Here is a 72,089-nt window from a genome sequence, read left to right as displayed (position 1 = left end):
AAAACTAGAACGGAAAGTCATTCGAGATCCGTTCTGGCTAAGATAATACAGGATGCTTCGAAGGAGCTTGATTAATGCCAAGCAGTATATTAAAGAAAAGATCCGGCAAAAGTACGGAAGCTAGTTTGAAGTGCCATGTCCAAGATATAAACATTCACATCTGCTCCGTTTTTTTAATTTAGAGATGAGCAGGTAAGGAGAACATTCCTCCTTCTGATGGCTTCAGTTCATGGGATTGGAGGAATCCTTGATGACCAACAGCATTCAACAGATGCTATGACCAGAGTGGGCAGGAGGGAGAACTCAGGTCAAGCTGCATGTATGAATCATATATGATTCACCATTTGCATGAGAATGTTGGAAGAGCCCTGCTGGATGGAGTAGGCCAAAGAACCATCTAGTCCAGCATCTTGTTCTCACAATGGCCAGGTAGATGCCCGTGGCAAGCCTGCAAGCAGGACCTGAGCACACCAACACCTGGAAGGCTAAGATAAGACAATGTAAACTGGTATAAAATTAAGCAGCATGTTAGTACAAATTTATTCTAAGAACACATTTTAAAATTAAGTTTTGCTTAATAAACCAATTTTCCTGAATACAATGCATTTTTGTTTGCAATTTTCATTAATATATGCATTTTGTATGCACAGATTACCTGAGTATGTGCATTTTATGCAAATTTTGGATAAGCGCAAGTTTCAAAGATTTGCTGTATTTTGGTTTGTGTATTGTTTCAGAACGTGCAAGCTGAGTGGGTTCGCCTATAAATGCAAACTGAGTCAAATGTCTTCCCTCTCCCAATATCCATCACCCAATAAGAGATAAAGCCCTTCCTTATTGGGATTGGAAGATATTTGATGATTGGACTTCATATAGTCCAAGACCAAGTGATCTGGTTTTATACTGAGCGAATGGCTTACTCACAAAGAAGGTATGTCTGTAGCTAAAGATTACGACCCACACACACTCCAGATATCTACTGTTTCATCCCAGAATGTCTGGACCCCTTAGAATGGGGTTGGTTGGGGGTGGTGTGCCTTCCTTTCACTCCAAAGGCTGTTTGGTTGAATGCCTGTGAATGTCAAGCAGTATGTGACAACTGAAAATCTGCTGGAACTGATGCTCAGACTACAGCTGAATATTTTTTGGAGGGTAGATTCAAGAAAATGGGGAGGGAGTAGAAGAGGGTTGAACATGAGTACACCACACAGAAACCTTATTGCAAGGTCCATTTGTAAATCTATATTTCACAAAAAGGAAAGAAAAAATGTGCTTATCACCAGGTCTGTCTGGGTTGGGGTTTTTTCCCCAGCATCCCAAGCAAGGAAGAACACATTTTCAGAGCTGAACAATAAATTTTAATTCTATGCTCTTTCAAAGATCATGATTACACCCTACAGCCCTGGTCTTGTGAGGATTACATCACTTCGTTTGCACAGCAAAGGCACACCGGGGAAGATCAACATGTGTGAGGGTTTTATGAAAATGGGAAGCACTCTTAGGAACAGGATCTCCAATCTTCCACTGATCGCTGGGTTGTTCTGCCTAGCATTTGGCTGGATTGAAAGAACATTCTGAACTGCTGGAATTGGAGAAGATTCTCCAGCAGGAATAGGCAAGAAATTTGATCCAAGGTGAACATGCCTAATTCACAATGCCTGAAACAATGTGCGAACCAAAATACAGTCATTCTTCAAAGCTTGCACTTTCTCCCTGAATTTTGCAAGATATCTGGAATTTTCCAGAGATGTAATGTGTCAAAACTGCACATACTTGGGGGAAGCGTGCATATAAATGCCTATCATTGTGAAAACGACATACAAAAAATGCATCATATTCAGGAAAATTGCTTTGAAATACTGTACATTAGGCAATGTTACATTAAAAATGTGTAAACTAGGAGAAATCTGCACTGAATTTATGATTACTATTCACGACGACTGATAATAATAATAATAATAATCAGAAACTGATGTAAAAATGTGGGGAACTTAAGATTGGAAAAATGATAGGGCTGCCATATGTCTGAGCGGAAATTGGGAAAATGTCTGTAAAAATCTGGACGTATGGCAGCCCATGGCAGCAGCCCATGCTGTCCGCCCCCCCCCAAAAAAAAAATTGCCCAAAATGTTCAACAATTTTTCTGCCTGTATTTTCAGTGTTTGAAATATGACAACCCTAAAAAATTAAAGCAGAGAGAAATAAAAATTGATAAACTCCATCATCCCTATTCTCCAGTGATGATTTCAATGACAGGGCAGTTGCATATAGGAGAAGGTAGCCCTGCAGATAACTGGACCACAGGATTGTTATGGGTGTTTAAAAAATAATTGAATAGGGCCTGGAAATGGGCCAGAAACCATGGCAAATGACAAAGCACTGGTGCAATGTGGTAAGTATTTGCCATTCCCCATTGGTAACTGAATTGCCCTTCTTTGGACCAACTGAATTTTCCAGGTGATTTACAAATGGGCTCATATGCCAGCTATTTCTGGTAGTATGTATAATTCACAGCACCATCACAATAAATTAAAGTTATTTGTATTGATGTCTTCCCATGCCTTGCATATCCAAACAATGTGGCTGAAATTGAAATGTGGAAGAGCTTTATATTGTGAGGGGTTAGTGGTGTACAGCAATGGTTCCTCTCATGTCCAGACCTCTTTTTTTTTATTTAAGGGGTCTAGGACCCTTTAATTAGCCAGTGGTACCTTAGTTTTGGGATGCGGGTGGCGCTGCGGGTAAAACCTCAGTGCCTAGGACTTGCTGATCGTATGGTCGGCGGTTCGAATCCCCACGGTGCGGTGAGCTCCCGTCTTTCGGTCCCAGCTCCTGCCCACCTAGCAGTTCGAAAGCACCCCTAAGTGCAAGTAGATAAATAGGTACCGCTTTATAGCGGGAAGGTAAACGGCGTTTCCGTGTGCTGTGCTGGTGTTGGCTCGCCAGCTGTAGCGTCATCACGCTGGCCACGTGACCCGGAAGTGTCTTCGGACGGCGCCGGCTCACGGCCTCTAGAGTGAGATGAGCACGCAACCCTAGAGTGGGACATGACTGGCCCGTACGGGCAGGGGTACCTTTACCTTTACCTCAGTTTAGGAACAGTCCGGTTTAAGAACGATTCGGTTTACAAACTCCGCAAAACCAGAAATAGTGTCCTGGTTTGAGAACTTTACCTTGGTCTAAGAACGGAATCCAAATGGTGGAAGGGTACCGGCAGCGGGAGGCCTCATTAGGAAAAGTGCACCTCGGTTTAAGAACAGTTTCAGTTTAAGAACGGACTTCCAAACGGATTAAGTTCGTAAACTGAGGTACCACTGCATTGTGTTTGGACTCCTGCTGATAAAATGGCTAATGTACTGATACGGAAGGGGGGGGCATGTCTTCTTCACCTTCTTCTTCGCTACAATATATCCATTTATTTCCAATTGTCAATGTCAAAAGGGACTAAAATCTATAAAATTCATAGAAAATCAACGTGCCAATTTGCTCAATTTCTCTAGGACTCCATGTCCCCTGTCCTCCATAATCCCTCAAGTAAGGTGTCAAGACCCTAATCCTGTCAAATCACTCTGCCAAGCCTTTCCTCTGGGCAATGCCAGGTGACAGAATATGCATACATGGACCATTGACTTCTCATCACCGGTACTCAGGAAGTGCTTATCTGCGCATATCTCCAGCTCTGCATATTCCCCCCTCCCTCCTCCATATGTTAATCCGGTGTAACCCAACCTCTCCTTAATGTATTCATGATGTAATCTGTGTAACCCAACCTCTCCTTAATGTATTCATGATGTAACCTGTGTAACCCAACCTCTCCTTAATGTATTCATGATGTAACTGGGATGTATTTTGCACTGTATTCTGGGACATGGAGGGAGTTTCAAAAGTTCATGTCACCCCTTTCTCGCTGTTCAATCTCGTCTTGAACCTGTTGCACAATAAACTTGGATCTTCTGCAGTTTGCTCCTGTGCCCGGCTGAGCTCATTTTCTTCTGCAGGGATCCGCGGACTTAGTCCCACGAGCTGGGTGGCAGAGTAGCCCCGCACCCAGATTTTACCGTAACAGTACTATCTCTTGTGTAGTCATGAGCAGTTCTTGGAAGTGCTTCAAGGTGAGCCACCTGTTAAAGGAGCACTGGTATCTAATCAAATAGCATCCAAGAAAGCTTATATTTATTTATTTCACAAAATTTAGGCACTGCTTGCTTGTAAAAAGAACCTCAAAGCAGTTTACAAAAAGATAAAACGATAAAATCAAGAAAAATCCAATGCACAACCTTAGTTCCTGGAAACTAAAGGAATTAAGCTGTCTGCCTTTTGCTTTTGTTTTCCTCCTTGTTTAGCTTTCTCATCCTGTCTTTAAAATAAAATTGTTTTCAAAATATGGAAAGTAGCAGGGTCATCAAGAAGGCTGATGACATTCCAAAGGCCCGAGTAAGCAAAAGAAGGTTTACTTTGCCCCTAAATGAAGCCAAAATGGGTGACAGCAAAATATAATTCAAGAGTGAGTTCTGTATTGCAGCCACTGCCATAGTATCAGTGGTTTGGGTTGTTAATGGGGAGCCATAGACAATATTGGGAGCCATAATTGCATAATGGCCAGAGTGTTGGACTAGGACCTTGCCTACCAGGGTTTAAATCCTCTCTCAACCATGAAACTCATGAGGTGACTTTAGGCCAGTCACAACCCCTTCCCAACAGCCCCTAAATTATTGATACAAATCATCAGGCAACAATGACAGAGTAATTAGGCCAATTTATCCTGTTTATCTAAAGCAGGAGTGGGAGATCTTTTTCAGCTTGAAGACCACATCCCCACCAATGATGGCTGGGAGATCAAAGCAAAAGTGGGCAAATAAATGAGTATGAATTTCACCTTTCTACAGTCTCTACGAACACCCACATACCTGTCTCCATCATTGTCAGTATTAGCATTCAAGGACCCATTCCAACCAAGTGAGGATATGAAGCAAGACTGACTAAAGGTATGGCCTGTGCGAAGAGGGTGTGGCTTGTGAGGAGGTGTGTCCTGAGGAAAGTCCCTAGCTCCAGACAAAGAGGCTTGAAGTTCCACAACAATGGAATATTAATATTTTTTTCAGGAATTTTTAGAAGAATTTGCACATTGGTTGCGTGTTTCTGTGTCTATTTTGATATTTTGATTCCTAACTTTCACCAGATTGTTGACAACGCTTGGCCTCTTTACAGTTAGGAACAGTTTGAGAAGCAATTAAAAAAACACTGCTGCTATTTTGGTCTCTTGCAGGAAGTGCAACCAAGGTGTATTATGGGATGGAATCCCAGGATTCAATGGGAACCCCTTTTATGGACCCTTTTTATGGTGGGCTCTTGAAATATGTGGTGTACCACGGCTGGAATAATTTCTGTGATCAACTCAGTACAGCCCTGTTGCACTTCAAATGGAGACATTCCGTTGGCATTTTGTGCAGTGGCTGCAAGCCGGTCTCATGGCAGAGGAATTATCCCAGTTGTTGTGATCTAATGCCAAAGTCTTTGTAACAGAATTACTCACAGCCATACATTTGGGGTAGAGAGGTTGTAAGTGGGCACATAATAGGCTGGTTTCGATGTTTGCAGGAATTCATAAAATAAACAGCACCCTCTCGTAAGAAATGAAAACTTAAACATTTCATCCGGTTGTGGTGACATTTGCCATAAAATAGATTAATTATAGGGTTCCCCCTTTTCTATTTTGTACTAAGCAACCATTTGATGGAATACATAAGTATGTGCATACAAATACATAACAGTTTTTTGAGTCTTTGTTTGCTCAGCATAACAATATTTATATACAGTAATGATGTGCAATCATGGGCTCATTTTAATGGAAAAGTATTCAGAACAGAAATTGTTGCTTGAATGTAAGGGATAGATCTCATGTACAGCAATGCACTGTGCACCCATGAGGAACTCCCTGCTGAACAGGTGTTTGGCACTGCTCTGCAAATGCTGCTGACGTATTGCCTAGATTCAACAAGCCCTGAAAATACATCATGTGGACTTACATTATCTGAGCTGACTGGGGATAGAATCTGTTCAGCAAAGAGGTGAGATTGGAGGCACCTATGTGTGCCCCCCACCAATGTCATGTGGCCCTTGGAAGGTTGCCTGTGAGCAGTGCTTTTCCCCCCTAAAAATATATATGCTTCTTGGGGAATAGGAAGGTAGATATTTCCACCCCTAGGGAGGAAATAGCGGGGGCTGCCCTCTGGGGTTTCCTGGGCTCTGCACCCATCCAGCATGATGGAGTGGGTCCCTTTTTGCTCACCCAATAAGAAGTCTAAGAACCTGTGGAGGTGGCATTTGGTGGGAGTTGCCAAGGAAGTAGCAGATCCATTCTCCGAGAAGTGCACAGCAGCAGGGGATGTGTTGCTTGGAGACCAGATCTGCTGCCCCTGTGGATCCTGCTGCCTGAGGCGGTCGCCTCACCTTGCTTCATGGGTGGGCCAGTCCTGACTCAGGCTGAAAAAGGTTCCCCACACCTGATCTAGTAGTTCATACCTGTCTCTGCTGCACAGGAGCAAGTTTCATAATTTTAGCTGTGCATTGTGTGAAGAAGCATGTTCTTTTGTCTATCCCGATTCTTCCAACTTCCAGTTTGAAGATCCAAGATTCTAGTATTATAAGGAAGGGATAAGCTCCCCATGCACACACCATCTAGGTATATGGCAGCAACACTCTTGTCTAGAGTAAAGACACAGCATTGCCCCACTGTACTGGCCAATCCTGAGCACATAAGTGTATCTGGATCTGCTCCCATCACTGAAACTAAGACAAAAGCCGGTCTATATTAGGGTTGTTCACAACTCCCCCAGATATGCCACATAGCCCCAGTCTGTACCTCCCAGGGGACCACCGACCCTAGACTCCAAAGTAATTGTGGAGCTGAGGAAACCCTCAGTTCAACATATGGTTGGGTTGGGGAGATGGGAAGGGAATATGTATACTATGTCTTCTTCTTCCTAAACTCTCCTCCCCCACAACTGAGAGCAAGGCAGGTTCAGTCTTGTGGGATACTGCTCTGGTTTACAGTGCTGGGAAGCTGCTTGTGAAGGATGGAATTGTCTCACTTGCCAGCTGGTAAGTGGGAGAATACGATCCATTCCTGTGCCACGCTACTCCTTCACAAGTGGCTTTCCCTATACTCACATTGAAGCTGCTTACCTCCTGCTTACCAACTGTTAAGGAGGAGGATTCCATCTTGCCTGGTACTGTTTCAGGGGGTGGGAAGAAGGAAAGGCCTGAGGGGAAGCAGGAAAAGTTATGCAGGAAAAGCACCCACCCACTCCTACCGTCTGTCATGAACATATAGCTGCCTTGCAGCTCATCTTTATCATTGTTTCTTATTTTTATTTTCTGCCCACACCTGCCGCTCTTTCCTGTGCCCCATAACCCTGACAGACCCAGATCGCTCTGGGTCACCCAACCCAACCTGCAGTGATCCAGGGCTATCTCAACTTGACTCAACCAACACATGGACTCCCTTGAATTAGCCTGATTCAGTTCAGGGCTCAGGACTTGGCTACAATCCATTGCACAGCCGTTCCATGTATACTAGAATGATGTGCACATCAAAAACACAAGTGAGGACCTGGATCTAACTTGTGCCATTTTAAATAAGCAATGTGGATACTGAAGAACATCCGAGTCTCTGGACTGGGCCACTGATAAGTGTGTGTGTATCTCTCCCCCCACTCCCCATCGCCCCTTTAATTCTTAAAGCTCCACTTCTAATTGTGTAACATTCTGATGAACCATGTCAGGCTGAAATCCAGGATTCAGAGGCATGTTCAATCAGTCCGAAGAATGCTCTGCTGTCTCGTTTATTTCCAAAATAATGATAGATGACAAGTTCGCAAGAAAGGATAGCCAAATCCCGGAGTCTGCAGAACAGATGACAGTTGCACAGGGAAATGCAGGGCTGCCGCAGAGTGATGATTGACGGCCAGGGTCAGAATGTGGAATGCATTTGTAGGACGCTGTCAAATCATAGGGAGCTGCTGACAGCTTATTCTACAGTTCACTTCCTTTGCACACTGTTGAGATTTATGCTGCAGTTCTGGAGGTGCTAATTAAACTCTGCTTTGCAGATGACTCATTTGAATTGTGTGGCAAATTTATCTACCTGACTGTCTGTCTGTTGTCTACCACTTTTACAATCAGTCTTTATTTAATAGCCCTGTAGGATTTAATACAGGGCTGTAACTTTTGTCGTTTTAAAAAATATATATTATAATAGGGATGAAGGAGAAATCCTATTCCATATGCATTTAAAGGTTAAATTCACACTTTATGAAGCAATATGTGAACTGAAATACAACTTCTCTTTAAAGTTCTCACTGATCTGAATTTTGTGGTGCTGTTTCTCTAACCAGTGTTTACAAATATGTATATATTTGGGACAATTGGTTGCAAAAATGTGTACATTAGTCAAAACTCCATATAATAATGTGTTTATTAGGAGAAATACATAGTAAAATGCTGATGAAATTTCATGAGGATTTTTTTTAAAAAAATCTGTAAATATCTACAAAATGTGGAGAAATTAATTCAAGACTGGATAAATGAGAAACAAGAAGAACTGAAATTGACAGAGCATATTATTTTTGTAGTGGGGACAGAACCGATGGTAGAGAGAAAAAGGGCAGAAGCAGACACACCGCTAGTTTAAACAGGACTTAACTATCCTGAGAGCTGCTTAAGGTATACTTTAGCATCACAAAGACAGGGGCCCTGGATCTGACAGCCTGTCTGCTGACAGGAGCATCCAGCAGCATAAGTACTGGATAAATATTACTTTAAAAAAAGGTAAAGGTACCCCTGCCCGTACGGGCCAGTCTTGACAGACTCTAGGGTTGTGCGCTCATCTCACTCTAGAGGCCAGGAGCCAGTGCTGTCCGCAGACACTTCTGGGTCACGTGGCCAGCGTGACGAAGCTGCTCTGGCGAGCCAGAGCCACACACGGAAACGCCGTTTACCTTCCCGCCAGTAAGCAGTCCCTATTTATCTACTTGCACTTAAGGGTGCTTTCGAACTGCTAGGTGGGCAGGAGCTGGGACCGAACGACAGGAGCTCACCCTGCCACGGGGATTCAAACCGCCGACCATGCGATCGGCAAGCCCTAGGCGCTGAGGTTTTACCCACAGCGCCACCCGCGTCCCAAATATTACTTACTTACTTATTTGTCATTATGTTTTCCCTCCAAAAGTTACCCAGGGTGATAAACACACACAAACAATGAAACAATTAAAACATCTAAAAACATCATTTCCCGATTGGGAAGATCTCTACTTAATAGACGTATTGAAAGAGGAAGGACTTCAGTAAGTGTTGAATAGACAACAGAGCTGTTGCCTGTTTAACATTTAATGGGAGGGAATTCCAAGTGGTAGGGGCCACAGCAGTAAAGGCCCAGTTCTTCTATTGTGCGGAACAGCTCTCCTGCAGAGCTCAGGACTGAGTTGGCATAGAAGTGAGATGATATTGTAAGTATCATGTGGTTTCATATGATATAGGTTGTCATACACTAGAGCCAGCAACTTGAACTTTGTCCAGTAGCTAACTGGCAGCCAGTGCAGACATGTGGGAAAGAAAGCTGAATAAGCAGAGCCAACAGAGTATACCTTTCCTCTCTGCCCACAGCCACTAACCAGGAGGTGTTGAGCTGGCCTGTTAAGCCCTTGCACCCCATGAAAGCATGCAAGGAGCATCCCCTGCCACTGGTTATGGTACGTACATATAGCCCAATTGCTCTGAAATGTCCAGCTATGGTGGATGCACCTAAACAAAATGTTACGAGCCACCCCAAATCCCTGCCGATTGGTGTGAGATTCTAGGGGTCTTGACACTTAACCAGGATTTGCGTTTCCATTGGAAAAATTGGGCACAGCAGAGACTGTAGTGTCTTTAAGCTATATGGTTATTTCCACACATATACACCTGAGGAGTACTCAGGTACTCAAGAGAACTCTCTACTGTGGAGAGAGTTCAAAGCATTTACAGTCAGTGAAGAGGCAGCTTTTGCCATAATCACAGCATTAGAGTCAAAGGCACCCAAAGCAGCACCTTTGTGGCACCTTATAACAGCCTGCTCCATTCAGCCCACATGGCTTCTGCCGCATCCTTCTTCCCAGAAACCCTTCCCAAATGCAACTTCCCCTTCCACTTACTTCATTGCCCCCTGTAAACCCCCCATCCCACCCCCGTGCCAGGCAGTCTCCTGCCTTGTTGATGGGTCGATGACTGGCCATTTGTGCCGTTGTTTCTTAATGGCTTATCCCTGGCCAGCTATGTCAAGATTGACTAGCTTGTTATCCTAAACTTAATCCATCAATGTCTGGCACAGTTTTAACCAAACCTTGATTAATTCTAACTTTTACTAATTCCAGAAATAATGTGTGATCCTGTTCCCACAACTCTGGGACCTGGGCAAATAACAATAAAATAAAGCACATACCTATTTTTTTGCTGCTTGCTTTGCATGGTGCAAAAAAGCCAACTGCAAAGGTCAGTCGGGAACTCAGAAAGCTGGTTTATATTGAGCCAGTCCATCTAGCTCAGTAATGTCTACACTGAATAACAGTGGCTCTGCAGGGTCTTAGGCAGGGAGTCAATCTCAGCCCTGCCTGGCGATGCCAGCAATGGAACCTGGGACCTTTTGCATGCAAAACAGAGGCACTCGCACTGAACCACAGCATATCATGTCGTCACCTGTTGGCAGCCGCACAAACTGCAGAGGATGTCAACATTTGACATTACAGTGGTTGTTGTTGTTGTTTAGTCATTTAGTTGTGTCCAACTCTTCATGACCCCATGGACCAGAGCACGCCAGGAACTCCTGTCTTCCACTGCCTCCCGCAGTTTGGTCAAACTCATGCTGATCCTCAGTAGCATGTTGCATGCCTTCTGACCTGAGGTGCTTATCTTCCAGCGTCATAACTTTTATATGCCTGTTGTCTTTGTCTATGGAGTTTTCTTGGCAGGGATACTGGAGTGGCTTGCCGGTTCCTCCTCCAGGTGGATCACGTTTGGTCAAAACTCTCCACTATGACCTGTCCATAGGGCCTCGGCCCAGTATACCTGAAGGAGCCTCTCCACCTCCATCGTTCTGCCCGGATGCTGAGGTCCAGCGCCAAGGACCCTCTGGCGGTTCCCTCATTGCGAGAAGCAAAGCTACAGGGAACCAGGCAGAAGGCCTTCTCAGTAGTGGCGCCCGCCCTGTGGAACGCCCTCCCATCAGATATCAAAGAGATAAACAACTACTTGACATTCAGAAGACATCTTAAGACAGCCCTGTTCAGGGAAGTTTTTAATGTGTGACATCTTAGTGTATTTTTGGTCTTTGTGGAAGCTGCCCAGAGTGGTTGGGGAAACCCAGCCAGATGGGCGGGGTAAAAATAATAATTTATTTATTTATTTATTTATTTGCCATGCTGATCAGTGCTTTTTTATTTTCTTCAGGGGGTACTCAAGGGCACGCAGTACTGACATGTCTTTTGTTGTTAAAAATTGTGGCACTTACTGTAACTTCATGGTGAGTACTGACACCTATTTTTCTAGAAAAAAAGCACAGACTCTAATGATTAGGAAAGAGCGTCTCCCAGAGTTAACATCATCATCCCTGCTTTGAAATAAATGGTGGTGCTTACTCTCTGACCTGTCCCTGCTCTACTAGCTTGGACCAATTGGGTGGTGAAGAGGGTTCTCTCCTATGTCCTGACCTAGCTTACATCAGAAGGTGGTGGAACATACAGGAATATGCTACAAATGTGAATACCAATCAATTCACAGAGGATAGATTTGCTACATAAAGGCTATTCATCCTGATAGCCCATGGATGGAGAACCTGTGGCCTTCCAGACTACAACTCCCAACATCCTTGACCTTTGGCCACGCTAGCTGGAGATAATAGGAGTTTGAGTCCAATGAACCCTGGAGCACCACATGTTCCTAATAATAATAATAATAATAATAATAATAATAATAATAATAATTTATTATTTATACCCCGCCCATCTGGCTGGGTCCCCCCAGCCACTTTGGGCGGCTTCCAACAAAACACTAAAATACAATAACCTGTTAAACATTAAAAGCTTCCCTAAACAGGGCTGCCTTTAGATGTCTTCTAAAAGTTTGGTAGTTATTTTTCTCTTTGACATCTGGTGGGAGGGCGTTCCACAGGGCGGACGCCACTACCGAGAAGGCCCTCTGCCTGGTTCCCTGTAACTTGGCTTCTCGCAGCAAGGGAACCACCAGAAGGCCCTCAGTGCTGGACCTCAGTGTCTGGGCAGAACGATGGAGGTGGAGATGCTCCTTCAGGTATACTGGACCGTGGCTGTTTAGGGCTTTAAAGGTCAGCACCAACACTTTGAATTGTGCTCGGAAACATACTGGGAGCCAATGGAGGTCTATCAAGACCGGTGTTATATGGTCTCGGCAGCCACTCCCAGTCACCAGTCTAGGTGCCGCATTCTGGATTAATTGTAGTTTCCGGGTCACGTTCAAGGGTAGCCCCACATAGAACGCATTGCAGTAGTCCAAGCGAGAGATAACCAGAGCATGTACCACTCTGGTGAGACAGTCTGCGGGCAGGTAGGGTCTCAGCCTGCGTACCAGATGGAGCTGTGGGGCCCAACTGGGCATTTCTAATCAGTACCATGACATAGGAACAGGAGGTGTTTAAAACCTTGATTAAACATGCAGTCAGGGTGGGGGGAGAGAAGGTAACACAGACAGGCTGTTCAACACCAGACTGCCTCCTCACATTTGATAACCCTGGATCATTCCGTGGAAACCTGATCTGACCCAGGACCATCCAGAGCTGCTTCAAGCATGCTCTGGTTGAATCCTTGGTTGACCCAAATTTGCCATATTGGTTCAGGATTTGGGATTCGGTCAAATTGGGTGCACAGTCCCAGGAAACAGCAAAGAAGGGAGACCTGATTCTGATTGGAACCACAGAGGAAGCAGAGTCTTCACATTCCCATGTGATGGTCCTGATTTTGTTTAGTTCCCCCCACATGCTAGTTATTGGTTAAAATGGGACTGGGAGCCATGCACTGGCAAGACCAAATTTCTTCATAAAAAGTCATGTTTCATTTGGCACTGAAAAGCCAAATGTTCATTCCACGACAAGAGGAAGTGCATTGACCAAATATGAAAAGGGGGAAAGGTTTGATTGCAAAATCAATAAGAACAGATTTGCAGAAGACAGCCCCCAACACACACATGCCTTTATCTCCCAGGATGAAGATGAAACCAAGAGCAACAGACATTTTTCATCACTTTGGATCCTTACATGTTGACACTTAAGTGGAAAGAACATGTTGAGTCCCTCAGGAAGAATCAGTTCAAGCAGGCAAGGGACAAAGCTGTTTCCCCCACAAACAGGCTCTTTTGTTTTCTGGGGTTGCTGTAAGTTGCAACATACACATATCTCATGCCAGATGATTCATAAACTGTGCAGGACCAATGGGAAACATATTGATCTTGGACTTTTGACTGGTTTCCAGTTTGTTATAGAAAGGAGTCAGTGTTCTTAAGGACCTTTCTCCTCAGTATTGACTGTTTTACAGGATGTCAGTTGAGTAACTGACTGGGACATCTCTGTTCATCAGCTGCAAATCACAATGAAAGGAAGGCCTGTAGCACATGTGTTTCATGTAGAAGGTCCTAGGTTCAATCGCCAGCATCTCCGGGTAGAGCTGGGGATGTTCCTTGCTCAAAACCCCGGAGAGCTGCTGCCAGTCAGTGCCAACAGTACTGAACTAGATGGGCCAATTGCCTGACTTAGTATAAGCCAGCTTCCTACATTGTTCCATCCTATGTACCATTATGAAACCTGGCTATGTCTTGCTTTATGTGTTGTTTCAGGAAATACAAATTAGGCAGGTTTGCCTTTAAATGCAAACTGAACTGAATTTTTCAACATCCCTACTTTGCATACATGCTCAACCCAGGATTTTGTTTTTAGTAGCAGAACTGGGTGAGCACACAGTCCTTTCACATGCATAAGGTTTGTTTCAGCAGCCTAATTAGGAACACCCCCAAAAGTGTTTTGTTGCTGCTGTTGTTAAACTGGGGGCACAAACATGGCCCCCAGTATGCCTACCAGTATCCCTGAGAGCGACCATGAAAGGTCTCAGTAAATATTCCCTCAAAACTCCACAATGCACAAGAAACTGTTTGCTCTAGCTGCTCAGTGCCTGTTTGCACTGTCCTGGCCGCTGCTACATCGAAGATGCCCCCTTAAACATTTCCATATTTAGATGCCAGGGGTGACTAGCCACCCTCCCTACCATTCTGAACAGAGGAGAGGTGCAAAGAGCTTCTCTCTGTTAGTGTGGCAGTGGCTGATGCAGTTACCTTCTTAAATGAATGCTAATAGGAGGGGGTGGTTTACAAAGAGTAATACACATGTTTGGTTGCCGTTTTGCCTAACTACATCCCTCTACTTCTTAGTAGTCAAATCCTCTGCTCATTTCTAAGCCAAGGAGTTGATTTTGGTATAAATACGGGGGCGGGGGGGGGGGGGCGGCATTTCCATGTTGTGGCAAAAGCCACCAGGATAATTCACCTTTTGTGTATGACCAGAGCTGGGTTTGCTTGATGCTAAATCAGGCTGTTGGGTTGCTTCTTTTAAATCTGGAATTGAAATTTAAAGTGACGCTTTTGTTTTCCATGTGTTCCTCTGGGCTTGCCACCTGCCTCTTCTGTCTTTATCCAAATAGTTTGGTTTTCAGGGATGCCCGTTTGGAGGTCAGTGACCCACACTGAAGAAACACCATTTGTCTGTTTGTTGTTCCAGTACCAAGAGGTACAGATAATATTTTTTTCCAGAGTAGATTAGAAAGTAAGGTGCCTTCTTTTCAAATGTCTTTTCTTTTTCAAATTTTGAAAAAATAAGAAGTTATTGAAACTCCTAGGGGAGACAAAGTTTGGATTGCCAACTTTTGTACTGGCCCTGCTCCTGTTGCTTAAACTAGTGTTGTCACTTGAAAGTACTTTCGCTAGACAGATTGCAGATTTAACCAGCAAAATAAAGGAGAACAGTTTTAGAAGTCTATCTGCATTGTCCAGCTCCTCATTCTCATTCTGTGATTCTGAGGCTACCAGATGCTGAGCTGTTTTCTTTGGATAACTCAAGCTGATCCCAAAGGCTGCAACCTGATGCTGCTGCCTTAGCCGCCCCTTCATCTGCTTCTTCCCCTCTTCTCCCCAGATTATATGTCACAAGGGCCATCCTCTGGCATGTACCATCCATTGCTTACACATGTTTGCCTTAACCTTTCAGGCTGTTAATTTGTTAGTAGATTTTCAGCAAATCTCACAGGGGCATAATTTGTCTCAATGGACCTCCAGCTTTAATATGTATTTCATTTAGGAGTACCCCCCATTTTTATCCACCCTCCTTTTTTTCTTCCTGTAACTGATGAAGCCATTGGAATGTTGTCAGACTTGGTCCTACCTAGGAGGTCTTATCAATGGTTATTGCTTGCTTCACTTCAGAAGGCAGGGGGATTGGAGAATGGTCTTCCACCAGTGCTGCTGAATAGTAGTGGTACTAATAGAGTTGTTGTTGTTGTCGTCGTAGTAACAACAACAACAACAACAACAACGTTTCAAATCCATCCAGGCACATATAACCCTATTATCTGGGAGCTCTTCATCCAGATATATGATGATTGATGCTCTGTAGCTAATCAGTGGTTAAAGAAAAATATTGTGCACCTGCTCAGAGGTCCACTCCTCTATTTTCCTTCGTATGTTTCAGGTTTAAGCCCTGAAATTCAAAACAAAGGCAAAAGAAATGCAGGTGAGCTCCCTGTTACAAGTTATAGTACTTCATTTTTCAAATTTGCCATCGTCCTTTTTCTCCATTTGAGAAAGATAGAGAGAGACAAATTGCAGTAAGCTCACCAAGAGAACTGAAGTTTTCATTTAAAGTGTATAAGTAGTTAGGGGCAGAAACTGGAGAAGAAGAAGAAGAGTTTGGATTTGATATCCCGCCTTTCACTCCCTTTAAGGAGTCTCAAAGCTGCTAACATTCTCCTTTCCCTTCCTCCCCCACAACAAACACTCTGTGAGGTGAGTGGGGCTGAGAGACTTCAGAGAAGTGTGACTGGCCCAAGGTCACCCAGCAGCTGCATGTGGAGGAGCAGAGACGCGAACCCGGTTCCCCAGATTACGAGACTACTGCTCTTAACCACTACACCACACTGGAGTGGAAATTGCGGGTGTTCACTTATTTGCCCCCTGTCTGGAGCAGGAATCAAACCAAGGAATACAATGGACATTCAGTGTTGTTTTTAGTTCACAAACAACATGTATGTAATTATTTGTGTCTGTCCTCCTGCCCCCAAATTTGCATTTGTACTGAAATCAATGGTGTGGAATAAAGTAATGCTAATAGAATTCATTGGGACACAGGTGGCGCTGTGGGTTAAACCACAGAGCCTAGGACTTGCCAATCAGAAGGTCAGCGGTTCGAATCCCCGCGACGGGGTGAGCTCCCGTTCCTCGGTCCCTGCTCCTGCCAACCTAGCAGTTCGAAAGCATGCCAAAGTGCAAGTAGATAAATAGGTACCGCTCCAGCGGGAAGGTAAACAGCGTTTCCGTGCACTGCTCTGGTTCGCCAGAAGCGGCTTAGTCATGCTGGCCACATGACCTGGAAGCTGTACGCCGGCTCCCTCGGCCAATAAAGCAAGATGAGCGCCGCAACCCCAGAGTCGGCCACAACTGGACCTAATGGTCAGGGGTCCCCTTTACCTTTACCTAATGGAATTCACTGTGGAATTCAATATGTGAAATCATCCCACTGCAAGACAAATACCTTTTTATTTTGGTGGAAGACAAACTGCAGCAGAATGGCAACAGTGCTGCATGCAACAAACATGGGTCGGAAGAGAAATCTATGCTTTCTTACAACCCAAAGGTAGCCTTGGGGGGTTTCTGCCATCAGCAGAACCAAATGATAAACTCTTCACATGCCTGTCCTACTTCAGGCTGTGAGTGATCCATTAGCTAATTTGAGTGCTCCTGCAAAAACAACAAAACACCTCTTGCGCAGAAAACTAGACTGAATTTGCCCCCCCAACATGCTAGTTTCCCACATGTGGGACATTTTCTCAGAGGGAAGCATATGCAATCATTATCTGCAGTCTGAAATGGGACAGTTGGGTCTAGGAAAAGTTATACTACTGAACCTGTTGACTGCATAAACTAACCGTGTGGAGCAAGAAATGAAATGATCCAAATATAGTTGTACTTAGTTGGTTGTATGTTTTACTTAGTGGAGTAAATATAAAATTTTGCTGGAAAATACAGCAAAAGAAACATATTACTTGCTAGCATTCTTAACTGTTTCTTTAACTTACAATGGTTCATAATGTACTCTTACTTGTTTCTGGCTCCTTAACCCCAATGTCTCTGAGCATTTTTTTTTTTTTAAAAAGTCAATATCAATTTTCTTTTGACATGAACCGCAGAGATGACCCTTTCTTCCCTTTAGGAACATAAAACACACACTGTGTCATTTCTCTGTGAGAGGGGGACTTAGCTGTGGAAACAGTCAAACAGCTCCCCTCTCCCAAATAGGAAATGTATTTCAGTATGGATTACTCTTTATAAAAATAAAACAGTCCCAAATTGAATCCAATTTTTCCACCTCCTCTTCCCACACGTTCAAAGGTTCCCCTAGCATGCAGCTGTTTCATGAAGGCCCTCTAGAAGCTCTTTCTGTAAATCTTTCTGTTTATTCGCTAACTCTGTAGGGATTCTTAAGCCACCCAATTTTGCTTTGAGATATCCAGGTGGAACTCCCATCATCCCAAAAGGGGACTTATTTAACATCAGACAAAAGTGATAACAGAAGCATATGGTATGGACATTTAGGATTGGGCCTTGCTTTTTGCCAGCAACTCCTCAGTGTTTTATACTGATTAAAAAGAGTAAGAGAAATCACTGACTTAGAACTCAAATCTGATCATTTCCTGTTCTTACTAGGCTGTACAATATATAATGGCAAAATATAGTAATGATTGTGAGCTCATTGCCTCTATGATTTCTGCAGCCATAATTTTTTCATCTCTGACGGGACTGGTTCCCCGCTCCCCACCCCACTTTTTACAATCATAACCTGATATATTTATTATTGCTGTTTGATTGTGTTAATTAATTATTGTAAACTTCATTCAGCCTGGACACTGAGCTCCACCTCTGAGGGTCTTCTGGTAGCTTCCTCACTGAGAGTAGTGAAGTTACAGGGAACCAGGCAGAGGGCCTTCTTGGCAGAGGCATCCTTCCTGTGGAACACCCTCCCACCAGATGTCAAGGAGATTAAGAACTACATAACTTTTAGAAGACATCTGAAGGCAGCCCTGTATTGGGAAGTTTTTAATGTTTGATATTTTATTATGTTTTTCATATTCTGCTGGAAGGCACTCAGAGTGGCTGGGGAAACCTAGCCAGATGGGTGGGGCATAAATCATATTACTACTACAGTGGTACCTCGGGTTACATACGCTTCAGGTTACATACGCTTCAGGTTACAGACTCCACTAACCCAGAAATAGTACCTCGGGTTAAGATCTCTGCTTCAGGATGAGAACAGAAATTGTGCTCCGGCGGTGCGGCAGCAGCAGGAGGCCCCATTAGCTAACGTGGTGCTTCAGGTTAAGAACAGTTTCAGGTTAAGAACGGACCTTCAGAACGAGGTACCACTGTACTACTACTACTACTACTACTACTACTACTACTACTACTACTACTACTAATAATAATTCCCTAGACAGTGTACTGTTACTGTGTACTGTCTGAATTGAAAATAGAAGCAAATATGCAAGGTTTATTTTGCACACAAAAGCAACAGGCTAGTAAGTGCTGGGTAAAAATGACATCCTAGCCCTATTTGGGGATGGAGGAGGAGAGGCAGAGAGGCATTTCATCGAATATTCTCTTGGGGAGCTTGTGTATCAAAATAGGGCCATAGCTCAGAGTAGAGCATCTGCACCGTGTGTAGAAGGTCTCAGCTTCAGTTCCTAGTATCTCCAGACAGGGTTCATAATAACTTTTGGCTAAAACCCTGGAGAGCTGCTGCCAGGCAATGCAGATGATACTGAGTTAGAAGGCAGCTTCTTATGTTCATAGAAGGAGGTGCTCACCGCTAGCATAATCATCATGGCTTATTTATTCTTGTTTGGCTTTTTTGTTTAGTCGCCACAAGTGGCAATAGCAGAGCTCTGTCACAGCTGCCTGGGTGCCATTCTGTATTTCCAAAAATTGGACTGGATGTAATGCTATTCTGATGGGAAATGGTAGCCATCTCAAAAATAAAGATGAGGAACCATCTACTAGAGGGTGGAGTCAATGAAGTCCTACCCAGAGTAGATCCACTGAAATTAATGAAACTAAGTTAGCCACATCCATTAACTTCAGTGGATCTTCTCTGAGTGGGACTAGTGTTGAATACCACCTTATGAGTTTTGGAAAGTTGTTTGTTCTCTATGGGCGGAATTCAATGTTGTGCTATTATAATCTGTGCATCAGCACAAACATTTCTCTGTTCTCCTTGTGCATTGTTCTGCAGGTTCTTCCAACCCCTCAGAGCCAATCTTGGGGGCACAGAGAGGGGGAAGTCCTGTTGCTGGAGCACAACGTGTTGCAATGGCTGAACCAAGATGGCAGGTCGGACCTTTTAAAACTGCCCGGATTTTAACCAAATGTTCCATGACAATTCCTAGGTTCAAGGCGCAATTATTTTGCCCTTTCTGAATGCCATTTTGAATCATCCTGGTGCACTCAGATTTTCAAAATCACACTGATTTTAACCACTGGTTTCAAAACTGTGCTGACTTTTTATTTATTTCTTAGGCATCCCTAGCAATGCTAGGTACAGGCCTGCCAGTCTGTTAATATACAGCAAAATGACCCTCTTTGGAAAGGGGGTGGGGGCTAAAAAAGAAATAGAATTTCAACCGCCCCACCAAACAAAAAAGTATTCTCAGAAACTTCAGCATAATCTCTACAAATATCCCCTACCATAAACACAGTGTCCCTGAAACTCTGGAGAGCTTGAGTTGATGACCCTTGTTCTCCTGTATTACTCCTTTTACTGTAACTTGCACGAAATCTTTAATGAAGTTTTCAAATTTGCCAGGATGATCAGGTGCATTTTATGTCCTAATCCTTTCAGATCAACATTCATCTGTCACTCTTTCAGTGGGTCCACATACCATGCTGCACTGAACAAAACCCACCAGGAACTGATCCCAGACACCCTGTATTTTTCCCCCCTCTTTGGGGTTATTGATAGGATTCCTTAAGTTGTTAATGCCCCTTTTATTCTACTCTGTATTTTTTTTAAATCTACTTTATTTTATTTTGTTCCATTATACACATTTGAATAATGTGCTTTATGTGCTTCTTATCTTGTTTTCTTGATGCTGTTCAATGACTGTAACAATGAAGATTTAAGCACAGTCTCTGCGAAATGCTCAGGATCGTAAAAAAAAAAAAAAATTGGGTTCCCGCGGACCCAGCTTAAAACAAACACGTTGCATGCGCCATGCCTTCCTCCGAGCAGCGCTTCAAATCAAATGAGCAAACATTCGCTCCTGTCATCCTTCCCTCCTCCTCCTTTCCCCCTTTCCCTTTTCCATATGGCCTTTTCCTCCCTCGAGGCTTTAGAACATCTTGAAGAGCAATTTGCGAGCACATGTCAGCAAGTCTTCTCCGTGCCATTGTGGTATTTCCTCACAAAAGTGGATTGATTGGCATGTGTCTGTTGAGGGAGAGGTATCCTGTTTCAAGGAAAATACATGTCAGGTGCACATGTTGGAAAAAGGGCACTCAGACGCTGGAAGAATTAACAACCTTAAATAATTTGATTTAGCTCAATTGATTGACTGGTGCAAACAAGCAAATGGAATGTTGAGTTGAGGTGATTAACTGTGATGGGGCCTGTCCTCCCCCGCCCTCCCCATCCCCAACTCGGTGGAAAAAAATACCAACGGCAAGACCAATGAATTAATACACTGTTTATAAACACACACACACACACACAGGGTTGTCGGAGGAGGGAGGACTGTCAAAGAAGAGGAAGCAAATAGACAACAAAGCAGAATAATCTAAATACACAACATAGGACTCAATTACATTAGTAAAAAAAAAAAAAAGGCATTTTAAATGTGTTATAACTCTGTGACACCACTTGGCACTGTAAAGTTCGATCCTTCAGCGATGTGATTTCTCATTATGAGCTTTACAACACATTTTCCTGAAATGGTGTTGTTGTTTTTAATATGTCAAGATCCAGTCATAGTGTACTGGAATCTACAATGCAAATGGAGGAACTGCAATGGGGTGGATGGAACATAGATTTTGTTTTCAAGGCTATCTAGGAATAGGGATGTAAGGGGGCACCATTTTGCTCTATGATTTTTTCATGCAGCACTGTTTCTGATCCGCTGCAGTTCTTCTGCCAAAACCGATGTTACTTTTTCAGCTGTTCTGAAACTGTGTAATTTTGTAAGTATGTAAATTACATCACAGCCTGTTATTCAATTATATATCATTTGCAGACTGAAAGCAACAGCAAAAGCTAATTCCGATGATATAGACTGGCTTTGTTTCTTTTCTGGACATGGGATGAATAAGTGAACATTGGCATTTTCTGGTCCTATTTTTGTTTTCATTTGGATTCCCTAACATCCCTACCTGGGAAGAATTTAGGGTTGGCATTTGCCTTCCATTGCAGTTGTCTTTTTAAATGATTGTCCATTCCCAGCCTGGTTTGCACTTAAAAACAAACAAACCAAGAAAGGAGAGCAGGAGGGACCTTGAAGTTGCACATCCGCAGTTGACACCTGGATAGCAGACTGAGGAGGCACAGGAAAGTCACCTGGTCACAGTCGCCTGTCCCCCCCGTCCCCCGGCAAGCAATGGCTAGATGTCTTTCTACTGAAATTATAATATTTCTAAATTTGCAACTGGGTTGCAAGTAAATTTGCATTAAATTTGCAACTAAATTTCTAAATTTGCAACTGGGTTGTATCCAATGTTATTCATAAAACAAGCCTATTGAAATTGATGGGCGTTACTACCTTAGGTACATTAATTTCAGTCGGTCTACTCTGAGTAGTACTTAGATGCAACCAGTTATTACGAATAGTATTAATTTTCCAGTGCTCCAGAGGGGAGAACCCAAACCAGTGGATTCAAATTACAAGAAGAGAGAGTCCAACTAAGCATTAGGAAGAACTCTCTGATTGTAAGAGCTGTTCAACAGTGAAATTGACTACAATGGAAGGTGGTAGACTCTCCTTTGTTGGAGGTTTTTAAACAGAAGTTGGATGGCTATCTGTCAGAGATTCTTTAGCTGTGATTCCTGAATTGTAGGGGGGGGGTTGTACTAGATGACCCTTGGGGTCCTTTCTACCTTTACAATTCCATGTTTCAATGATTTATTACCTGCCCTTTACTATAAGGTCTCAGAGCAGGTCATATAACATATAAACATACAGAGATACAAAATTAAAATACATTAAAACAATTTACAGTGAAAAGAATTGGGTGGCTCTCTATAGTATATTGTGTCCAAGGCTAGGGTAAATTATCATATGCCAATGTTATACAAATCTATGTCCTCTTTCATCCTTTCCCTTAGAAATGCATAATTGGCTCCCTAGAATGGCAAGACAGAAAATGAACCCTCCTCTGTTCAGCAAAGAGATATTTGTCTTGTGTATGTGAACAGAGCAACTATTCCGGTAAATGGGGAAAGGCTCTGGATTGGGTTACCATAGTTCAGCTCGTTTGGATGGGACACCCTGTGTTTTTAAAGGAAGGCCTTAGCCTTGCATTATCTGTTTAATATGCTGCAAGCCATTTATGGCATAAACATTTCCAGTTCATTTTAACTTCATATCAGAGGAGAATAATAAAGACAGCCCACTTATTGGCTGCAGCTGTGGCTATGTGCGAAATGTAACCTACAGAATTAGACTGTCAAGCATCTGGAGCCAGGGAGTATTGTTTTCCATTCTAATCTTGCCAAAAAAGTTGAATATAGGGTTTTATTTATTTTACCCCCCCCCAAAAAAAACCCTTGCAATTAAATATATCTCACCTATAAAGATCAGCTTCTTAGTTTTATATGATGATAGATATGTATTATACATTTATATAAAGATGACTGGGCTTTGCAAACTTACTGACTGAGCTCCCTCAATGGAACATTGACATGTGTTGCCATGCTTTCCAATTAGTCATTGCCCTGAAATTTAGTGCACACACAGCCAGAGATACTGTGATCATGCACACTTCTTCCAGAAAATGGACACAATGGTTGTAGCTCAGTGGCAGAACATCTGTCTTGCATTGCAGAAGGTCCCAGGTTCAATCCTCAGCCTCTCCATGTAGGGCTGGTAATACCTCCTTGCATGGGCGTAGCCAGGATTTTTGTTGCGTGGGGCAGGACTTTTGTTAGGGGGGCAGAACTGACATGATTGGCCAGTTAGTTAAGTATTTCCATTGTTTTACCAGATCTGGGGGGCAGCTGCCCCCCTGGCTACGCCCATGCCCCCTTGTCTAGAACATTGGGCAGCTTCTGCCGATCATTGTAGGCAAAGGATGAACCATTGCTCTGACTTTGTATAAAGCATCTTCCTATGTTCCTATACTCCTTTGCTTCTGTGATGCAGCAAGGGATGTCTATGTGTCCTGATTTGCAGCCCAAGTTCTGACGTGTGGTAAAGAACCGCAAGTAGGAAGAGCCTTGCCCATCATCAGTTTGCACCTGGAGAGCAGACTGAGCAGACACATGAAGTCGCCTGGGCATAGACTTCTCTGCTATGGGGAGATGCAATGTATATGTATTGAAATTAGAGCAATTGCTTCTCAATTTGCATTTAAATTAGCTTATGCACATTATCAAAACCTGCATCCTCTTTCTGGACAACATGCAGGTGCCAGCTCTAATACTACATGGTGGCACCAGGCCAGGCAGAAACAATCATGCTGTTCCATATACAGTCATACCTCGGGTTAAATACGCTTCGAGTTGAGCGTGTTCTAGTTGCGCTCTGCTGCAACCCGGAAGTAACAGAGCGTGTTACTTCCGGGTTTTGTCGATTGCGCATGTGCAGACGCTCAAAATGATATCACACGCATGCGCAAAAGCAGTGAAAAGCGACATGCGTGTGCGCAGACGTGCCATTGCTAGTTACGTTTGCTTCTAGATGCGAACGGGGCTCTGGAACAGATACCATTCGTATCTAGAGGTACCACTGTATATGCATTCTGATGGACATCTGAACAGGGTGCATGTATAGGCCCCTGACACAATATGCTCCACCTTCTTGTTTCTGTGTATCAGATCTCTGATAAAGGGAAGGGAGGGTGCCATTTTTGCTAATGTGCAATCTTGGAATTAGCGGGTCCCTAGGGATGGCTATAGGGAGATAGCAGAACACCTAATGGTTAAGCATGTCCATTCATTTCAATAGTATGACTAACTCTGCATATGACTAATATTGGATACAATCCAATGCTAGTTGTATCAACACTGAGAATAATACAGTGGTACCTCAGGTTACAAACGCTTCTGGTTACAAACGCTTCAGGTTATGAGCTCCGCTAACCCGGAAGTCGCTGCTTCTGGTTGCGTACTTTGCCCCAGGATGTGAACGGAAATCGTGTGCTGGAGGCACACGTGCAGCAGGAGGCCCCATTAGTGAAAGCGCACCTCGGGATAAGAACGGTTTCAGCTTAAAAACAGACCTGCGGAACGAATTAAGTTCATAACCAGAGGCACCACTGTACTAGTAGCAATGCTGCTAGTAGCAGTAAGGCATCACTTTAATTTAATATATTTCACCATGCTACTTAAAAAAAATTAAGATGTTCATCCACTTTGAGCAAGTAGGATACTCACTAACCTAAGCCACTGTGTGAAAACTTGCTGCAGTTTTACATGGGTAGTATTTTGTAAGCCTCCTGGAAAAACGAGAATAGTTCTTCCTCCCTGTAAATCCAGGCAGCAGGCATATGGTTCCCCAGATGTCAGTGAACTCCAATTTCCATCAGTTCCAGCCATCATGGCCAGTTGTCAAGGATGATGAGGGTTGTCGGCTAGCAATCCCTGGAAAGCTATAGGTTCCCCATGCCTGCTTAAAATGAAATATACCAAAGAAAAGGGAGCTTGCCTCAAATCCTGACTTCTTGGAGACTTGTCCAGGGTTCCTATAAACAACTGCTCCAGTCTACTATATTCTGATCAAAATACTCTGTTCTCGGTATATTGCAGGCAATGCATCATGTCATTGTGCGATCACTGGAGCGAATCATCAAAAATAGAAAGTAGAAGTACTTAAAGCAGCTTAATAAAGCCCAGATTGGCTCTGCCTCTTAGGAAATGTTTTAGAAAAACACATACAGGTGTATTTTGTACAGACAGGAACAGATAACTCAACGGTGAGGACAGGTGTCTATTGTTGGCATATGGCTGTCAAACTGTAAACCATTAGATTAAGCCAACCAGCTACAATTACTGGGAATGAATTAGGAGGAAATGCTTCCCTCTGACTACATGTATGAGGGTCCTTTGGGGGAGGGGGAGGTTAAAGCCAGCAATTATCTTGAAATCATTCTTTCATGTCTTTACCTGCCAAAGACATATCCACTTTCAAACTCTTCAGAAATGACGAGAGCCCCAAATGTATTTCCCGTGATTAGCAAATGAGCCATTATTTGCTAAAAGTCTTCTGTCCGTCAGAGGAAAAATATTTCAAGGCAGTTTGTCCTTTGGGATGATGCTAGCTCCCGTGGATTGCTTGCAGAATGGATGCTAGCTTCTGTGATGTCAGTTGATCCCTTGTTTACTCAATTCAGGCTCTGTATAAGCACTGCTAACCCGGCAGGTTTATTGAATGGTGGTATATACAGCTCTCCGGCAGTGCTCCTTTCTCTTCTTAGGGTTCTCTCTCAACTTTTTCAGCACTGTTGTCCCAACTTTGGAATGCCTTGTGGAAGGAGGCATGTCTGATGCTGACATTAAAAATTTGCTGGTGCCAGGTGCAATTCTTCCTGTTTTTCCTTAGAGGATGGACCTGTTGCCTCTATGGATCCTTCTGCCTGAGGCAGTCACCTCACCTTGCCTCATGGGTGGGCCAGCGCTGACTGCTTGGGGGATTCATTCCAGATTGCAGAGTGAACCAAAATCATCACCCATCCCTATTATACAGGAGGATTAAGGACAGTCTATCCCTTCTCACTACCTCCAAGTGATCATGCTTACAATCTTGGTTTTTTGATCTGCTTCTTTTTACTTGCACACAATTTTCCTCTTAGGCCTTTCCTCCTCCTGTCACCCTTCCTTAACTTTCTCTGCTGCTTATAAAGCCCAGGCACACACATGCCTGTAGATGTGTGAAATGAGGCAGTGTTTGAGCTTTACATATGTAGTTAAACTAACCAAACACATTTTAGTATCCACTTCTTCTTCTTCTTCTTCTTCTTTTTGCATATATTTGATATTACCTCCTACCTAAGGGTTGATTATGGCAGAGATGAAAAAGGAACCAGAGAGAAAGAGGGAGAGGGAGAGAGAGATGAAAGAAACAATGGAATAAATAAATTATTTGCTCCAGGCTTTTGAGATGTTTATAGTAAAAATGGCAGAAATTGGCCTGAACTCCTAAAAAATTCTAGATCTTCCAGGGAGGGGAGTCTTGTGTTCACTGCATTTAGCATGGAGAAATGTTTTGGATCTCAAGTCTGTTTTATTCGCAAAGTTGACTTAAAGCAGATGGACCTGTCAAAGATCACTCACACAGGTGAGCCAAATTGAGCTGATTGGTTGCTAAGTGTTAACAGCTGTTTGGTTAGGCAGCCAAGGAAATTGTTGCAGAGATCACGGCCTGCTAAAAGATGAGATCTGAATCAAAACATTAGGGAGAAAAACAGAACTTATCTGTGAAGTTATTCCATTGAAATAGGCCTTCAGAGAAGGGGGGGCAATGTGGCACCCTCCAGATGTTGTGGAATCCAACTTCCATCATCCGCAGCCAGCAGGGCCAATGGTCTGGAATTATGAAACTGAAGTTGAAACATTTGTAGGGCACCACATTGGCTATTCTTGCTTTTGAACATACATCTCTTGAGCAGGATAAGATGTGGATGCTTCTTCATAAGTTTCATTCTGTCTTCACGCCCTTTATATGTTGGAAGTGCAACTGCAGGGATCATTTCATTTGTATCTTAGGTGTTAATTATATTAGTCTTAAAGCCAAGAGGTTGGTGGGTAGAGAGATGTTGTTTTGCAACCAGGCAGGGTAGTATGGTCTCCATTGAAGCAGGGCATTCTCTGATTGTAATATACAGTGGTACCTTGGGTTACATACGCTTCAGGTTACAGACTCCGCTAACCCAGAAATAGTACCTCGGGTTAAGAACTTTGCTTCAGGATGAGAACAGAAATCGTGCTTTGGCGGCGCAGCAGCAGCGGGAGGCCCCAATAGCTAAAGTGGTGCTTCAGGTTAAGAACTGTTTCAGGTTAAGAACGGACCTCCAGAATGAATTAAGTACTTAACCCGAGGTACCACTGTATAGTAATATATGACTATTTCGTGTGCATTACTTGGCTAGAGAACTGCGTTGTGAAATCTGGAGAAATGTGAGTTTCAAGGTTGGCTGTGTTTCCATCCTTGTATTGTTTAAATGCCAGTTAGGTAGGTTTGCTTTGGATGTGAACTGAATCAAATTTCTCTTGCATACTTAGTCTACGCTAAGCCTGGATCCAGACCAATGATTTGGAGCAGAGATGCATGAGACTGGTTGCTATTAGGATCAAAATCACCTCTTCCCTAAGCAAAATAAAAATAAAAATAAAAAAACATTGCTCTCCAGGCTTTTGCCAAGTGCCCATGTGGGTGATGCATAAAAACACTTTCTGCAAAAACAGTGAAATGTAAATTGTTATGGGTAGTACTCAGCAAATGACTTCCGGCTGTGCAACAGAACTTCCTTTCTTCCTCCTCTATCTGCTGCCTCATGCACCCCTTATATCTGTTCTGGGTTTTCTCCTAACCTTAACCCTCTGGAGCAGATCTTGGAAGGGTACAGGGGTGTATGGAGAGAGGGGAGAGATTGGAAGTTCCCTTGCACAAATGGGAATTATTGCACTAACTGAACTACTTAATTGGATACCACCCTGCGTATTTGTTACTTTCAAATCAGTTCCCCTGTAATCCTGATTGGATGCCTTTCTTCCCTTTTCACCTGCCCCCCCACTCTGTTCATTAACTTTTAAAAAGAAATTAATCGTTATCTCCTGGTTAGTTTAAGGCATTTGTAGATTGAGATCCTTATTTAAAAATTAAAATTTTTAATTTAACTTGTGAAATTTGAAAATTGTACTTTTTAAAACACACAAGCATACATATGCAAAATATCCATCACTAAACCTGAAATATTGATTCCCCTACATTTGAAAGGTGGAATTTTCTCCATGGCACTGGAGTCTGTTTTGAAAAAGTGAAAAGTAGGGTTGTGAGGCAGCCATAAAACACGAGATGTTTAGTAGAAAATCACTTGTGTGATCCATGGTCCAGAAGCCAAGAAACCATGATGTCATTTCCAACATCTGTAAAAACTCTACAAGTCAGTATTGCTCCCCATAATATATGGATGGCTGAAATCCACTGTACCAACAGAACTCCATTTACTTTGATCTAAGAAGCTCCATCTGAAACATTTATACCTTTCCTTGGCCCAACAAGCTAATGAACAACAATTTCCACAGTAATTCCTTTTGGTACATTTGCTTTTTTTATGGGCCTTCTTCTTCTTCTTCTTCTTCTTCCTCTTCCTCTTCCTCTTCCTCTTCCTCTTCCTCTTCTTCTTCTTTTGTGCCCCCTTGGCTTGACACCCTTTGTGGGGGAACCACCCTAAATCCAGCGCTGGTGTAGATGTGTAGAAACCTTTGGCTTTGGCATGGCTGGTGTGTAGCCTACTGCACAAGGGAAGACCTGTTTCTCTGCCCACATTCTGTCTCTGTTCCAGCCCATTTTTGCCTCTGGTCCTGCCTGCTACTGGCATGTGGGCCCCAAGGAGGTTGCCCATGGGAGAATGTGGGACCTGGCTGAAAAAGGTTCCCCATGTCTGTATCAGTGGGTCTTTAAAAGTAAAGAAAAGAAAAAAGTGTCTTTAAACAAGAAATAGTTACATGCAGTGGAAAGGATAAATGTAGGAAGGTGAATCTATGAAGCTGCTTTGTCCTCTCAGACCTTTGTTTCACCTTACACAGTATTTTCTAGTCTGCATGGAAATGGCTCCAAGTATCTTAGGCAGAAGTCTTCTATTTCGCTTGCTACCTGATCCTATTACCTGGATATGCCAGAGAACATATGTGGGATCTTCTGTTAGCATAGTGACATAAATAACACAGATTCCAGAGAGAAAAGTCCTAATAGCATTTTACTGAGCATACCAAACAAAAGCTGTGTATGATCTGAGGAGAGAGTTTTGCCTTTCTTAGGTCAGACCATGCACACAGCAGGATGACATTCAACCAACCAAACAGTGAAAAACTCCCTCAGAACTACACAGCAAATCAGAGTGTGTGCTACCTCATAAAAGGTAAAGGTAAAGGTACCCCTGCCCGTATGGGCCAGTCTTGACAGACTCTAGGGTTGTGCGCCCATCTCACTCAAGAGGCCGGGGGCCAGCGCTGTCCGGAGACACTTCCGGGTCACGTGGCCAGCGTGACAAAGCTGTATCTGGCGAGCCAGAGCCGCACACGGAAACGCCGTTTACCTTCCCGCCAGTAAGCGGTCCCTATTTATCTACTTGCACCCGGGGGTGCTTTTGAACTGCTAGGTTGGCAGGCGCTGGGACCGAGCAACAGGAGCGCACCCGGCCACGGGGATTCAAACCGCCGACCTTTCGATCGGCAAGCCCTAGGCGCTGAGGCTTTTACCCACAGCGCCACCAGCGTCCCTGTGCTACCTCATACCTACTTGCTAATCAATGCCTCCAGTTGTCCCCCTCTTGGCTTTAACAGAATTAACCCTTAATTTAATACCCTGATGTTGGGAAAGATGGAGGGCACAAGGATAAGGGGACGACAGAGGACGAGATGGTTGGATAGTGTTCTCGAAGCTACCAGCATGAGTTTGACCAAACTGCAGGAGGCAGTGGAAGACAGGAGTGCCTGGCGTGCTCTGGTCCAGGGGGTCACGAAGAGTCGGACACAACTAAACAACTAAACAACAAAACCCTTAAGTTGGACACTATATGATCCCTGCTGTTGCACTTCCAACAACATCTGCATTCAGATCACTGCTTGTGCTGCTTCTGTTGCTATCCCTACCGTTAGTCCCAAAATATGGCTTGCAAGCATATGAGGTCACCATTTGTTGCGATAAGCAGGTCTGGATCTGGTCAATGCTTGGATGGGTGACTGCCTGGGAACCATGTGTAGAACACCTTGGGTCCTATTATGGAATAAAGGTGGGATATAAATGTAAGAAAAAGTTGCATCTCTGTGTATAATATCTCATATATCTACCTTTCTATGTGCATTATTGCTCATCCGGTCTTCATCACTCATTCCCAAGGAAAAGGTATCACCAGGTTCGTGGTAACCCCAAGATCTGCAGAAGTATAAAAAAGTTAAGGGGTGGGGAGTCCGGTTAATGTTGCTCTGCTTCTGCTACACTATAGCATAAGAAAACAGTGGTGCCTCTAGTTATGGACTCGATCCATTTTGGGGTGCTGTTTACACCCCAAAAAGTCTGTAACCAGAGTGCCGCTTCTGCGCACGCATGTGGCGCGATGGAGCACTTCTGCACATGTGCAAATCGCACAGAATGCTTCTGTGCATGCGTGAACCACGCAGAATGCTTCTGCTCACGCGCGCGGGGTGAAACCTGAAAGTATACACTTCCGGGTTTGCTGCGTTTGCAAGCCAAAAAGATCCAACATGAACCTAACGCAACACGAGGTATGACTGTACTGTCTCCCTTCCACCAGATGGCATTAATGCAACGATGTCGGAGAAGCATCACAACACAAATATTAAAGTGGACTGATGTGTGGACAGTCTAATATAAATCCACCAGTAATGCACTGTTACTACATCAGCTACATGTGGCACAATACACAATACAAAAAAAATTAAAACCCTAGGGTTCATCCACACTTACCATTGCTCTGCATTTCTAGGTACAGGCCCATGCTTTAAAGCTCCCTGTCCAAGGGCTATATATATATAATTGCCCTGGTACTTTTTCCAAATAAAACACTCTTTAGAACTGAATTGGAGTCAACAGCAATCCATGGAAAACCTGAATTGCTGTTTGTTCCGATTCAGCAGTAAAGAGTGGGTTTTCGAAGGGGGAAGTGCTGGAGCAAAAACAAAAACCCAGTGGTCTGACAGAGGGCTTTAAAGCTTTAAAAGACCTGTGCCTAGATAGCTCGGGACAAAAGTAAAGTGTGGATGAGCCCCTAGTCTGGAGGGACCCTATGTCTATATGACAATGAAAGGAACAGATTGATATTGTATGTGCATGCATCTGCTTCCAATAATATCTGTTTACATATTAGTGTGCAGTACAAATTTGTAAACATGTACATTTGAAACTTTTGAAGGAAATGATACAAGCTTTTCTCCTTTATTGGAACAGCATGTTTGAAGTGGCTGAACCACACATGTAAATATATTTAATACTGGACAGGTTTCAAACAGTATGCGTATACCTATCTGCCTGTTTCATATTGTCATCCAATCCAGGTTTGTTTATATAATTCCGATACAAATTATCATCTAATTGCAGACCAAACTCAAGGAGTGTGTGTGTGTGTATATATATATATATATATATATATATATATATATATATGAGAAGGAACACATATCAAAGCAACAACCCACCACCGTTTTCAAGCTGTGCCTTCAGTTTCTTTTAAATTTTTACCATAAACATGACTAAATTCTGGCAAAGCCAGCTGGGGAACTGAACTTGGATACAAATGCGTTCTTTAATTTTGGCTCCTGGAGGATCAAAACGCAATACATTTCAAAGAGGTTGTAAAATCACCGTACTTCAAATACTGTCAAATCCATTCACCCAGTTCTGTAAATGTAAGCAGACGTAGATGGGGGGTGGAGGGTGGGGACTCATGCATTGACTTCTCTCATGCAAAGATGGAATATTTATAATGGGTTAAGTTTTAAAGAAATTGCAAGTGTGAGGGTTCTGGAAATTTGTTGGAGGTGACCCAGCTGAAGCTGGGAGGGTGTGAGCAGAACACATGTAACCTCCTGAAATTTTATTTCTGCACATGCAGCCTATACGCACATATGTATTTCTGATGTTGCTGTAATCACAACATGCAAATGCAGAAACTGATTGTGGCCACAGGATTCAGTATCATGCAAGCATTTTAAATTCGGCACAGAAACTAACTGGCAGCCAGTGCAGTAGGGCCGTGGTTGGCATCTTCTGCTCAAACCATCTTCCTTTAAAGGGAGTGTAACCCCACCAAGGGGACACGGGTGGCACTGTGGGTTAAACTACAGAGTCTAGGACTTGCCAATCAGAAGGTTGGCGGTTCGAATCCCCGCGACGGGGTGAGCTCCTGTTGCTTGGTCCTTCTCCTGTCAACCTAGCAGTTTGAAAGCACATCAAAGTGCAAGTAGATAAATAGGTACCGCTCCAGTGGGAAGGTAAACGGCGTTTCCGTGCACTGCTCTGGTTCACCAGAAGCGGCTTAGTCATGCTGGCCACATGACCCGGAAGCTGTACGCTGGCTCCCCCGGCCAATAAAGTGAGATGACCGTCGCAACCCCAGTCGGTCACGACTGGACCTAATGGTCAGGGGTCCCTTTAACCCCACCAAGAGCAGGCAACTTCCCATCCATCCGGTCTACAGTACCACCCACTAATAGTGCTGCAGTCTTCTCTGGATTTAGGTTCAGTTTGTTGGCTGGTTTTGACCTACAAAGCCTAAAACGACTCAGGACTACAATACCTCAAGGACCACTTCTCCCCATATGAACTGACCCTGACCCTGAAATCACCTTCTGAGGCCCTTCTTCGTGTACCTCCTGCATGAGAGGTCTGGAGGGTGGCAACATGAGAATGGGCCTTTTCTGTGGTTGCTCCCCACTTGCCAATCAGTCTAGGGTGTTGCCTTTGTAGATTTCACTAGGAAGGTGGACAGGGACAAAGTCAGAAATAGTTGTCTTCTCCTGCCATTGGCTACAAGGAAAAGGAGACGACAGAGGATGAGATGGTTGGACAGTGTTCTCGAAGCCACAAACATGAGTCTGACCAAACTGTGGGAGGCAGTGGAAAACAGGAGTGCCTGGCGTGCTCTGTTCTATGGGGTCACGAAGAGTCGGGCACGACTAAACAACTAAACAACAACAACCATTGGCTATGGCTCCACTTACTGTGGCCTCCTTGCCTTTTACGATGCCTGTGTCAATACCACCACTGGCAATCAGGGCTCTAAGTTAGGGGCAAGTAACCTCACCTGAATGCAGTCCTGCAGACTGATATCTCTGGCCCTTAGAATTCTCCCTAAGCCACACACCCTCACCCTAGACTTCTCACTAGTCCTGCTCTGCGTCTTCAAGTGATTTTGCCTGGCTGAAATGTGCCCTTGGGCTGTGATAGTGCTTGCCTGGATGGAGCGGTGTAGAAATCTCTGATGGTATAGCCCAGGCACGTCCAACTCCCAAGAGACTGCGATCTGCTCCCAGTATAAAAAAAACTTGCAGTGATCTACCCATTGTCATTAGAGGGTTGAGGAGAATGCGTGGGGTGGGTGTTTTGGGGCAGGATTACCCAGAGTTGTTTAGCTTTTTGGGGGGAGGATTGACCAGAGTTGTTGAAGTTTTTTTGAGGGGAAATGCCATAAATCATTAACCTAAAAATCCGCCACTAAAGCCAACCATGGTATCCCCAATCGCCAACAGGAGACGCTAAATGACAGCCCACTTTACGCGATGGAGGGACAGAGCGAGGAGGGCAGGGGGCAGAGACATTCATTCCCCCATTTTTAAAATCCCGTGATCGATAAGGATCCTGCAATAAACCATGAACACCCAGGGATCTATCTGTCAATTGCAGTTGACCAGCTGAACATGTCTGGTATAACCTATTATACAAGGCTCCACCCACTTCCCCAGCCCCACCCACTTTTAGCACACTCACCCCTGAAGTTGCACATGTGGGAATGTGGCCCTCGGGTAGGAAAAGCTTCCCCATCCCTGTTCTACATCATATGGGCAGTTTTAAATCATACTATAGCCCATTGAACTGTCGCCTTACCTAATTTAGCACTAATAGTTAGAATTGCAAACTTTAAAAATCTTTAAATATTAGTAATGCACACTCAGAGATAAAATCATTATGGGAAGTGGCCCGCTAGCTTATTTCTGCATGTCAGTAAACCCTCCAAGTGTCCCTATTTTCCAGGGACATCCCTAATTTAGAGAAGCCATCCCAGTTTCTGATTTGATCCCAGACTGACCCACTTTTCCTTAGGATGTCCCTATTTTCATTGGAGAGATGTTGGAGGGTATGGAGTTATCCAACCCCCAAGCTGTCTGAAGGCAATCCTGCACAGAAAACTTAAAAAAAATGTTTAATGTTTTATTATTATTTTTTATGTATGTTGGAAGCTGCCCAGAATGGCTGGGGCAACCCAGTAAGATGTCTGGGGTATAAATAGTAAAATTATCATTGTGGAATGAGAGGTCCCTATTTCCATCGGAGAAATGTTGGAGGGTATGTGTCAGGATGCTGTGAAAAGCTCTGAGGCATCGCCATTTTGATTTCTCACAATATCCTGGAGCAACAGCACATCCAAATTTCAGTTTTATTACCTTGATATCTTTCCTCCAAAGCGGTCAGGGTGGTGTACATGGTTCTCCTACTCCTCATTTTATCTTCACAACAACCCTGTGATGTAGGTTGGGCTGAGAGACTGCAACTGGGCCAAGGTCACCCAGACTGACTGGGGATTTGAACCCCGTCTGACACACTTAACCACGGCATCAGGTGCTGGAGTCAGTCTGTTAATTCTCTAGTAAACATTTGCCCCACAGCACATGGAAGTGGTGGGAGTTTTCTGAGGCTGTCACATGCTAATGATCTAGTTCAAATTAGGAATGGAAGAGAGATTTGGTTCAGTCTGCATTTCAAACATGAACCCGACTAGTTTGTACTTCCCAAAATCAATATGCGAACCAAAATTCAGCTGTCCTTCAAAATTCAAACTTCTCTGAATATTGTGATGGAGTTCTCTAACTAAAACATGTGTACAAAAATATATCAGTGGATATATCTTCCCATATATATATGGGGAATGTGTATGTAAGAGGGATATATATGAAAAATAAATTTTAAATGCCCTATATTGGGGGAGACTCTTTGAAAACATATGTATATTGGGCAAGATTGTGCATGTGTATATTATGAGAAATGCATGCTAAAACAACAACACTTTTATTCTTGGTACAGTGGTACCTCAGGTTAAGTACTTAATTCGTTCCGGAGGTCCGTACTTAACCTAAAACTGTTCTTAACCTGAAGCACCACTTTAGCTAATGGGGCCTCCTGCTGCTGCCGCGCCGCCGGAGCACGATTACTGTTCTCAACCTGAAGCAAAGTTCTTAACCTGAAGCACTGTTTCTGGGTTAGTGGAGTCTGCAACCTGAAGCATCTGTAACCTGAAGGGTATGTAACCTGAGGTGCCACTGTATATAGCTTTGTTCTGTTTTCAGTAGCTTTTAGGAACTTTTATCACTGTTGTATGTGAGGGCTGCAATTAAGAGTGTTCACAGTTCGAACAGACTGCTTCTGCTCAAAGCAGGGCTGCTTGCTGTCACTGTTTAATGTCACATTATATCTGCAATATCCTCCACCAGCTATGCATTCTGTAGCTGAGTGTGCTTTACTGTGTTAGGGGGTTGCACAGAGGGAGTTGCAAGGCTGTCAGTTTGTCTGACCATTTGCACCCTTCTAAGCCTCTGAACGGGACACGGGTGGCTTGCCGATCAGAAGGTCGGCGGTTCGAATCCCTGCGATGGGGTGAGCTCCCGTTGCTCGGTCCCTGCTCCTGCCAAGCTAGGAGTTCGAAAGCACGTCAAAGTGCAAGTAGATAAATAGGTACCACTCCGGTAAATGGTAAGTAAACGGCCTTTCCATACACTGCTCTGGTTTCGCCAGAGGTGGCTTAGACATGCTGGCCACAGACCCGGAAAAACTGTCTGTGGACAAACGTCGGCTCCCTTGACCAGTAAAGCGAGATGAGCGCCACAACCCCAGAGTTGTTCACGACTGGACTTAACCGTCAGGGGTCCTTTACCTTTAAGCCTCTGAGCATACTGGTAATTGGTTCTTTGTTGTGATCATTTTGAGGGAAAGCCTGCTTGATTGTTCCATGTAAATAAAAGACATTGCATAATTTACCTGGAGATACTGAATGACTTTTGGTTGTCATTTTCTGCATTTGTTCAAGTAGCACCCAAGGTAATCACCCCATCAACCCACACCTTAAACCCTCCAGGGCTGGCAGTATGGAAAGGGAAGCCAATTCGACAGCTGGAAGAATTTTGGTGGGTGTATATGGCAATGATTTGGGAGCTGAAGTGGGGAAAGCTAGTAGAATAGGTAAATTTCCCACAAATGTAGTGATGCCCCCCAGCTTGGTGGTGTTAAAAGAGCATTAGACAAATTCACGGAGGATAATGCTATCAATGTCTGCAAGTCATGATGGCTATGCTTTTCATCTACTGCTGAAGGCAGTATGACTCTGAATACAAGTAACTGAGAATCACAAATGAGGAGAGGACTTTCCACAGCCATCTGATTGGCCACTGTGAGAACAGGATGGGGGACTAGATGGGCGACCGGGTTGACCAATCAGGGCTCTTCTCATTTATTAGCTACATTTTAGCATGAGAAATTCTGGGAGTGGACTTGAGCCATTGGCTTAAAAGCAAATTCAGCCCTCCGGTTCATTTAAATCACCCCCTTCTAGTCTGTAGTCTGGCAGATGGGGAACTCTGGCTCAAATCCTCCCTCAGTGATGAAGCTCTAGGAGTAACTTAATTCACATGGAACGATGTTCTGCTCTTCTTATACAAATGGTGAGCTATAATGTGTGTGGCTTAGTTTACTTCTTTATTCTTTTAGGGAGGGGGATCCCTTTACTTGTTTCTGTCAGCTCTAATTTTGTTGATTAAAAAAAAAAAAACCTACAAGCATTCGCTGCAGAGGCAAGATCTACTTCCTGTCAGCCTCACACTGTTTGCTAGAGACAGATGGAAGGAAGGAAATAAGAAGCTGAAGGAGTCTGGAAAAGTTGCTATAAGACAGAGGTGGAATGTTGAATGTGGCCCTCTGTGCCTCTTTACGTGGCCCTTGGGACTTCTGAAGCCACACCTTTTCCCAAGGCATTCTTTTTATAGGTCCTGCTCCATGCCTGACTGGAATGTGTCCTTGAACTGTGATAATGCCTGGAGAAAGGATGGAGAGAGGTACAGGGGTGGGGTTATATGTAGAAACTTCTGGCTTTTGCATGGCTGAAATGTAGCCTACTGTACAAAACGGTGAGTCATGCCAGTTGCCCCACCCACTTCTACTTCTGGACCCACCCCACTACTGGCATGTGGACCTCCAAAGGTTGCCTGTGGGGGAAATCTGGCCCTTGGGCTTGAGAATACCTGTAATGGATTAGGATCAACATAAAGAATGTGATTGGCCTTGCATGCCTGCTTTAAAAAAATAAAATAAAATAAAAAGGAGTAGCTATGGGAAGATCCAGACTACAGTGTGGAAGGAAATTGGGTTTAACCATTTGCCCTTGGCATAATCTTGATCTGGACAGCACACCTGTTCGCTCCTGGAGGGAAACTGAGGAACAAGCCAGATCATTGGTCTATCTAGCTCAGTAGTCTATCTGCTTTCCAGAGTTTCAGACAGGAATCTGCCTTAGCCCTGCTTGAAGATGTCAGGCCTTTTAAAGTGTGAACAGGGCTGTATTAACACCATTAGAGGCCCTGAGCATTGAAAAGATTATGGTGCCCCGCCATTTGTAATCTGAAATGAAAACAATACTAAACTATAAAACAAAACAAAACAGATTTATTGCAACGCACAACAGGATCTGATTTCCTGGCATTATTTCTATCTACATATGTAGGAACGCCCCCAGGTTCAGGTGGGGATAAGTAATAAAAAGAGAACCAAAATAAAAATAAAAATGGAGAAAGAGTTGTGGTGGAGTGTAAGAAAGTGTGTGTGTTTCCATTTTGATGGAATTTGATGGGTCTCCTTCTGCTGTTTTGGTGCCCTGAGCACACGTTGGCAACACAGCACTGAATGAAAAGCGTGTGTACAACCACTAAGCACCTCCCCTCCACCTGCGCCCCAGTAAATATCTGCCATGCTCAGAATGGGAGACTGAGTCCAGAATGGGACTCTGGATACCTGCCCCAAAGTCCTGTCCTGAAAGCACCACTGCCACTCCCACAAATACTGTTCAGTGAACCAAACTAAAGGCACATAAAAGGACCAATCACATGCTTCATGTCATGTCTAGTTTGTTCCTTTGTTTTCATGGTGGCCACTTTGTGTTTGGGCTGGAGCAATTCAGACCACAGATGAGAGCCAGCAGGACTGAAACCTTCACTCAGAATATCTCCCTCCCTATATTAGATGAAGTGTCAAGAGAAGGGTTCCAGACCCTCCAAGTGTCCTTATTTTCCAGGGACATCCCTGATTTAGAGAAGCCATCCCAGTTTCTGGTTTGATCCCAGAATGTCCAGCTTTTCCTTAGGATGTCCCTATTTTCATTGGAGAAATGTAGGAGGGTATGGAGTTAACTGACCCCCCCATAATTATCATTATGGAATGGGACATCCCTATTTTCATCAGAGAAATGTTGGAGGGTATGGGGTTCCTACCTAGAATTTTGCCTAACATGCTAATTTACTATGTGCAGGGCACTTTTTAAAACATATATAAGAGAAGCAAATAATGCAACAGCCTCTATCTGCAACCTGAACTGGTACAACCCAGACTCAGATTAACCACCTGGAAACAGGCCTATGACACTGAACAAAGAAAAGGTTAATAAACAGTTAATAGTGATTGGAGACAAAGGGAGGGAGAGAATGAATGGGACAATAGTCTAATAAGTGTTTTGCGCAGAGAACAGGGAGAGGGAGTTGGGGACAGGAAGCATTGAGGCATCAGTCCTTTAAAAGATCCATGAAATCAATTTGAGTATGCAAAGATATTCTCAAAATAACTCTGAGGAATGAGAAAGGCACAGAGTCTGGTGAAAATAACCTTCGGATCACTTAACACTTCAGTAATCTCATGGATGCTAAAATTCTGCTGCAAAGTGCTTTTTTAAAAAATAATAATAATAATAAAAGAAAGTCCAATCTACATTTTACCCAAATTCTTTAAATGACTGAGTAAATTAGCAATCTCAGCTTCAATATCTTATATCTTATCCTATTTCAATATCTTTCATATTTTGTGTAGTTATTATGAAGACAGATGGTCCCTTGAGAAAATCAGTGAGGCAGCTTGGGTAGAGCTCAGCCACAATTTCTCAAAATACTTTTTTTTCTGAGTGGAGAGCAAAATTCTGAGTGGTGGTTTTTTTAAAAAAAACACCCTTGAGCCTTCCCCCCAAAAAGGAGGGTCATTTTGTCAAATATTCACCAAATAGTGTCCACCTCTCCCCGCCACCACCTTCCCAGAGAGACACCAGAAGCTACGTACTTCCCATCTTCAGGGAATGATCCTGCATCTCTATTTCTGAGGCACAGTGGAAGACACTATATAGTGTCCAGGCAGCCAGGACCGAAGCTCTGCTCTTGATACACTGCCAGTAATAACGGTGAGCTTCCCTCCCGCAACAAACAGTTGGCGGATTTTGCCCTTCCAGTAAATATTTAGCAAACTCCACTCCCTAAAAAAACACACCACACACAATTTCATTGCCATAGAGAATCTCAGGATGCCAAAGTTTTGCGCTCAACTCATCCGATTATGGTCCACTCCATGGTCCACTGCCAAGAATCCATCAGCTTTTGCTGATGAGCCAAAGCCGGAAGCTCTGCAGAGTTTGACATGCCACTGCTTCTGCGATGTTAAAGGAGTCCCATTAGAGGCAGTGGTTAATTGCAGAAGGCCAGGGAGAGTGGTTGCACCTGCTCTCTCTGAGAGGGGATGGAACACCGTCGCTTGCTTTGAAATGTCCTGTTGCGTTCATCAGCCTGGATGGCATCGAGAAGTTATAGCCGTAGAAACCATATGGAGGATGTAAGGCACAATTAAGGGCTTCCTGGGTAATGGGACTTGATGGGAAAATGTTTCCAGATGCATGCAAGCCATACAGCATATGCCCAGCAGAACTGGGCCCTTGGGGGCTTGGTCCATTTAGGTCTTCTGCTTTGCCACTTTTGACGTTGGTTATGCTCAGAGAAGACAGTGCAGGCATCTCCACCATGAAGTGAGGCAAAAGGGGTGGGCTGGAAGCATTTCCCAGTTTAGGATGGCTTGGGAATATCAGCGATGGCTGTCTTAAAAGGCCAGTAGGGCAAATCTTGTAGCAGACGGGGAGGCCAAAGTGGTGGAGGTAAGATTCCGGGCATGACATTCTGAGGTTGCTTGCTGACAGGTGGAGTGTAGGAGGAGAGCAAGAGGGAGAGAGAAGAGAGCTGAGAGGAGACGGGGTTCCCCCGGGGGGTGTCACAGGGGAAGACCCAGGACTTCCACCTACAGTAAGGCAAGGAAAATTACGTTGTTAAAATATTTTTTTTAAAATAGAGAGAGATTTCCCTTTCTCTCTCTGGTTACTCCCAGATTGTTGCTGTTTGGAGGTGGGTTTCGATCACATACCTGAAAATGCACCATGCAATAATAGAGACTTAGGAAGATTCTGTACAACAAACCCGCATCTCCCAAAAAGTCAGACTTTTCCCAATAACGAAAGTGATGGGAAAGTGTTCTGAGAAGTGTGGGATAACACTTGCTTTGATGCAACATTATCTAACCTCTCCAGAAACAACTAGAATGAATGTTCTTTTTTAAAAAATAAATAAATAAAAAGCAATGGACATAATCTATTCTCCATGCAAACAAATCAGAATGAATGCTCAATAAACAAGCCATCTTGCAGCGTACTCTGTCTTTCTCTGTGTCTCTCTCTCTCAAATGCTCAGGATATCCAGTGGCAGCAACTTCTGGGGCTACTACTAGGAATGTGCAGTTCTATACTCTATGCCCCAAACTATAGCCCTGGTGGTTTAAGACACAGGTGCTTCATGTCTTAAACCACCAGGGCTATAGTCTAGTGGCATTTCCCTAGACCAGCCTTGGGAAACCTCAGACCTGAAGGCTTAAGGTGGCCCTCCAGTCCTCTGTATCTGTCCCTCAGGACTCTCCCCAGCTCATGCTCTCCGCTCTCTTTGGGTGCTTTTGTCTGGATGAAATGTTCTCTTGAATTGGGACAGTGCCTCTTAGGGTTCCTATAGTCCCATTGCATTCTCTCAGGCAGGGGTGCCAACTTGAATAAAATATTGGTAAGGTAAACCCTGCCCCACATAATCGATCACATGACATAGTGCATACACACGATTTGAATGGCAATGTCCATCAACTTTGGGGGCCCCAGCTCCCTCTGATATCTTATGGGGGGGGCAAAAATCCCTAGGAGTTGGCTCCTATACCCCTAGGGAAAACTTCTGTTTATTGCTCAATTGGAGCATACGGCAATTTTCTGGATTGACATTTGCTCCAAATTAGCACTAAAGAGCGTGTTTTCCCTGAGACAGGAGCAGGGCAAGGAGGAACCACTTGGACCCATGCCTAGAAAGCACATGTCAAGCAAAAAATGACTTGGACCCTTGCTTTCTAGGCACGGGTCAAGTGGAAGTGTGAGTGAGCCATAACTTGCCTGTTTGGAGGATAAAAAGGGTTTTTTTTTGGGGGGGGGGTAGAAATCTCTCTGTATTGTGTGTTTAGAAAGTGGCCTACTGAATCAACCACTCTCATCTGTTGCTCCATGCACTTTTGCTTTTGGCCCTGCCCACCACTGATGCATGGACCCTGGAAAGTTGTCCATGGCTAAATGTGGTTGTTGGGCTTAAAAGGGTCTCTACTTCTGCTCTAGGATGTTAAGAGATCCCAGGTATTGGAATGACTCCACCCAGGTTGGCCATTGGCTTGCCTCAACAGGAAGAGCTGTTTGCCTGAGCAATTATTGTTTTCTCCTCTCTATTTTCTCCTAACCTGCTGGCTCCATACCCATCAACTGCCCCAGAAAAAACTGGAACATCCCATTTTCTCCCATGAGAGCATGGGCAGCCATTTTGGGAGCCTTGCTCTGTCATGATTTTGGGCCGAGATCTCACCCCGGGTCTGTGTTTGGTCTCCAAAGGTATGAAAACTATTAGCCAAACTGAAATGATGGTATGTGCAACACGGCTGAAATTGTAACACTGTTTGACAGAATGACAGAAATTCAACTAAGAATTATTTCTGCAGTTGGTTCGTGGTACCAGTTTTTGAGGGAGGGAGGAGGTGAGTGCCATGGTAAGTTCTCTGACTGCCCTTGTGTTCCTCCCTCCCTCTCTCTCTCTCTCTCTCTCTCTCTCTCTCTCTCTCTCTCTCTCTCTCCAAACACACACACACACACACTCATTCTGCCATTTCTACACTCTTTTGGAGAGAGTTTAAAGTGGAATGAATGTTCCTTGCAATCAAGCATGTGTAATTATCTCACCAGAATGTAAAGCTGGGTATTTATCCAGGCTGCAAGCTTTGAGCAATTTAATTGATGGATTAATGAGCAAAATCTTAAAAGGGGGCAAATCCCCCTTTGATTAATCAGTTGGGCTCAGAAGAAGCCAAAGACCTAGGATTCTCAAAGGACAAGCTGTCCGCAGGCCCCAAAGATGCAACAGCTCCCTTTTTGCTAGGCTGATGAAAAGGAACTGTTAAAATAGCATATCCTCCTTCTACTTGGCATCCAAAATCAACAAATATTTTAGCTTTCTGTATGAAATTACTGCAGAATTATTCAGAATGAAAATAAGGACCCCAGGCAACTGAAACTCACTGGAACTAATGTAGCAGCATAGTAGCTAAAGCCCCGTTGAACAGAGTGAGACAGGACCTGCCTTATTATGGGTGAAGCTACCCTTGCGCCTGGTGTGAAGGCACCAGCTGTTGAAAAATGCTGTAGATAGACTGTTGCTGGAGATAGACTACTGCCAACACATAACTCTGGTTCCTAAAAGCTCACATTGGCTGCCCATATGTTACCAAGCCAAGTTCAAGGTTCTTGTATTAACTTACAAGGCCCTGAACAACCAGAGTCCACAATATCTTTAGGACTACCTGCTCCCTTATATCCCTGCTCAATCAATGAGATCCCCTTTGGTGTTCCTCAGTGGCACAGATGAACTACCAGAAGATGTGAATTCAGTGTAGTGGGCCCAAGCTTGTGGAACTCCCTCCCTAATTAAAGTTAGAAAGGCACCCTCTTTTCTGAACTCCAGGTGCATGATGAAGTCCCCCTTATTCCAGCAGGCATTTTAAGTTAGTTTGAGTTTCTGTTTGGTTCTATGGTGATTTCTTTGGTTTTGTTTCATTCCTTGTATGGTTTATTTTTATGTACACCACGTAGAAATTCTAATGATTAAGCAATATGTAAATGTCATAAATAAATACATTTCCAGTGGCAGATGCTGGGGTGTGTGTGTGTGTGCAGCAGTAAAGGTTGGTCCATGGGGAAATGAGGCACTGCCCCACCAACCTCAGGCTATCCCCAATAACCAGTGCAGTGTGGATTCAGTGAATAGGAAGGCAAATGAGAGAAAACTAGAATTAATTGGCTCTGCCTCCACTTACTAATGGACTCCCGGGCTTCCACCTTGCCAGTTCCACTGGGCACCAGACACCACTAAGTGGCATCAGTGTGATGGGTCTCATCAGAACACCAAGACCCCAACAGCTGCCTGAGCATGATGGATGTTGGACCTGATTATCCCCATGAGGGACTGACTGGGAGTTACTTTTCTAAGGCCACCAAATGAATCCCTGATAGAGGCAAGAGTTGAATTGAAGAGCTTTTTGGTTCATTGCTCAACCTTGTGCAGCCTAGTCCCAGGCCTGTTTACACAGGAGTCAGTCTCACTGCAGAGCCAGCCCAAGGTATTTTGATGCCTGAGGCAAAGGATGAGATAGTGTCCCTATTACCCTTCCTGAACCGCTCTGCTAAAGATTTAGAGTTCTTTTTGCAACTACTGCCATACACAGCATAGGACCATTGGTCCATCTACTTCCCCAGGCACTCCATCTGAGACCTTCTGCATGCAAGGCTATGGCATTTCCCTAAATGAGCCTGCTTTCCTTATGGGCAGTGAATGAAGCTCCCTGTTGTCAGGGTTGAAATGAGATTCAGCTATCAGTCCAGTCAGCTTCTCTGCATAGGTAAGTGGGACACTATCTCATCCTTTGCCTCAGACTGAGCTTTTTTTAGGAAGCCAGAGGTTGTTGAGCTCCCCCCCATTTTTTATTTAATTTTTTTTGGGGGGGGGCCACAATCCACCAAGATCTACCACGAACCCCCCGCGATCAACCAGAAGATCACAAACTACCTGTTGGACATCCCTGCCCTAGACCATTGGTTCTTCTTGTTCCCCAGGCATGGAACTAGGTTCTCTACCACCAATCTATGGTCTTTCCCAAGGAAATCTGCTTCTTCTTAAAACGGTTTAAAAGGAAAAATCCTTCTGCTCTGCTCTGGATTCAGGCTTAGCCATGCTTAGAGTAGACCTGAAGGGGCTCAAGTCAGCCCAGCTCAGCATTATATTGTTGTGAGACATGGTATTGGTCAACGTGAAAAGGCCCTTTATCAAAAGCATTTCATGAGCATGCTGACATACAGCGTTAACAGGAATATAGGAAGCTGCCTTATACCAAGTCACATCACCAATCCCTCTTTCTCAGTATTGTCTGCACTAACTGGCAGTACATCTCCAGGGTCTCATACAGGAGACTTTCCCAGTCCTGTCTCAAGAAAACAGGGAGTGAAACATGGATCCTAATCCTAACCTTCCCCGGGGCAGGGAAATGATGTTTTAAATAATTTTAATTCTCTAGGCCAGAAAGTTAAAAGCCAAATTTGCATGGCCATCAGATACAATGTCTTTACTGAAAATTAGCTTCCTTGCTATCCCAATATTCAGGTTGCCAAAGCCTCCAAGGAACTGACTGCACTGAACATGTTGAAAAGCATGCCACTGTTGCTTAAAGTTCAACATAATGATCTCAGAACCAATGGAGAATTCTGTACTTACCCTGACTTTCTGCACCAAAAGACTTAAAATCCAGGGTAAGTGATGGTCTCCACGGATATGATTCCAGAAGTCCATCCAATACTCCTCTACAAAGCAAAGCACGGACATCAGCCTAGCACTTGCATAGGAATATGTTCCAAAGGCTGGTTCAGATATTGACAAGTGGGGTACTATTTAGCAGAGTCATAGCCATATAGGAAATGGCCAGATAGGAAATATGAACACTTATAAAAGTAATCAAATTTCCACTTTCCTTTATGGAGATGGGGGGGGGGGGGATGGATTACAGAATTCAAGCAAAATATCCCTGCATCACACTTTCTTTCTTGCCCACGATCCTAAGAGACCAAGGCATACAAAATACCGGTAGGATATTGTTGAGATGATCAGTGTATCAACCTACCAATGACTATATACCAAAAGTTGTATTACACCCACCCCCCACCCCCCTTCATGGAAAATGAAGGCCTCGGTTCTGATAGGGGCAAGCCACATGCAGGTTTCCACACTAGGAATGCACTCTTCTCATTAAAGGGGAGTACAAGTGGCTCAGTCACGCCACGTCAGTGAAGCTTCTGGGGCATCGCAGAAGGTGCTGCAACTATGAATGGAAGTTGAGTGATTGGGGGGCACATTGGATTTTGTGCAGGGTGCCACAGTGCAGAAGCTTCTGCATCCAGCAAGTTTGTAGACGGGAAGCCAGGCAGTTTTATTGCACTAAACAAACAGATGTAGTGACAGACTATTCACATATAGCAAACAAATAGCCTGCAAATAATCTAGTTTGGCCCTCAAGAGGTAGAGAGGGTTGTTTTTGGAAGGTGGATGTCTCAGAAGCTCCAGTGAGCACGCAGTACATCCTGGGTGGCTCTTGAGATTCTGGCAAAAATATATCTTACTATGCACATGAAAGTAGGATATGAGACATAAATCAGATTGCAACCGATTAAATTTTTTTTGTTTGTTTAATTGCTTAGCTTAAAATGTGCTCCAGCTTGTTAACTTAAGGAAAGCCTTGCAGCTGGATCAGACCAAAGGCCCATCTGCCACAGCTTTCTGTTCTGACAATGGCCAACCAGAAGCCCATTATGGGAAGCCCACAAACAAGACACAAGAGTAACACCGGCATTCTTTCCACTTGCGGTTCCCAGCAACTGGTATTCAGAGGCATATGTCTGAATATTAGAAATAAACATTAAATATTGTGAAAACTGTGAGTAATAAGGACCACTTTAAAATAGGAGTCTCTCCTCCCTTTCTCCCACATTGGGTGCCTCCTGCAACACCCATGGGGTCATCAGAAAACAAGGTGAGAGGTTGGATAGAGGGGGTTCGTAACTATTGTTTTTACCATGTGCAAATATTATTTATTATTTCATATGTGTATATACAGCTTAATAGCAAAGCAGACTCTTAAGTGTTTTAGGAAAATAACAGATGAAACTGGAAAACTGCAATATTATGTAATAGAAAACTACAAGGCAAAAGCATATACTACTCCATTGGTTAATCAATTATTACACTGAAACTCATACTATCAATTACCGTATTTTTTGCTCTATAAGACTCACTTTTTCCCTCCTAAAAAGTAAGGGGAAATGTGTGTGCATCTTATGGAGTGAATGCAGGCTGTGCAGCTATCCCAGAAGCCAGAACAGCAAGAGGGATTGCTGCTTTCACTGCGCAGCGATCCCTCTTGCTGTTCTGGCTTCTGAGATTCAGAATATTTTTTTTCTTGTTTTCCTCCTCCAAAAACTAGGTGGTCTTGTGGTCTGGTGCGTCTTATAGAGCGAAAAATACAGTAGTTAGGATAGCCTTCATGGATCTGGTCCCCTCAAGATGTTTTGAACCACAGCTCCTCCCACCAGCACTTGCTGGGGCTGATGGGAGTTGTAGTCAAAACATTTGGAGATCACTAAGCTGACCAAGGCCAGATTATGATGCATTTAACTAGTGGACAGCCCAGCAAATAAATGGTAATAATTTACCTGTTTCTTCCAGGGTCTCTAAACCCTTTAGCAAAGGGATTCCGGTCAATCTTCAGTTTTGTTATCTGTGGACATTCGCAGCAAAACAACAAAAAAAGAATTGTTTGAGTGCTGTAACCAGGGCAGCAAACTTTTTCAGCAGGGGGCCGGTCCACTGTCCCTCAGACCTTGTGGGGGGCCAGACTATATTTTGAAAAAAATAATAATGAACAAATTCCTATGCCCCACAAATAACCCAGAGATGCATTTTAAATAAAAGCACACATTCTACACATGTAAAAACATGGTGATTACTGGACTGTCTGCGGGCCAGATTTAGAAGGCGATTAGGAGAGATCCGGCCCCCGGGCCTTAGTTTGCCTACCCATGAAGTAACCCAACACTTGAATGGCAAAAACCCTAGTTAGACAGAATGTCATTCATTTGAAGGAGAAATTTGATTCCATTCACACTTAAAGGCAAATCTATGAAATCTGCCCTTTCTGAAACAATATGAAAACGTAACTACAGTCATCCTTCAAAATGCACATTTACCTGGATTTTGTGTTGCAGTTCTCCAAACAATGTTTTTTAAAAATGCATATATTAGGGGGAAGTGCATAAAAATAAATGTAGTTGTGAAAAACACATTAATATGCATTATATTAAGGGGAATTGTTTGCAAAAATGTGTACAAAACAGCATGCAAAAATATGTTTGCTGGGAGAAATTCACATTAAACGCTGATTAATTATTCTTTTTTTAATGCAGATTGCTGCAGAAATGCTGAGAAATGAATTAAATATTGGATAATTGAGAACTGGACAGAACAAAACCAACAGATCCTTCCATCCCTACTCATATGTGCTCAATGTTAGAACAGGTTTCTAAGAAATTGTCACAATTACCCTACATATAAACATGAGCTTTTCGTGGTCACTAGAGTGCATTCTGTGAGTTTTGTGGAGCACTGTCCTCAGTAAGGGGTTTTAGGTATACATGAGTGTAGGGAGAGGGATATAAATGGTGAGACCTTGGGAGGCAATTGTTCTTTGAGTTTGTTCCACTCCTCTTGAGTCCCAGGTTAACTAATAATCATTTGTTGGGTTAGAATGTGTTGCATTTGCTACACCTTTGAAGTCATTGATTGATTGATTGATTGATTGATTGATTGGAATTCATATACTGCTAATATTTTCTAACCTAAGCAGTTCACATAAAATAAAATACACATTTAAATTATCAATAAAAAGTCAGAAGTAAAAGCAAGTTCATTTTTAAAAGATACAAAGCATAAACAAAACCAGCATAAAATTGCATATTAAATTGTGCACCAGCTTTTTCATATCTGGATAGGCTTTTGCAGACTCATACCCTAATGTTACTGGACCACACTTGTGCCCTGATTCTTCTAAAGAGACAACTTCACCAAATCAGCAGTTTTGATGTGATCTTATGCATGTTCACATCAATATACTTTCAGTACTGTTCTATTGATGCATCCGTGCAGTTTGGCACACTTGTGGTTAAACCACCACACAATTTATAAGTAATAATAATTATCATTCAATTTATGTCACTTAAAGATCATAAATATGAGCAAATAGTTTGTGAGCAAGAAGTGACCTCACGTGCATGATATAGTAGAGATTGTTTTCAGTGAGTTTTTTTATTCTATTAATAATCTTGTTGTATTGTTGTTTGTGTTGTCCCTGTTTTAAATTCTAACTCAAAATAAAATCCCATGAGTGCTGCCCCCTGCAAGGAAAACACCCCCCCCCCCAAAAAAAAGAATTTTGGTATAAATAACTGAACTAGGAATGAGAGAGCAATTCATTTGGGTTTCACAAAGCCCACACTTCCCTAGCCCAAACATGTGAATCGGAACACAGCTCTTCTTTGCTTTCGTGTGCCCTTGTTTGGATTTTGTGATACAGTCTTCCAACTAAAGAATGCAAACAAAAAAGTGTATATAAGTGCAAAGGATGTGGAAGGAACTCATCCATCAGCCAAAATAACATGGATAAATCCACTGTACAGAGGAAACCTGACTTGCAAAAATTGTATGACAGGAGAAATGTGCCTGAAAATGCATATGAATTTTCATGAGGGCTTAAAATATAAAAATATCTGAAAAGTATGCAGAAATGGGGCAGACCAAACTTAACACTGGAAAAATAAGAAACCAAATTACATGTAAATTGACAGATTCATTCACATTAACATCAAGTTTCGTACAGGGGCAGCATTTAATCAATATTTTACTGATCCAAGACATTGAGACAAACTTCAATTTGGTCCGTGCGCATACATACACACACTTTTCCGTATACAGAAGTTCACCTTATTGGTAGCACCTTCCACCACACCTGCGGGATGTAATCTAGCTTAGAGGGTACAGGTCAAGACTATGCGCACTAGGGATAGGTGAATGTGTCAATTTCAGTTTCTCTCAGTTTCTCACTTTTCCTGAGTTAAATTCAGTTCTCCACCTTTCCACATCAGCTTGTATTTTTTTTTAAAGAGTTCTCATGAAACTCCATTGGAATTTTAGTGTGATTTTCTCCTAATACACACATTTTAGCACGATAGTTTTGCTAATGTACACATTTTTACAGAGCGGTTTTCCATAATATAATGCATTTCTGTGTTAATTTATTTGTGTAGGGTTTTTTTTAAATGCATCAGTCCTACTTTGAGGGGGGGGGGACAAACTACCTTAATTTGCACAATTCCAAATTCTGAAGAGAAATGAATGGAAGTACCATTTTTGAAGCATCTCTTAAGTAACTTGCCTGCTGGTTTTGATAGGCTGTGACAGTGGTGAATTCAGTTTCTTTAAATGAGAAGGTCTGAACGCCTGCTGCTGGCAGTGACTGGATCTGGGACAGATCAAACCGGGAATCCTGGACAATGACATGGACTCTTGGCTTGTATTTGTGCATGGACTGTAGAATAATCTGTAAGAGAAGACAGGCAAATGTCCTTAAAAACCTCAGGTCTAGGGACCCAGTGGTACTATATCTGGCTCTTGGGACTCTCCCAGCCTATTCTGTGTGCTCCTTGAGTGCCACTCGCTTGCATGGGTGGGAGGGTGAAAGGGTGCATAGAAGCCTCTGGCTTTTGCATGGCTGAAATGTAGGCAATTGTACAGAGGTAAGAATCACATCCATTGCTCCACCCACTTTTGCCCCTGGCCATGCGTATCACTGGCATGTAGCCCCCAGAAATGGAGATGTAGCCCTTGGAATGAAAACATTTTCCTATCTCTGGTTTATAGCGTCAGTGCTGATCTAGGTTCCAAGGGAGGTGACTTTGACAATGGGGATGGTAAGGAGCTCCATCATTGGATCTTTAGGCCCTTACGTTACCAGAGCAGGATGAGAGGGACAGGTGCTGAAGCACAAAGGGGCTCCAGCTATGCATTTTACCCAATGTGGCCCTTGCATCACTGTGGCGACTTCATGGTAGAGGAACTCATACACTTATGCACAGAGACACAACTTTCTCTCCCTCGCTCGCAATTTCTTAAATTCCAGTCTGCAAAGTATGTGGGGCTGTGACTCTGAATGTAATAATGCTGGAAGCTAGATGGACTACCAACTGCCTAATTGATTGTGGGTTTTGTTTTGTTTTGTTTTAATTGGCATGAGCTCCCCTCGAAATTTTGGTAAAATGAAAAGTGCTATATACAATGGTTTCAAATAAACACACATACAGTGGACGCTCAGGTTGCGAACGTGATCCGTGTGGGATGCACGTTCGCAACCCGCAGCGGCACATCTGCGCACGCGTGGGTTGCGATTCGGTGTTTCTGCGCACACGCAAAGCACGATTTAATGCTTCTGCAAATGTGCGACCGCCGAAACCTGGAAGTAACCCACTCCGGTACTTCTGGGTTTCAGCAGGTCCATAACCCGAAAAAACACAACCTGAAGCATCTGTAACCCAAGGTATGGCTGTATAAGTCTTAGGGTAACCCTAAAAGTTATTTCTTGTTCCAACAAGAAAACTCTGTCCATCCCTCCCTCCTTCTCCCATCATAGCAGTGCACCCTCCAATCCACACCTACATGCCCTTTGTCGTCCATCTCATTGTTGGTCAGTTTCACCCGATCAAAGCTGATGATCTGTCTCATCCAGGTCTCTCCAGAGCAAGGGGAATCTGGGTGGATGTAAAGCCGGGGTGTGATGCAAGAATGGTCTGTGTTTCCGGCCACCATCCACTGGGAGCTGTGGTAGACATACCTTCATAGGGGACAGAAGTCATGAGGTTAGGAATCAGCAGAACAATCTAATGCAGAACCCACATTAAGTCCTGTAGTTGGCTTCTCAACCACACATCATAAGCACATTAGATGCACCTGCCGGATCAGACCAATGGCCAATATAGTCTAGCATCCTCTTCTCACAGTCAGACTCTGCCTGTGGGAAACCCATAAACATTCTTGAGCACCCCCCCCCCAATATTATACCCACTTTCTGGGTTATGCAGAGTTCACATGATTGGCAGCAGTGCTGAGTCACCTGGCAATCAGAGCCTACCCTGTCAAGAGCCCTTAAAAATGGAATGCTGAGGACATTCCTTCATCTCTCACTGCCCATTCAGAAGGCTACCTTTTTATTAGATTTGCCACTTCTTTAAACTGTTTTTTGTTGGTAGCCTAGGATTCCTTTTCTGGTGTAAGAAAGCTCAATGAAAAAACCGAGTAAGATCTTCACTTGATGCTACCCTCCAACATCAGTTATTAGTAGCAGATCAACTCTGAGTTGATCTCTAACAATAATGATTAAATACTAAATCCTATAGTTGCAGTTTCCTCCCGGTTCTTTCTGTTCTGGGGTCCTGTGAAATGTGCACGGAGTTTGGGGGCATTGCCTGTGCCTCGTTATAAATTCAGGGCTCCTTCAAAGGGATTCCAAAGAAACTGGCCAGGTGTGCAGTATCCCCAGCAGTCAGGTTTTTAAAGCCTCCATTTCCTTGCCGGACACTCCGCGGGACCATAACTGGCTTGCGATGTTAGGTCTCAGCCTTCCGCCCCCCCCTTCCGCTCTATACTCTTACCCCTGCTTTGCCTACAAAGAGATTCTGGTTCTATTTAGGACTCAGCGCTTGAAAAATTCGCTTCTTGAAATTCACTCACGTCAGTTAGAAGGACAAGGACGGGTATCTGAACCCTGAGTAAGTTTCTCTTTGCAGCGGACATCTCAATATTTTTTCACCTTTAGAACACCGACATAAGGACCATATACATGCTTACTCAGAAGTAAGGCCCAATGAGCTCTATGGGGCGTACTCCCAGGCAAGGGTGTATAGCATCGAAGTGTTAATAATCCTATTCTTTTGTTTTAGGTAGTAACTCCTATTGAACTCGGGGAACTTTCTTATGTATAGGGTTGTGCTGCGAAAGCAACGACAGGGCAAAAACGCGCCACATATTTAAAGCACGGTTAAAGCATATGGCTTCTTGCAAAGAATCATGGGAACCGCAGCTTTCCTCTCACAGAACTAGTTTCCAGTGTGCTTTTCACATGTGTTGAATATCCTAAATGTTTGTGGGGCGGATCTTCCCAAAAGGAACACCGAAACTGGCATTATTGTTATTTTTGGGGAAGTATTTCTGATTTCCGTGAGCGATTTAAACAACAAGATTACATATCCCGCCTTGAAACCTTTGGGACGTAACACGCTCACTGTTACATTAGCTCTGTCTCCTGTTGCCTTTGATGTGGGAGAGAAAGGCAGCTTTCTCAAAAGGCAGCCCCTGATCTCAACCTGTCAAATTATTGTCGAAGGCTCCCTGAGGTCCTGAGAACTGTTTGTTTACTTTGCAACTTTCCCCAAGTCCTTTGGGGAAGGGGCGTAGCTCAGCGATTAGGACGTCTCTTTTGCCCTGGCATCTCCTCCTGGTAGGGCTGGGAATACTTCCCTGAAACCCGGGCGCGCGGGCAAGAATCACGCTCAGTATAGGGCAATTTCCCGTGTTCCTAAGAGTCCTGATCAAAAGCACCTCTATTGGAAAGAAGTACTGTAGAAACCAATGTGCACATCGTCTCCCAAACCAGCGGTGGAAGGAAGAGCACGGGGTGAAAGTAAACGGGACTGTGGGGCACACAGCTTCTGTCTGTGGCACATAGAATCCCGCGCCAGGGTGACGCAGGCCCGCCGTGTATGTACGTATACTTCTTTACGCAGATCTGAAGTGTGTATATTCCTTCGTGCAGCGCATAGTTAACCTGTGGAACTCTCTCCCTCATGAGGCACTGGCAGTGATGGCCACCAACTCAGGTGACCTTTTTCTTTTTTTAAAAAAAGGTTTAGATAATTTCATGGAGGACAAGGCTGCTAGCCTCGATGGTTTTGTTCTACCTCCACTGTCAGGGTCAGTATGTATCGGAATACCATTTGCTTGGAACTGCTGCTGTTCTCAGGTCCTGCTTGCAAGCTTTCCACAGACTTCTGGTCGACCCACAGGATGCTAGCCTAGATGGGCTATAGACCTGACCAGCAGGATTTACTTATTATAGAGTCTGAAGGAGTTTGCTTAGGCTGCAGTGTTAACTGCACCTGCATGGAAGTAAGCCCCACTGAATTCAGTAGGGCTTACTTTTGTGCAGACATAGGACTGCGCTTTAAGAACTCGCGTTTAGAACTGACTTGGATCTTAGCTTTCTGTCAGCGTCTGAAGAGCCCTGCCTACAATCTGTTTTTGACTGCTATTTTTCATGCGGATTTTAAATCAGTTGGAATTAATGGGGGAAATATCTCTTTGGGTCCAGATACTTCAGAGTATTTAGGATGTCGTAAATTCGTGCAAACAGCGAGCTATTGATATATTTTGCCAATGGGTCAGAAAAGCTTAAAAAAGAGGAATCGGTTTATGATTACTCCGCATAACTCCGGCCCTGAATGACTTGAGGAGACGTGGTTATTTCCTAGAAAGGGGGCGGGGGGATCCTGCTGAATATGAGAAAATAGGCATAAGAGCGAACTGCAGTTTCACATGTAAGTTGATGGTCATATTATGAAATTAGGAAGGGAGCGGGGGAAGTATTTGAAGAGAAAAGGGAATCCTGCATGAAGCGCATCTGCTTGCTTTAAAATGGCTTCCAGGCCTACTGGGGTGGAGGGGCAAGTCCCTTCGACATCAGCGGGACTGATTCACACGTACATGTAGGAAGGAACCATCCTGTAACTGGCAGATGAAGCTGGGGAAAGATTGAGTGTGAGGTGATGCTACCATATGCGCATCCCTTTCTGTGCTGGTTGGGAGCTGAAGGCCCTGACACAAGCAGGAGGCACGTCGTCATCACCTCCTGCTGAAGTCATCCGCGAATGAGAGCGTGCACGTGTGAACTGACCCTATATCTTGCTTAGCTTCCAAAGGAGAACGGTCCGCGTTTTACCTGTATCTTTTCGAATCTACCGGCACCACGTCTATGGCGATGTAATATTGCTTCATCGAATCCAGACCTTTCACTTTGACTCTGACCGACGGAAACATTCTCCTGCGAGAAGCGTAAGAAGAGCAATAGGTTTCATTTGGCATCCAGTTCCTTGGTTCTTTTCTTATCCCGCTCTGTCTCCACTGCTCAGGGGTCATCGCGCAACTGTCCACAGCCATACCTGAAGGGATACCTGCCGCTTTATGAGCCCCGGAAGTCTCAGGCCGGCGAGCCTGCCTTTCACACCGCCAGCCTGAGCGCATTCCCTGTGACATTTGCAGGACACTGGAGTTTAAGGGACACCCCGTTCCCTTTGCATTGCAAGGCTTACAGCTGATGGGACTTGCAAGAAATGGGCATGATCCTGTGCGCGCTGACTTGGGAGTAAGCCCCCTTGAACTCGATGGAAATTACTTTCGAGTAAACATGAACAGGTTCCGGCTGAGTTTCCCTCTTTTGCTGCTCCCGCTATTATCATCACCCCCATTCCCTATCACATCAGAAGGGGATAAATGATCTACTTTCAGGTGTAGTAGAATCAAAGAATTGTAGGATTGGAAGGGACCCCAAGGGTCATCTAGTCCAACCCGCTGCAGTCCAGGAATCTTGCCCACGAACCACAAACCTTCTGGTTAACAGCACTGGCACATTGCGCCACATAGACCTGGTAGAAACCGGCGTGGAAGTAATAGTTTGAACCCTTCCTAATAGTAAGAACATAAGTAGCTATAGTGTTGCGCAAAATACTACTAGAAGTCGTAAATTGCTGGTTTCTGTCATAGTGAATAAGCCCGATTAAAAGTGCTTAGTATTTTGTTTCGTTTTCCAAAAGCTTTCTATATCCGCGAATGCGTGTGAAATCATTCAGGCACCATTATCAATGCTAAATCTTAAAACATGCTTCGTGGGGAAAAGGATCCCAACCACAGCAGGATTTTTCTCTCTCTCCCTCCAACAGATTGTCAGTAGGACCAGACTGTTCGTTTACCAAGCCTTGGGCTGCGGCTGAAAGGTAGGAAGGAAAGTCTCAGAAGGACCGAAGACCAAGGGGAGGAGAGAGTGGGGATGCAAGAGCATGTCGATGTGCCAGTTCCGTAGAAAGGTTTACCAGAAAAACAAGATTCCAGCCCAGCAGTGAGGAACAGAGAGCCAGCAATGGTATAGTGGTGAGAATGTTGGACCAGGACCTTTCAGGGTTCAAATCCTCACTCAGCCATGAAGCTTCCTGGGTGACCTTGGGCCAGTCACCATCTTTCAGCTTAACCTACTTCACAGCGTTGTTGTGAGGATGAAATAAAGAAAAGTTAGGCTGTGATTGTAACAGTAAATAAACATGCCAGATGTTCCTGAACTATACAACTCTCACTGCATCTGACTGTTGGCCATGGTGGCTGGGGAGACATGAAGTTCAGAAACACCTGGAGGGCCACAGGTTCCCCATCCTCCTCTAGTCCTGGGACAAATGTGTCTACAATCCTATACTTGGGGTGTGTTCACATTACCATTTTAGAAGGCCGTGAAGTTGTTAACATACACACACACCTTTCACAGGTCTTTCCTCTCTCCCTATTCACATCAGCAGGGCTTCCTAGTGTCACATTCGTTTTGTTTGTGTACACACTACAGGATGGGGGTGTCTTTACCCTGTGCAAAGGAGGCTAGAGATAAATTAGAAAAGACTTGAATGCTCCAACCCATGTGAATCTGTTTTAAGAAACAATGCATAAAAAAAAGCTGTTTTTTTTAAAAAAAACCCCTGCAGGAAATGTGCATTTAAAAAAATATATAATGGCCTGTGTGAACACGGCACAGAAATCTGGGTAAAAACCCAACACAGTGAGTGCACAGTAATTGAGAGTGTGAACTCAGCCTTAGTTAGCTAGGAGTGAGTCCCAGTGCATTCAATAGGGCTGTTATCTGAGTAGAGTTGTATAGAATTCCAGTGCACCTCTGCCTTTAAGGCACCACAGAACTTCTTACCCCATGGACCTGGCTTTCCACTGCAGTGCTGAGGTCAAGGGTAAGGATGAGAGAGCAAATAAGGCATGGATGGTTTCCCACATTTTGAAGTAAGTGAAGTAAAACATATTACCCTCTGCATAGCACTTTTCTGAAGACCATTCTGTCTGCACCTGCTATTCAGGGCAGAACCTTTTATTGCCCTAGACTTCAGGGGTAGCTAACATGGTGCCCTCAAGATGCTACTGGACTTCAACTTGACCATAGGCCATGCTGGCTGAGGCTGATGGGAATTCCTATCCAACAACATCTGGGGGCACTACATTGGCTTCTCATTGTTTTAATAATCTTGCAAGGGATGTTGCGTGAGGTGTTTTAAATAAGGGGAGGTGTCTACATTCTGACTTGGCCAGGGACTTTTACTGCCCTCTGACTCCTCACAACTCTTATCTGTTGAGAATGAGGCTGTCAATGGCTACTAGACATGATGGCCACGTTCTCCCTCTATTGTCTGAATCAGTAGCCTCTGAATACCAGTTGCTGAGAATCACAAGTGGGGAGAACTCTGTTGTACACAGGTGCCACTTGCAGGTTTCCTGAAGGTTGAGAACAATACATCTTTGGCCTGATCAGACTGGGCCCTTCATATTTTCTTATGACCTTCATAAATTAATCTCGCTTTCTCCCTCTCTCTGCAAAGAACTGCAAAAATGTTCAGCCAAACAGCAAATGGGTGCACAAAGCAAAAGCATTTAAAGCTATGCATTTCATCCATCTAGCTACTGAGTGCCAAAAACACTGGAATATTGAGATTTGGAATTCCACAGCACACATCCTCAGGCATGGATGTTTGAAAACAAATTTTTAAAAGCATCTTCCTTCCTTCCTTCCTTCCTTCCTTCCTTCCTTCCTTCCTTCCTTCCTTCTTTTAATGACACCATACTGGTGACAAGGTCAGCCTTCTCTCCAGGAAGGCTTATCAGAAATGTTTTGTGTCTCTTTCTGACCTTATAGTAGAGGGCAGGTAAGGAATCAAATAAATCAAGTACTCAGAAGTAAGTCCTGCTTGGCTTAAAGGGCCTTACTCCTAAGTAACCATGGGCAGGATTGTAGGCAGATCAAATCAATGCACAGGTTTCCTCCAGTAGTTAAAAGAAAGGACACCTACTTAGGAATAGGTTGCCTTGAAATGCATTGACATCAAACCAAGGATGTTTAGGATCTTGATATTAGGCTCCTCACATTCTTCCCTTTTAGTGACATGTCACCCAATCTTACTAACTCAGTGGCAGAGCACATGCTTTAATTTTTGGTACCTGCATTTAGAACCGGGGAAGATTATCTTTCTAAAACCCTGGAGAGCCGCTGCTAGTCAATGTAGACAAACTGACAGTTTCTTCTGTTCCTTTAAGGCTTCACTTGGAAGTAAGTCTCACCGAGTTCTTACTCCCATGTAAACGTACATGAAATTTCAGCCTCAAGCTTTGCCTTAACAGCTCGGCCTTGATGATAGTGACTCGTCACCCACTAATTCATGGAGCTCTGGTTTGGGAATCGAATAGATTTAACGGAGAAAAGAACCTGCAGAAGCTTATCATAGTCATTTCTCTTGATCAGCGAAGGATGAACTTGTGAGAGAGGAGGTGGTAAGAGAAAGAATATCGTGGGAAGAGATTGTCTTTTTATCGATTCAGTGGTGCAGTTAACGTAATTTTAGACTCTGGGTTTAGTGGTTTGCAACCCTCCCCGCATTTAAGGATGGGAATATATTTTACTTCCTTTTCACCGAAACCTGCTAAGTTGGCCCTGCAGCGTTTGCGATCCCGGGACTTGAATAACCTTTTATTTAAAATGATATTAGAAAATGGCTACTGCATTGTAGGTGCGGGAGACCAGTGATAAGTTTTACGCATATCACAAAATCCCCATAGTAAAGTCCTCGGCTCATCAGTTTTCTCTCACTCTCCCAAATCACGATCTTACCAGGATCATTGTTATTAAGGAGAAGCTTTTCGCTATAGAATTTATTCCAGGTCGTGAGGAGAGGGGAGCCTGCAGTGTAGATGCAGGACAGGAGTAAATGATAAACATATCTGCCTGTGCTTCCCCCATCCCCTGTACTGCAAATATTTGGTTTGAAATAAGGAAAACAAATTATCTTAACTCTAAGCGATAGGGGGGTGGGATGTGTGTGAAGGAATTACCCTCCAAGATTACAAGGAGTTTAGGTTCAGGATTGAGCAAGGACCAACACACCCCCGCGCCTCTAGAGAACTGGAGCAGGCAAAATAATTGTTAGGGTAGATGGAACAACGGTTCTGAATTGTGATTTATGTAAGGCACTTTCAGACTTTCCTGTATCCCTTCGCCTTACCATGGACGGAAATTCTGCCTCAGACACTGGGGTGCTGAGTTTAAAAAATGTAACCTCTGGCAAGAAAGGTCCCTTGATTTCCCCGTTTCGTTTTCATTGGAAATAAAAGGGGAAGGGGGAGGATAGCGACGCCTCTCCCTGAGTTGTGGGGAGAACAAATTTGTCTCCCTTGTTAAAATAAGCCTCCCCCACCCTCTAGAACACAATGTGGCTTACTTCTGAGTAAGCATGCCATTTGTGCATAGTATGGGCACGACCCACCCCGACCAAAGCACTCTCAAGATCAATCAGTTACTTTCCAGGAGAGAGTTGAGCAAGCGCTGAATTATTTGGCGTTGAAACCGGCGGGACTTGGAAAGTGTCCCTCAGAAACAGGATATTAATAAGAATGAATGAAAGGTGGAATGTACCAGAATCCACCCGTGTTTGTTAAAAGAAAGAAAAAGGCCTTACAGTACAATCCTATACATGTCTATCCTGAAGTAAATTCGACTCAGCGCAGTGGGGCTTGCCTTACTCCCAGGTAAGCGGGTACAGTATAGGACAGCAGCCTTAGTAATTTACTTGATCGAACCCACAATTCCGTGAGCGCATAGACTTCGGACCATGCCAGCGCTGGTTTATTGTAAAGGGTAGAGCAATCGTGTGCATTTTTAGCACAGCAGCTGACACGCCGACAAGCACAGTAGCTAACACGTTACTGGAAATTTAGAGTGCTGTCTGGGGGCAGATCGCGCGCAGCACACGCATACACACAATAACAAAAAAAGGAAGAGAGATATGAAACTCCGGACCAGATGCCCTACCTGCCGGCTTTGGTGATAATCATTTCAGTGCCGATTTCGTGAAACCTCTTCCACAATTCCGAACCTTGCAGGTCCACTTGGATCGCTCCGGCCCCTTCTCTGGTTTCCTCCGGGAGGGAGCCCGCCGTTTCTCCCTTAGATTTCTTTTCTGGGAGGAAATAAATGCAAGCGGGGTACGGGGACAGAACTACAGCGAGTGCCCGCGGCTTGGACATGCCATTGGCTCCCTTTCCTTCCGAGTGGCTCGGATCGGAATTCAAGCAGGGATGCGTTGCGAGGGCCATTGAGAGCCATTCGTTTTTAGGAAGTGCTCTCAAATATCCTTTGGAAGTCCTGGAAGGATTTTCTAGGCAGAGACTTTGTAGGCGCCGATAATTCCTATGGACTGCTGGGAGGAAAATCTGATGGCACTCGAACCTGCTCCATTCACACTATGGATTTAAATTACAGATGGGTAGCCGTGTTGGTCTGCCATAGTCAAAACAAAAAAAATTCCTTCCAGTAGCACCTTAAAGACCAACTAAGTTAGTTCTTGGTATGAGCTTTCGTGTGCATGCACACTTCTTCAGATACACACTTCAGAAGAAGTGTGCATGCACACGAAAGCTCATACCAAGAACTAACTTAGTTGGTCTTTAAGGTGCTACTGGAAGGAATTTTTTTTGTTTTGACTATGGATTTAAAGTACTTTACCAGCACCACGCAGGAATCTTGGGAACGGTAGTTTGTTAAGGACCCTTAACAAGCTACAGCTTCCATGAGTCTTTGGGGGAAAACAGAGTGCTTTTAATGTGCTTTAAATAGATAGTGTGGATATTTTTTTTAAAGAAACGATTCAAACAATTGCAGGCACGCACGCACACATATGACTTATTTTAGCACGGCTTCGTTCCTAGAGAAATTTTGGGGAAATATGAGCTCGCAAGTAAATGTGTGGAAGACGAGAGTAAATCCGGGATGAGGAACTCTCGGTCCCTGCAGGTGCTCTTGGACCGCCACCTTCCATCTGCTCCAGTCAGTCTGGTCAATGGTCAGGAATGATGGGAGTTACAGTCCAGTAACATTTGCGGGGTCGTATGTTCCCTGGGGTGTAAATAACGATTGGGGGTGGGGATTTCCTATCTTCCGCCGCCACTGAAGCAATTACTTGGCATTCAATTGAGCGCTAGGTGTAGTTTTCGCTGCAATTGCCCTCTCTAAATTTCATTTGAATTGCGCGAGTTTAAAGGTCATGCCCGAAACAGAACACAGATCACCCACAGGCCCCAGATTAATCGCTTTGGTCTTCCTTCGGTGTAAAACGAGGCTTTGATCCATTCCCTTTAGTAGAACTGGGAGCACGGCTGAGCCCTATTCACATTTAAGAATCTTAAATTAAAAACACAGTTTAGCACTCGGATTTGGAAAAGTACCCCCTCAGCGTGCGTCCGCCTTCATTGTACAAAGTCCCTTGTTATTTTACCCTTCGCTTATTCAACACAGTCCTAACTTTTTATTTGGGGCAAGCGTTATTGAAAACAGAGCAAGTTTTAGGGGGACGCCGGATTCTTCTTCCGGCTGGCAAATGAGGAAATACAATAAATAATATGTTCCCGTGCCATGCTTTTCTTAAGGTTGTACCAGGGAGTAAACCCTATCAGACGCAGAGGGAGACTCAGCTGAACCGCGCAATCCTAACTCAAAAGTAAATTCTTTTGGATTAAATGGGAATTTGCTCTCAGGGAAGCTGGGGCAGGAATTTGGGACTGAATCCTTACAGGCTACAATTCTAAACGCGCTGACGGACTTCCGAAGAATGTATAGTTTTGGACTGCACGATTCGGCGGTTGCCGGACTAGCACTACAGTGAGAAGAAAGAAGAGAGAAGGGCGACTTTACCTGGCGCCTGGTTTTTCCCGAAGACTGTCTTCTCGGCTACTTTCTCAGCAGAGCGCTCCTCTTCTTCCAAATCCAGAAGTTTGCGCTTCCCCGAGTTGCCCACTAAAACGTCCACGGAGAAAGCATGCGCCCTGGAGCTCAAAGCCATGATCCCCGTTCCAAATGTGGAGTCTCTTTCTTCTTTTAGAGAATAAAATAAAGAAAGTTCAGGAGGGAAGCCTTCCTTCTTTGCTTCCCCTACTCCCCCCTCTTCAAAGCCGAAAAGAAACTTCAGCCCAGCTCAGAAGGGCTTGTGGCCCGATCAACCCCCTTCCAACGCTTTGCGCAGCATCCTAGAGAGTGAGAAAATATATCCAGCTTCCCAGCTCCATTCAGGATTCCTAATGGCTCTCCGAGGAAGCGACTAGCAAAAAGAAGACGACATTTCCATCCCTACTTTTTTTAAAAGGTGGGGTGTGTGTGTGTGGAGAGAACAGAACTGCCTTCTTTGGCAAATCCCAGGGACAGAGGAGTAAGACTGACAAGGGTAAGAAAAGGAGAGGGAACGCGAAGTCAGCTGAACCTGGATCGAGCCAACAGACTCCACTGTTTGTGTTAGGCACTGTTGGAAGTGCTTAAGAGAGAGGATGAGGGAGAGGGAGAGGGGGAAGGGGGTGCGGGGGAGAAAAATGGGGAAGGGCCATGGGGTTGAGGAAAACTCGCCCCTCCTTACCGGGATGAATGTCGGAGACTCTGTTCTCCTTTCCGTCGGCAAACCTTGAAGGGAATTCGACATATATTGCTTGCTGGGTGCCAATTTGCCAGGCAAAGCGCAGAAACGAGTAGCAATAGGAGGCGTCTTTCTGGGCGTCCCTTCTACAGTCCCCGTCTAGATCTGGCGAGTTGTCTCCTGCTAAGTCTTCGCACCACTGGGCGGCGCGGGAGGGATAAGGAATTAATGAGGACTAGAAGCAACGTTTCAAAGAGTTTGCTTCCGGACCTTTCCATCGAAACAAACATGCCTGCCTATTATTATTATTATTATTATTATTATTATTATTATTATTATTATTATTATTATTATTGACGTTCAATTCTGTTACGAAAACAGCAACAACAAAATAAAATAAAATAATCAGCAACAACAAAGCTGTCGCTATCCCAGCCGCAGCAAGCCTATGAGTCTTTACTTGCAAGTAAGTGGCAGAGAATTTAATGGAATTCTGAGTAAACATAGACAGGATCGGGCTGCATGTTCATTTCTGCGCGCTCGGGGTCAAATCTTCCGATGAAGCCTTTTATGGGGAAGGAAGTTCCGTTGAAATCTCCCCACATCCACTGCCCAGTACAGTAAAAGCGATACGTTGTAAGAGATACGTTGATTTCAAGTTATTATTCCACGCAGGCTTATTTGATAAAATGGCTTCTCTTGAAGTTGTTTAAAAATGCCGCAAAGAGGCGACTAGTTTTGTCGGAACTGAGGGTGGGAACGGCGTCTCTTTGATGATGCTGATCCTGAGTTTCATTCAGCGCTTTACAACAGCAACGCGTGAAACCTAATGGGGCTGGTCCCTGCCGCGAGGCGCTTGCAATGGAAGCGCACGATCCGGCCAGCTAGGCGCGTTGATATTGCTGCGGATTCCAATAGCAAACAGCTAAGCACGTCCTTATGCAATCAGACTTAAATGAAAAGTGCTTTTAACTTTGGCTGGAAGGTGCCCTGAATTCCCACCGGGAAGGGACAGCAATAGGGGAACAGTAAGGGATGGATAAATCATAGCATTCATTGATCGTTGACATTTCAACACATTGGCTTCCATTTAGGAGCACAAAAAACATTTACGCAGGCCGCTTAAATCCAAATACTGTAGTTTGGTTTCAATTCCTCTCTACTTAAGCAGTGGTGAATGGCCGGGCAGGCAGACGAGTTGGGGGGGGGGGTTCATTTATTCAGGCTTAAAACGGTTTGGTGGTTCCCATTTGACGTTCAGAATCCAGGATGTGATATTTCCTCATTTTGATTTTAAAGCCACTCCAGGGACAATCGCATTGTTGCAGAACCACCCAGAAAAATAACAGCCTGGAACAGATTAGGCGAAGGAGGGACTCCATCAATGGAAATAAATCGCGCTGGGCTTGCTAATTTCAGCTGCCTTCTCAAAGCCTTTGCATTTGTCCAAATATCAGAGTAATAGCATGTTTACCTGGAGGCAATTCCCTCCGAGTTCCATGGGGCTGAGAAATATGGGTTGTATTCAGCTACGTTTTACGCATTTAATGGACCGTAGTCCTGCCTATTAGTTTCAATAAATCTAACATGAATATGACTAACGCTGGGCACAACCCTAGATTAAACAGAGTGGACCCCTTGAAATTAGTGAACAGGACTAAATTAGGTAGATTAGCTGCAATCTAGCCAAAGTTCAAAGCACTTTTCATTTCTGCTTGATTGCATTGGGGCGTACTTAGTTCCTCTTGGAATCAGTGGCAATGTCAACGCGCTTCGCTAGCCGGATTGTGCCCTTCGACTGTAGGATGGTCCTCGCGTTGTTCTTGTAATGCGTTTTATAAACCTATGTTTATGCAGATCTAAATTTAAATATTTAAATATTTAAATATGCAGTATACCGCCCTTCATAACATCCCAGAGCAGTTTACAACACAAATTTTAAACCAGCAAATTACCCCGCGCAAGAATAACTGGTAAACCTAACATTTAGTTACACAAACAAAAACGTGTGTTTTAAAAACGTGTATAAGAGGTGGAAACAGCTCAAAAAGGTCATCTCCTGGTCACTCCCTTAAGCCCTACTCTGGTGACTTATTAGTATATGCAAGTTTATCGGAGGAAGTAACCCCCTGTTGAACCGAGTGGAATTTACTTCTGAGTAAACATACATTGCCAGCGCTACTAGACGCGTCCCAAATACAGTAAGGGCAGGAATGAATCAAACTAATACGTTGCAGATGTCCCGGTTATAATATTAAACACTCTATTACTGCATTTATAATATCAGTCTATTATAATCATAAATATTTTTATTGGTGTAAGTAAAATACACACTGGTATTATTAATACGGCACGATTTTAGAATGATATTCTGAGCAAGGGGGTCTCCATGTGCGTGGATTTTTTTTATTTTTAAAAACTAAAGAAGTGCTATTTTGGCTGCAATCCTATTTCCACTTACATGGAAGTAACCTTCACTTACTAACATATTATTATTATTATTATTATTATTATTATTATTATTATTATTATTCCCTGTCCACTTGGCTGGGTTTCCCCAGTCACTCTCAGCGGCTCCCAGTAGAACCATTAGCCCTATACCGAGGACTGCACTTAAAAAAAATAAAAAATGGGGAGAAGGCTTATGCTACTACAATTCCACATACTTCCAAACGGGAAGCAGTTGTGCATCGATTTAGCCCAGGCACCCCCAAACTCCCACCATCCCTGACCACTGGTCCTGTTAGCTAGGGATGATGGGAGTTGTAGTCCCAAAACAGCTGGAGGGCCGAGTTTGGGGATGCCTGATTTAGCCTTACTTACGGTAATCATTGTGTACACAGTCCATTCATTCTTCAGGATAGTGAAGTAATGTGCATTTGTCATTTACATACTGTGCATGTCTTAATGCACAGTATGCTTTGAGGAGGCTCCTAGCCTGCTACATATATTCTTTCACACAAATTAGTCAGGTATTTTTTTTTAACAAACAAACACTACTCCACTGCAACGATAACTCTATTTACAATTACAGATAGGTAGCTGTGTTGGTCTGCCATAGTCAAAACAAAAAAAATTCCTTCCAGTAGCACCTTAAAGACCAACTAAGTTAGTTCTTGGTATGAGCTTTCGTGTGCATGCACACTTCTTCAGATACACACAATGTATCTATTTACAATGTCTACCCTCTCCCTCCCTACCCTCACCCTCAGACCTGGGACAGTCACAAGCTAGGAAGGGCAACATTAAAAGGTGGTGAACAGTCACTATTTATTTTACCATATGGTGTGGGTAAGATGAGCACCACTTGGACTTCCTGTTTTGTCCCCCAAATGCCTTGGTCCAGCCTTGTCTAGATCAGGGGACTGCCCCCCCCACACCATGACTTTTAGTGAAGAAGGCCTGTTGGTCTCTAAGATGTGCTACTCGTTGGAATATTGCTAATGGTTAATAGAGTAATGGGGAAATTAAATTTTAAATCAATGAGATTTTTGCCAGAGATGTGAAAAAAAGCTTTTCACTGCCAACCTCTGCTTGTTTGCTTAGAAGTAAGCCTTGCTGTATAAAATGGAGCTTAGGAAGTGTATTTTGTATCCTTATTATCCACCAGGGTTTTTTTTTTTGGGGGGGGGGCATAATTCATCACAAGATGGATTACTTCTGTATTGTATTGGGAGTAAGGCTTCTCCTAAACCTGAATGTTGCACTCTAGCTAGTGTGCAGGACACTCAGCTCTTTCTTCCACACTAAATTATACATGGTGTGCAGAGAGCAGATAGAGAAGATATTTTCTCCCTCTGTCATAATAACCCAATGATGTTGGAAGATTCAAAACAGGCAAAAGAAAGCACCTTTTCACGCGGTGCATCGTTAAACTGTCTTTCCTTCCTATAAAATGTAGTCATGGCCACCAATCTGGATGGCTTTAAAAGAGGATTAGATACATTTCTAGGGGATAACTGCTTCCAGGGGCTGCTAGTCACTATGGCTGTGTGTTGCTTCCATTGCTGCAGGCAAGGCTAGGCAAGGCAAAGTGTTGTTGCACTTTGGTTCTGCTTGCAGGTTTCCTATGGGTTTGTTAGTAGCCCAGATGGGCCTTTGGCCTGATCCAGCAGGAATCCTTCAATGTTCTTATGTTCCTAACTAATACTTTCTAACTAACCAGGACACTACATTAGTACTAATGATGCACAGAGGGCCAGTAACACTTCTAGTGTAGAACACTTGAACTGTGCAGATGCATAGCTGCAATGTTATTCCACCACAGAGCCCCCAAAATTTTAAAAACTGGATTCCTCTACAGTCAAAAAAGCATACCAGCAATTGTTCCTGACACAAATAATGCAATAATCAAATGAGGCTTACAACTGAGTAGATACATGTAGGGTTGCACTGATAGGATACAAGCCTACATTCTCAGCCAAAGGAAATAGAAAACAAAACAAAACAAAACAAAACAAAAACAACTTATTTATACCCTGCCCATCTAGCTGAGTTTCCCCAGCCACCCTGGGCAGCTCCCAGTCGAGTGTTAAAAACAATACAGCATTAAATACTAAAAACTTCCATAATCAGGGAAATACATCAGATGTCTTTTAAAAGTAGGATAGTTTCAGATGTCTTTTAAAAATAGGATAGCTGCAAAACAAAAGACTGGCAGTTCAACCCTATGCACATGAACTCAGAAATAAATGCTATTTAATTCAGTGGTGCTTACTCATGGGGTGTAAGACTGCAGCTTAAGGTTGATGCCCAGTTCAGTCAGGCTCACTGAAATAAATCATATCATTATCTATCTATCTATCTATCTATCTATCTATCTATCTAATCTATCTATCATCTATCTATCTATCTATCTATCTATCTATCTATCTATCTATCTATCTATCTTTTATCTATCTATCTATCTTAATGCCATAATAGTTCATAAGCGTGTGTGTGTGTGTGTGTGTGTGTGTGTAGCATATTCATTAAAATAATTAAAATGCACAGTGGGTCTACTTTGAGTATGATTCCGTTCGTTTTGAAGAAGAGGAGGAGGAGGAGGAGAAGAAAAACGGGGTTTGGCTGCTGGGGGTCAGTTGCCTTCCATAGGAAAACGGGTTTGTTAAGAGGGTTTTTTAAATTACGATTTTCATTTATGGCCTATGGACAAGCACCTGGCTCACATATGCATGCAGCACATCTCTCCGTTGCTCAGCACTTCGTCAGTAGTAGCTGGATGTGTGACTCCATTACAAAGCGCAGCGTTCCAGGCGATAAGGAAAACTGTGTCCCCGGCCTTTGATCTGGAGCCTGGTCCACGTAGACGAAATCACTAGAAATCACTTTTCGAAGGCGCAGCAATATGCACGTGTTAACAGGCAGCTAGAGAGATCGGATCAAAAACCTTGCAGTTCACTCCTCCCAAACCCTTCCGGACAGGACAGATCCCTTAAATAATCTTTCGGGAAGGGCCTAGCTCAGTGGCAGAGCCACTATTTTGCACGCAGAAGGTCCCGGAATCTCCAGGCAGGGCCGTGAATACCCCCTGTCTGAAAACCATAGAGAGCTGCTGCCAGTCAGTGTCGGCAAAACTGAGTTATATGGACCAATGACTCAGTGAAAGACAGCTTTCTTTGTTAGTGTTTTGGGTTGTGTTGCTCATTTCCTGCGAAGCTTTGAAAGAAAGAATGAAAGGGCTCTTAAAGCTGAGGTTGCGCACCCCTGCTTTCTCTCTCCAGCTGGAAAATCGCAAGCGTTGCTAGTGACCCATGGCTGATAAAGTGGCAAGGGCAGGAGAGAGCCGATTACCAAACTCCCTCCAGGGTAGGAAAGCGAAAGCCACGCTGACTTGTAATGGGCAAGTTGTCTCGTAATTGACAAAATCTCATGTCAATTACGACGCGGAGAAAGCGCGCGCCTTTCTCGATTTCGCTTTCCGAGAGCAGAGATGGGCGCGAGGGGCGGGGCGGGGAGACCGAGAGATCCGATCTCCACCTGTTTGTTTACACTGAAGGAGGGCTGTCAGTAAAATGTCAACAGGCCGAAGTAGGGCGGGATCATCCGCAGGTTTTGGAGAAAGAGAGGGGGCAGGACCCCTCCCGCCGCCTCCAAAGCATCAAACATGCTGAGATTGGTTTCCAAATAAGGATTTCCTCTCTTATATCGACTCAGCTAGAGCCTAGATGGGAAGCAGATGCATAAATAGATAGATCTATATCTATCTATATCTAGCTCACGGGATAGTGCGGAAAGGGTAGGAATACACAATTTCAGCTGTGAAAGGGGTGGCAGTGGTGACGCTCCCTCTATCCTATCAAGGCAGCATGTGATCTGGTTCTGTCGATTTTCCTATCCCTTAATCCCTCCCCAATCCCTCTTTGTCGTTGTTTTCAAACCGATTTCTAGAGTGATTAGGATTTGTACCTGCACTCATTCCGCAATTCTGGGTATTCAGCAATAATCTTTTCACACAATTACAAGAACTCGTGCAGCATTAACTACTCAGCTTTCGGGTTGTTCAAAGACACCTCTCGCCAACACAGTATCCCAGCAAATTTTTACAGCGACCCTGAAATGTAGATGAAAATTGTATTCCCGTGCGCGGCAGTTAAGGGAGGCTATCTACCCACCGAGGCAAGATTCGAACTAGGGATTTCAGCATGTTAGAGCGCAATGCATGTTTAGCATCTATCGACTAATGAATATAACGCGCGCATACACAAAAGTCACTTGTAGTGCAATTTTCACGTTTAGATTGCAGGGTTGTTTGTGTTTCTGTTCTTAAAAAAGGCGTGGCATTTATTCTTCCAGTCCATAAATTTTCGCGCACCTCCGGCCGGATACTATGCATATTTTCCCTAGATGTAATCCACCTCTCTATACAATGCGTCTTACTCCCTAGTAAGCTTGTGTAGTACAGTGGTACCTCCGGTTACTTACGCTTCAGGTAACATACGATTCAGGTTACAGACTCCGCTAACCCAGAAATAGTGCTTCAGGTTAAGAACTTTGCCTCAGGTTGAGAACAGTAATCGTGCTCCGGCGGCGCGGCAGCAGCTGGAGGCCCCATTAGCTAAAGTGGTGCTTCAGGTTAAGAACAGTTTCAGGTTAAGTACGGACCTCCGGAACGAATTAAGTACTTAACCCGAGGTACTACTGTATTTAAAGTCTCACTTGAACACAACGAAAAGGGGCCGCAGGTGGGAGAAACGAAACAAGTGAAGGAAATATTTGAATTCCTCTCGCCGCCGCGTTTCGACGTGACATTTCTTGGACGTGGGAGGGAACACAGGGAAGAAGCTTGCTCGCTCTTTCCCTAATTGCGCACAAGTAATTTAAGACTACATATTTACATCGTGATAACTTTAAGTGGGGGGCGACTAAGGAAATGAATAAAAGAGACAGCAGAGCAGCATCAACATTCAGCTGGGATTTGTTACTGAATGGTGTCTGTCCTTCCTTCTATGCTATATCTTTATATATCTAAGATCCAGTCCTGCTGGATCAGAGCCCACCTAGTCCAACATCCTGTTCTCACAGTGGCCAACCAATGCCCGGAAACTGTAAGGAGGACCTGGGCGCAATAGCGCTCTTCCCTGTGGAATACCAAGCAAATGGACATCATCTGATAGTGGACTTCTTTAGTTTCAACTCTGCGTCGTATGAGGAAATACTTTCCGCTTCATTGGACCCCCCTGAGTTCTAATGTTATTGATTACTTATTATATGCATAAGCCTCCCTTTAACCTTAACGGATCCAAGGAGTTTACAATTTAAAAAATGTATTCAGTCCGAATATTCCAAACCAGGTCGTTCTGCTCCTTGCTCAGAGACAAACCCTGGTCTTTCATAGTGTCCGCTCAGCCAGGAGCTGTAGCCCAAGCAAGGCTTAGCGGCTGTGTGCTACACCTGCTTCTGCTTGTTATAGGAGCTGACCTACCCAATTCTACCTTTTATCTCGTCCAAGTCTCTGGAAACCGCCTCTGAGCAAAAGCGAGGTATTCTGTTCCAAACCTTTATCCCCACGCTCCAATTCGATTCAAGGGCTGAGGTTTAAAGAACCCTGGCTCTCATCACACCGAGTCAAAGGGAATTATTTCTATCCTCCACAAAGTTTCACAAAAGGTAGCGCTCACAATTAAAGAGAGACAGAAAGCCTTTGCAAAGAAATACTGGAAGTATGTACATTTCCACTGAAAACCTCAGAGCATTCCTTGATCCTTTATTTCTTTCTCTGAGAACAGGCAAGGCTGTCTGTACAAAACCAGTCGATCATGAGGAAACTGAAGTTAAACCGGAGCGCACGGTAGCGGGTTTGGAGGCGGAGGCGAATTTGGAGCTATTCGGGAGGAAAAGGAACATTCGATTTTAGAACGTTCCAGGATCTTTCAAGCAAATCGAGAGGGGCGTTTGCCGTTTATCCAGTCTGAAAGAATTCGCTCTCAGCTTGGCAGTGATGTTCTTTCCTGCCCAGAAATCGCTAATCATCCACTAGGTCTTTCTTTTATTTCAGCAAAGGCAGCCTCAAAGTTTTGATCGTGGATATTACATTTGGGAGCCAGCGATTTACATTCAGTGCGTAAGTACATTTAGGAACTCAAGTATCACTACTGCTCATTGAACTGAGCATCTAGCGCCAAGCAGAACTGAAAAAAGAATATCCGACTCGAGCGGGATAAAGATTCTCAAGCAAAACACCCCCCCACCCCCCCACGTACTTTGCAAAACCCAGCTTGCAAAAATCCCAAAGAGCGAGTTCCCAATTCAATCTTTTTAGGACTCTTATCTGATTAAAGAAACCACTTAAAACTCCTACAATTGATCAGGCTATTAAATTTGCATAAATTTGCATGTGTATAAAATAACACCCCTGGATCAAAAAGCATACCTCTTGCTTTAGATTATACCAGTGTCTAAAAGGCATAAATTTAGAAGAGGGAGCTGTTCTGGTATGATAAGGAAGAGAGAATATTAGCACTGTTTACAATTTCTATAAGTGTTTTGCATTAGTTTCCACTTGTTCACTTTTACCTGAGAGTAAGTCTTAGGATCTATGTATGAGTAGATATGCCTATGTTTGCACAATCAGAAGAAGCATTGTTTAATAGATAAAATGAAGTTTAAATATATTCATCTAATTAAATAAACCATTCAGATTAAAACTACTACTACTAATGCTAATAATGAAACAGACAATACATTTGTTAGGCCAATCAAAATGCCACATAATAGTGTACATGTTTTTGAGTTCTCCAGAACTATTGATCAGGCTAGACAGCACCACCAACAAAAAAGAAGCAGGGGAGAGGTGGCCAGTGCCCATTTAGACTGGTAGAGCAGAAGGTAGGGAGACCAATAGTAGGTGGAACCAGAGCCAGTGACAAGCAGAGCCACCCCCTAACTGGCTGTAAGAAAGAAGACAGGCAAATGGCTAATGGCAGTTGGCTTGGTGGGGCAGTGCCCCATCCGCCACTAGGTGAGGGGAAAGGAAAAGGCTGGCTGAGGGTGAAGCCTTGTGCATTGACCTCAAGATGGAATGCAAGAGG

The 72,089-nt window shown here is 43.9% G+C and overlaps 1 protein-coding gene across 2 annotated transcripts; it reads right to left on the bottom strand.

Annotated features, from left to right (window-relative positions):
• Nucleotides 1-39,723: 39,723 nt before the first annotated feature.
• On the bottom strand, nt 39,724-62,729 carry TBX22 (T-box transcription factor 22). Of its 2 annotated transcripts, XM_028715370.2 has the most exons (9): nt 62,563-62,729; nt 61,851-62,030; nt 59,973-60,120; nt 54,795-54,896; nt 51,461-51,635; nt 50,184-50,348; nt 47,410-47,474; nt 45,422-45,507; nt 39,724-40,832 (listed from the first exon to the last, which is right to left on the bottom strand). In XM_028715370.2, the coding sequence occupies exons 2-9, from the start codon at nt 61,996-61,998 to the stop codon at nt 40,219-40,221; spliced, it is 1,503 nt and encodes a 500-aa protein (XP_028571203.2). In that variant the 5' UTR covers nt 61,999-62,030; nt 62,563-62,729; the 3' UTR covers nt 39,724-40,218. The 2 variants fall into 2 exon arrangements, with proteins under 2 accessions (XP_028571203.2, XP_028571204.2); XM_028715371.2 differs by lacking the exons at nt 54,795-54,896; nt 62,563-62,729 and having other exon boundaries at nt 61,851-62,469.
• Nucleotides 62,730-72,089: the final 9,360 nt, after the last annotated feature.

The sequence above is a fragment of the Podarcis muralis genome, chromosome Z (assembly GCF_964188315.1).
Source record: "Podarcis muralis chromosome Z, rPodMur119.hap1.1, whole genome shotgun sequence".
Classification (NCBI taxonomy): domain Eukaryota; kingdom Metazoa; phylum Chordata; class Lepidosauria; order Squamata; family Lacertidae; genus Podarcis; species Podarcis muralis.
Note: the sequence above shows the minus strand (reverse complement) of the source record. Positions and strands in the feature narration are given on the sequence as shown.

Coding starts and splice junctions, on each gene's coding strand:
- TBX22 (XM_028715370.2), bottom strand. CDS start 61,998: ATGGCTTTGAGCTCCAGGGCGCATGCTTTCTCCGTGGACGTTTTAGTG. Junction 47,475..50,183: donor CAGCCTATCAAAACCAGCAG/GCAAGTTACTTA, acceptor GAATGTCCACAG/ATAACAAAACTGAAGATTGA. Junction 40,833..45,421: donor TTTTGGTGCAGAAAGTCAGG/GTAAGTACAGAA, acceptor GCCTTACTGTAG/GTGGAAGTCCTGGGTCTTCC.